At 43.4% G+C, this 72,089-nt stretch overlaps 1 protein-coding gene and 2 pseudogenes across 1 annotated transcript; all 3 read left to right on the forward strand.

The window, feature by feature from the left end:
- Nucleotides 1-9,998: 9,998 nt before the first annotated feature.
- On the forward strand, nucleotides 9,999-24,214 carry LOC118654590 (annotated as a pseudogene).
- Nucleotides 12,190-12,743, forward strand: LOC118654592 (enhancer of rudimentary homolog). Its single transcript, XM_036305979.1, has one exon. It carries the CDS (start codon nucleotides 12,246-12,248, stop codon nucleotides 12,558-12,560), a length of 315 nt encoding a protein of 104 aa, XP_036161872.1. The 5' UTR covers nucleotides 12,190-12,245; the 3' UTR covers nucleotides 12,561-12,743.
- Nucleotides 13,633-14,602, forward strand: LOC118654591 (annotated as a pseudogene).
- Nucleotides 24,215-72,089: the final 47,875 nt, after the last annotated feature.

Here is a 72,089-nt window from a genome sequence, read left to right on the forward strand (position 1 = left end):
CATTGTTAATACAATTCCATCTGTATCCACTAGTGAGGCCGAGAGGCATTTATGTCACAGTAATTTATTGTCTGATATCAAAAAGAAAAGCCTGCCAAACATATAAGTATCCTCTTAAATTTTCACCTTTTTGGCAAATTAATAGACTTGTGAATAAAAGAAAGCTGCATAGCAAAGGAGGTCATATTGTAAAATTACTTGGGAATCAAATAATTTTGACTGTGTATCTTAAGGAAATAATTCTTCTCTTTCACCAAATGCCTATTGGAAACTTCTGAATCGATTGCTGAATAAATCACAAAATCATCTCCCCACTAAAGCCCATTAGCAAAAAAGATCATAGAATCAGACCAGATGATAAGAAAAAGGTATCTTTGGTGGGGGAGGTAAACACCACTATTCTACTGTCACATTCTTGAGCTCATTCTCACCATTCAAGAAAACTAAACCCTGTAAAACTAGGAATCACTGGATAAGGGGTGAAAAACACCCAAGAGCCCAGCCTGCATGGTTCAGTGGTTGAGTGTTGACCTATGAACCAGGAGGTCACGGTTTGATTCTCAGTCAGGGCACATGCCCAAGTTACAGATTCAATCCCCAGTAGGGGGCGTGCAGGAGGCAGCCAATTAATGACTTAATGACTCTCATCATTGATATTTCTCTCTCCCTCCCCCTTTCCCTTTCTCTCTGAAATCAATAAAAATGTTTTCTAAAAATGTGGCCTCACCGAGTGAATCTTAAGGAACTAATCAGCTCATAAAAATGCTGGTTAGGGAGCAAATTCCAGGTGAGTCTGCAGGTTAGGGAGCAAATTCCAGGTGAGCCTGCCTCTCAAAGTCTCCGTTTAATAACTTCTACTAAAGACAACTTTGACAAACTCATGCTTGTGGTGTTCTGAACAGAGCCATCTGTGCCACACTGAAAAAAAAAAAAAAAAAGTCAAAATGTTCCACAACTTACTGAAGTTAAAAGGAGCAAAACAGTTTTTTTTTTTCCTACTGAGTTTTCCTTTTACTTTCTCATTTAGAGGACATAGATTTTTTCCCAAATTTTTGGCACTTGATCATAGCAGGAAGAAGTGTCCATTCTTTCAAAAAAAAAATTGCAGTCGTGAAAATATACAAATAAGCAAAGCTTTACTCTAACATTACGTGTGGGGGTCCAGACCATAGCACCACCTTGCAGGCAAAACTACTTTATACCTACCTGGTCATTAGCATGCCTTGATACTTAGAATCCTTTGGATGAGCTCCAAGACAGAATCCCATACCCAATTCTATTTTAATATGCAGGGCATTAGCAAAGTGATGATTTGTTTCCGAAAACAAAAATAAGAGCCACCCAGGGGCTCTACTTTCTGAACAAAATCATATTTAATAACCCCCCGTATATCATTTGTATAGGCCAAACATTGTTGCTATCCCATTGAGATAGTTAGAGAGGGAATAGAAAGTTGTAGTGCAGTTTGTTATTAGCTGGGTTTATGCTCAAAATACTGATACGGGGCTCTTGTACCCAGGGTGGAGGGAGCTGTTATGGTTCAAGGTCCAAAAAGGGCCTCTCTCTGCCTCAAATCCAAATGAGACAAGAAAAAAAGGATGGCCTGGCCTGAAATGCTCTGTACAAGAGGGCCAGGCTCTGACCCAGGTAAGGAGAAAGCTGCCCCCGCTTTGTGTCTGACTTTTAAATAAAAGGGCTCCAAAAGATGGGATGCATGAAAAATCCTGGTCAATCTGCCTATAAAAACAATGGGTGTGTTGCCCTGTGGTCCCACGTTCCCACTGGAGGGTCTAGACAAGTCAAGCATGTGCTTATCGTAGGGTTTCCATTACTAACAGTGCTATCACTAAAGGGAAATGGGAATGCTGGTGTGGGAAATCTGCCACATCGAGCTGACAGACAGCCAAAGGTGCTGAAGAAACTGAGATCTAGGCATCAGGGTTCAAATCCTGAGTTCCCCACTTCCCAACTTGGTGACTTTGCCAAGTTTACTCTCTTGAGCCTCAATTTTTCATCTGTACAATGAAGCTGATAAAAAGGACCTGCATCTTTTGGGTTAAATGAGTTAAAGCACTTAACGAATAGACCAATGCCTGGTACATAAACAAGAGTCTCAACCTAAACTGTATTATTTACAACTTTTTCCAGGGGTTTGAATTATTGCCTTTAAAGCCAGAAATGGATTACAGATTAAAAACAGGGCATTTTTTAAAAAAATCAGCAATGGTGCTGATGAAATTGATTAGGCTAGAGATGAAACAACACAGAATAGCATATTGGAATCAAATGAACCTTTCTCTAGCAATTGCAGTACTGAAAATAATGTACCCCAAATGCTCTCACGATGTCATTTAAAGACAATAAAATGGTGGCTGACTTTGTTATATGCAGTAAGCTTTTATCATGTCAAAACAGTGCACAAGTCATCAGCAGAGTTGAAACAGTGAAATTTTTAAAAAGTAGTTCTGCGGTCGTTGGCAAGTTATAGCATCATTTTGAAACAACACATGCACACCGTGAGCATAAAAATAAGACTCTTGGTTCTTTCAGCATAAATTAAAATATTTAATGTTATTTTAAAAATTATGCAAACAAAATTTAAATCTGCTTATATAAATACACATAGGATATTTCAAAGCAAGATGCCACAATGCACACAGAGAAAAGCTTACTAAAAGAAGTAGACAATTTGATACAAAAATGGCCAAAGAGTTCGCCAGACACTTCACAAAAGAGGATATCCAAATGGGTGTAATAAACATAGGGGACGGAGCCCCACCTAGTCATCAGGGGAATGTAAATTAAAACTGTAATTCCATATTGCTACACATCCACAGAATAGCTAAAATGAAAAAGACAATACCAAGTGTTGACAAAAGTCTCCTACATTTCTGGAGGGGGGGGGGAGTAAACTGGTTCAAACATTTTGGAAAACTCTTTGTCAATATCTACTGCAGTCGAACATAACAACTGGCTATGAGGCAGCAATTCCATGTCTATTTATATACCCAACTGAAATGCATACAAATGCCCACTGAAAAGCATGTACAATTATGTTTATACAGCACTATTCATAGCTGCCAAAAATAGGAGAGCAGGGATAAGAGTACTGTGGTATGCTCACACAATGGGGCATGATTCAGTCAGGAGAAATGAACTGTAATTACATAAACCACCTGATGGATCTCATGAACATAATGTTGAGTAAAAGGATCCAGCCACAGAAGATCATGTACTGTATGATTCCATTTACATAACGTTTAAAAGTAGACACATCTCATAGATGTTGTTAGAAGTCCCAGAATAGTGGTTACTCCCTGGAAACAGAGAGTGAGGCAGCACAAACAGTATCATGGGTTCTGGTTACACTGGTTTGTTCACTTTATGAAAACCCATTAAGCTTTCTAGTTATGATTTCTGCACTTTTCCGTACATATGGCATATTTCCATTTTTAAAGTTCACATTTTTATAAAAAGTGCTTAGTAAAACCTGATCTACTGATATTACAACATAGATGGAAGTTCCATGATGGGAAGCAACATTTGTCTCTTTTATTCACTGATGTGCTATAAGCACCTAGAATAGCACCTGATACATAGTAGGCACTCAACAGATATTTACTGAATGAATGGTATATAAGTCCACTGCTCCAAACATATAATTTGTACCATTATCTGAAATAACCGGAATATAATCCAAGAAATTACATATCTGATGAACCTGTTCAAAGGCCATTATGTGAAATCTACAATTCACCTGCCTAAGAATATAGATTTGTGTCTTTCTCCTCTTTGCCTATTTTTATATATGTTCTTCCAGGTAACTATTAAGAAGACTTTTAGTATGTAAACCACTTATCACTTATTCAACAGGAATATAAGTCTCTTTAAGTAGGTTGATGTCTTAGTTTATTACCAAAATGTTAGTAATAAAGTAGTGAGCTCTTTACTGAATAAACTGGGCAAATGTGGGCTTTGATCAATGCTGGTGCCATAACGTTTTCAATGACAATAGTTCTTATTCTATTTAGGTAAGTTCTAACCATTAACAAGATGTCAGCATCTTTCAAAATAGAGTTGAATAATGCCATACAAACTGTCAATTTTATTACAGAGCAGACTTTAAATTACAGACTTTACAGAGGTGTTTTATAATTACATGGGCAGCAAGTATAATTTCCTTCTTTATATTGAAGGCCCATAACTGTCTCACGACAAGGAGCAAGTACCAATTTTTTCCAAGTAAAACAAGAAATCAGCATTTTTATGAAGGAATCTGATTCAGAGACAGATTTCCATTTCCCCCTCCTTCCTTTAATAATGGAACACCTGATTTTTGGCTGGATACATTACCTCCTAGCTGAAGACTACATTTCCCGGCCTCCCTTGCAACCAGGTACAATGAAGTTCTGGCAAATGGGGTGTCAGTGAAAATGTTATGTGCCTCTTCTGGGTCATGCCTATAAAAAGAATGGGTGTGTTGCCCTATGGTACTACATTCCCACTGGCTGATGGTTGTGGACTCATAACCACCTCAAACCATGGCTAGAAAGCCAAGTGTTGAGGCTGGCAGAGCAACAAGACAGAACGTGCCTGGAGCTATGAATGACCTTGTGGCACAGAGCTACCCTTTCAGACCTTGACTGGCTTTCCACTGGAACATTACGTGAAAGAGAAATAAACTTCTATATTGTTTAAGTCAGTGTTGTGGGGTCTTTTTGTTAAAAAAGCATACAATAAACATTAGTGGATAAAAACTCCACTAAAATATCCCTGAAAAAGCATATGATACATTCACTTATATAGCTTTCTCATTTCTCCACTCTCTGAATGTGGCAGGCAGAATAATGGCCCCTCAAATCTTTTGGGAATCTCTTCTGCATGGCAGAAGAGACATTGCAGATGTGATTAAGTTAAGGATCTTGAGATGAGATGAACCTGGATTACTCAGGTGGACCCAATGTAATCACAAGGGTCCCTCTAAGAGGGAGGCAGGAAGATCGAGTCAGTGATGATGTGACGACAGAACCAGAGGTTTGAGAAACGTGCTTCAAAGATGGAGGAAGCAGCCACGAGAAAAGGAAAGGGAGCCTCTAGTCTAGAAGCTAGGAAAGGCAAGGAGACTGATTCTCCTTTAGAACCTGCGGAAGGAATTCAGCCCTGCTGACACCTTAATTTTATCCCCCTAAGACTCATGTCAGACTTCTGATGTCCAGAACTGTAATAATCTGTGGTACTTTGTTGCTGCAGCAATAGAAAACAAATACACTGAACATGGTTCAGCCACATGGGTCTTTCAGTTTATCAAACACACCAAGCTCTTCCGTGCCTTAGAACCACTATCCATGCTATTCCCACTGTCTGCAATTGTCTAGAATAATTTCAAATGGCGAATTCCTTCTTGCCATCTGGGTTCATCCTAAAAGTCACCTTCCCTGCCCACTAATCTAAAGCAGTCACCCTTATTCTCTCTTACCGTTCTTTTCCATCATAAAGCCCCATTTTTTGCAATTATTTACCTAATTGTTTACTTATTTATTATTCATCAACTCGACTAAATTGTGAGTTCCACGAGGCTGAGAATCATATCTATTGTCTTCATTATTTGTGAATTGTGGACCTGGCATGAATATCCCATAAGCATTGTGGGGTTTTGGGTTCTTGTTTTATTTTTTACTAAGAGGCCCAATGCACAAAATTCCTGCACATTAAAAGGGAATTAATTAGAGGAAATATTTTAATACTGCTATTTGCCCTTTCTCTATAATAGAAGTGTGAGAGATGAAAGTAAATTAGTAAAATGTATATGAAAATAATTTATAAATTCATTAATAAACAGTAAAAGAATATAACAGATGCATGACATAAAAACAACAAAAATATGATATGAAAACAACAAAAACATGATATAAAAACAACAGTGATGCAAACAATGACTGATAAAGTGATTAAACTTATTTTAATATCTCCCTGTACACCACATTAAGAGTGAAAACACTTTCAGAGTGTTTGACTAACTTCCCTTGTGATAAAGTACTTAGAACTTTAACGTCACATGCTCTTTGAACTTGAGAGAAAGCAACATATAACTGACCATGTGCATAAATGGGTTCAGGTAGGAATATGCCTACTCTGTCTAGAGTTTGTCCTTGTGATTTATTAATAGTCATCACAAATGCTGGCATCAGGGGAAACTGTCATCGAATTAATTTAAATGGGAGCCCAGTGTCAGATGGGGACAAACCAATTCTTAGCATCAGAACAACCTCTCCCTCTACAGATCCTGTTAATACTTCAGCTTTGATAATGTTAGGTCGAAATCTTTTGGTAATAAATCTGATACCATTACAAAGATCCCATTTACTATTAAGATGTCTCAGTAGCATGATGATTGCACCCATTTTCAATTTTAATTTATGACACGGCATTCCCAAAGGAGTAATACTATTAAGAAATTCAATGGCAAAATTTTCCTTTTCAGCATCATCTGTTGAATCAATGGAATCATCACTCAAATATGTGTGAAAATCTCCATCGAGTATATCCAAAATTTCTTCATTTAATTTTTGAATGTGCTCATTTTCTGGACAAAGAATTGCATGTTTAGATATATTTTTAATATTATCTATAGATATAGTATTTCCAAAGGTAGCTTCAATAATAGATCCATTACAAATCATTTCACAGGGGATTTTAATAATATCCATTCCTAAATGAAAACTGCTATCAAGTTTACATCGACAAGTTTTACTAACCATGCACTATAAGCAGAATCCTCTGATCTCATATTTGTTGTAAGAGACAACTTTCTGAAACATCCCCAAACATTACAGTACTTTAAACTCATTTGTACTATGGCCGATCGCATAGCATGTGGTACAATACTGAGACATTGTCGAAAATCCCCTCCAAGAAGGAGAACTTTCCCACCAAATACAACATTCAGACTCATAATTTCTCTTAGTAATCTGTCTATGGTGTTTATAGCATGACTGGATGCCATAGTGCATTCATCAATAATGAGAAGTTGAGCCTTTTTAATAGTTTTAGCAACTTCTTTGTTTATATCGAGTCTAGAAATTGAAGTTTCCTTTAATGGAATTGGTAATTTATATTGGGAATGAAAGGTACTTCCACCAAGAAGTAAATTTGCAGCAATTCCTGTAAACGTTGTGGGTAAAACAGTACCACCAAAACCTCTAATATAATCTATTAAAACTTTATACAGATATGCAGGTGAATAGGATTCCTAGCTGGCAGGTCCCTGATAGCAAGCTGGCCACCTGTCGATTCCATGAGGAATGGGGCTCTCTCCTCCCTCCTGTCAGGGTCTGGTTTGAAGGCTGGCCATGCCCCCTGTTGGGCCAGACCCAGAGTTCTACCACGGCATGGCCTCTGCCTTGGCAACTCAGGACTGATTGCCGCTGGGGGCTCCTGGCACTCCAAGGGTGGGTTCTTCCCTCAGGCCTCGTGGGAAACAGCTCAGGGAGGGCGCAGTCCTTGGCAAGACGACCCAGGACTCAGTGCGTCCATGCTCCAGGGGCGGGTTCCTGCCTCAAACCTCACCCTTGCAGGAAACAGGTGGGGAGGGCACAGCCCTTGGCTAGGCGACCCAGAACTCAGTGCATCCACCCTCCAAGGGCCGGTTCCTGCCTCAAACCTTGCCATTACCGGAAACAGCTTGGGGAGGGCGAAGCAGTTGCTAAGGCGACACCTGCAGGACTGACTTCCTTCAGGTTGGTCGAGCCTCAGACGTGATGGGCGAACACCCGGGGTTTTTATATAAATAGATGTTTTCCCACTACCACCTGGACCATCCAAGAAAAAGCATTTGGGGTGTACAGTTTGATCTTCGATGGCTTAAGTTATTCTTTCTACAACACCAAAGTCCTGTGTCATCCCCAGGACTAATCCCTCCTATGGCTGCCATACCCAGACCACAGGCCTCCTGGGCAGGGCTCTTCCCTCTGTGCAGCCTCACCTCCCTGCTCATCCAAGATTGACTCCACCCCCACTTACCCCCTGCTGGTCCCTTAGCCTATGTCATTCTCACTCACCCTCTCACAATCAGGGACTTGAACCAGACCCCCGGCACAGGCGTGCGGAGAGACATCTGCCACAGCCCTGCCCCCACTGCGGACCCCCCTGCTCTTTGATCGTCCAGCCAGTCGTGACAGCCCTAGGCTATTATTAGTATAGATTTTAATGATTTCAGAGAGAGGAATGGAGAGAGAAACATCAATGATGAGAGAAAAATTGATTGACTGCCTTCTGCATGCCCCCTACTGGGGATCAAGCCTGCAACCCCAGCATGTGTCCTGACTGGGAATCGAACCCTGACATTCTGGTTCAATGCTCAACCTTTGAGCCACACTGGCCAGATTGTTCTTGTTTTTTAATTTTTATTGAATTTATAGGCGTGACATTGGTTAATAAAATGTATATAGCTTTCAAGTGTACTATTCTATATGTGATCTGTATATTGTATTGTGTGTTTACCACCCAAAGTCCAACATTTATTAAATGGATATTTAATAAGTCCAGCAAATTAGGTTAGCAATAGAGTTACACTATTACCAAGTTAAAAAACTGAAAATAAATGTCAACTGAAACAAAATAGACTCTTCAACAAGAACAAAACTACTTCATTGTTTTGAAAGTTTAGGAACATGTTAGAACAAAAGGACATTGAAAGGTCAAAGACTCCTTTGAACAATATCAGAAATTGTGCCATCAGATAGATTTTAACTGGCTAGAAACTCACTAACTATCCAAGTTGTACACTTAGTGGTTAAAAAGAACAGCTTCTTAGGTTTTCCTAATAATTAACTTTGGAACTAAGTGTCTCAAAATTCCTCTTACAGGACTCTAGATGAGCTGACATTCAGATGAGTCATAAGACTCTATGGCAAGATATTACAAACTATTGCCAAGTATTTATCTATGTAAGATTTTTGTAATGCTAAATAACCAAGCAAAATACTAAAGTAAACTGTAAAAATACACAAGTACTGAGACCATTATCTCAGAAATCTGCACCCTCATTTCCACAGCAGCATTCATTATTCACAAAGTCCAAAGGAGGAAGCAACCCAAGTGTCCATTAAGAGAAGAATGAAAAAACAAAATGTGGTCTGTGCATACAATGAAATATTATTCAGCCTTTAAAAGGAAGGAGACTCTGATACATGCTGCAATGAGAATGACCCCTGAGACACTGTTCAGTTAAGTAAGCTAGTTAAAAAAAGACAAATAACCAGCATGGACAGTGTGGCCCAGTGGTTGAGTGTCAACCTATGAACTAGGAGGTCACAGTTTTGATTCTTGGTCAGGGCACATGCCTGGGTTACAGGCTCGATCCCCAATGTGGGGAGTACAGGAAGCAGCCGATTGATGATTCTCATCTTTGATGTTTCTATCTCTTTCTTCCTCTCCCTTTCTCTCTGAAATCCTATATAATAAAAAGCTAATATGCTAATTAGACAGAACAGCAGAATGACTGCCCACACAACCTTCTGATGAAGCCAGGGCTACAAGGGCCAGCTGAGACTGCGAGGAGCTGTGAGGGCAGAATCCAGTGCACAAATTTTGTGCATTGGGCCTCTAGTCAATAATAAAATATACTTTTAAAAGACAAGTAACCATATGATTCCACCTATGTGAGGTAGATCAAAGTATAAAGAGATGGTCTCTGTTATTTTTGTATCTTCCAAATGATTACGTATTATCTTAATCATTGGTAAGAAGAATATACTATTAAATAAGAAAGATTTGCCCAATCATAATGAGCACCCCCCTCCCAAGGACCCAGAATGTGATCTCTAAATACCATTTCCCACTAAAAGGAACAAGGACTTTTTGGAGAAAGAGCAAGATCAGACAATATATAAAGAGAAGCCTGCATCATCTTTTTATGTCAGGAAGCAAAGAAACTATAATAATCCTGGCATTGTGTCAAAACAACTAGGGCACCACCTTGAAGGATCCTGTAGAGCAAAATGGTGGATCATGTACAGAGCCTGGTGCAGCTAGAGAATCTGTGCAAACAGCCGTATGAAACCACAGATACAACCACTCCACTCCAGGCAGAGAAAGGCTTGGCTGAATTCACCAACAGCCCTGATTTCCTAAACAAGTGTGAGCTACTCCTCAAAAGAGGGAGTTGATCATATTCCCAGTTATTGGCAGGTATAAGCCTCACAAAGCTTGTATCACGCAGAAACAATCCTCCACCAGTGGAACAACAAAATAGATTTTGGAACTATGTGCTCAACTACCTTCCCTCTCGGCCAAAGTTGGCTACTTCAGTGACACAAGCAATTATCTTACCTAATAATAGACAAACATGTAAACTGACCATCCCTCCGCTACGCTCACCAGCCAATCAGGAGAGTATGCAAATTAACCCAACAAAGATGGCGGTTAATTTGCATACATAGGCACAAAGCAGTGGAGCGAAGACTGAAGGCCCTGGCTGGAGTGAGCCTGGGTCCTGGGTGCTGGAGGAAAACTGGTGCTGGCAGCCAGGGGAAGAGAAGGCCTATTGCATGAATCTCTTCATGCAACGGGGCCTCTAGTCTATAATAATAAAAGGGTAAAATGCTAATTAGACCGGCCGTCCTCTGGACATCATTCCGGATGTCCTCCCTGATGAAGCCAGGGCCAGAGGGAAGCCAGCACGGGTCCTGGGTGCCTGCTGGCGGCTGGAGGAGGGAAGCAGCCCAGGTACCGGGTGTCTGCCAGCAGACAGGAGGGAAGCCCAGGTCCCAGATGCCAGAGGGAAGCCGGTGCTGGCAGCCAGGGGAAGGAAGGCCTATTCATGCACGAATTTTCATGCACCGGGCCTGTAGTCTATATATATAAAAGACTAAGCAACTATCCGACTGTTCGACCATTTGCCCAGTAGCTATGACGTGCAATGACCACCAGGGAGCAGACACTCTGACCAGTAGAGGAGGGAGCCCGATTCCTCACAGAATCAGCCATGGGTAAGGTTGCTGCTGGGGAACTGTGGGCCCCGAATCTGCTTCACCTGCACCCTAGACCCATCATGGGATGTCAGAGGCCTAATGCACAAATGCATGCACCAGTGGGGTCCCTCAGCATGGCTTGTGCCCTCTCGCAATCTGGGACCCCTCAGGATATCAGAGAGCCGGTTTTAGCCCAACCCCCACAGGCCAGGCTGAGGGACTCCACCTCTAGTCTGTGGGGAGCCAATATAGGATTAAGCCTTGGACTGACCTGTTGGCAAAGTCACAAACAAGTCCCAGCTTAGAGGGCACAGTCCTCTTAGCATAATTAGGCTTGACCTCATAACGCTCCCCAAATCTTATCTGGGAAGCTAATGGACTGAGGGAAGTGCAGAAAGTGGCCAAAACAAGTGAAACTCACAAGAACAGTGTAACTATGGAAACCACTACCTTGTTTACCTCTGACTATAAAATAAAGGCTCAGTTTGCCTCGGGATCTCTCTCTGTGGCCTCAGCCAGGCACAGGAAGATCCACGGAGACCAAAGAGAGCTAGAGAGTTCTGAACACTGTCTCTGCGTAAAACATTCTTCGCCGACTCCGTCCACACCTTTGAGAACCCCTGGACCACTGGGCCTGGACCCTGGCACCCCAATATTTCCAAATTATCTCGTCTTTTCTCTTTCATTTGTGTGCGGCTCCTCTTCCAGATCCTGAACCCTGAACCACGCAGGACGTGGAGGGAAGCATTTACAACATCTGGCGCCCGATGGGAAATCTGGAAGTGAAGGCTTCGCCTAGAGTAAAAAAACGAAGTTTCACCATAAAGGTGGGGAAGAATTCACCGTAAAGGTGGGAGATATTTCACCGCACACAAAGCCCACGATCAGCTCCAGACAACAGAGACTTGGCTGACAGCAGCTACCCTATATCTAAATCCAGCCTAACACCAGGAATGCTCAGGGCCTTCTCAAGGATGCAAAATAATCCTTTCCATTAATATTTACAGTGTAAACTAAGATTGTTGTTAGAGTATTAAATTTGACAGTAACGAGTTTAATTGAAATACATACTATTAACCAAAATTTTCATTTCATGGTAAAATTGCTTAACATGCAATGAACCTAAAGCAGTCGTATTTTTGTGCAAAAAAAATTAAAAATTTAAAGGTATCTAGACTACATTATAAAAATTTTTCCAGGGCTGTTGGCGGCATTGTGGTTAAGCTCGTGTGTGGCAGAGTGTCGGCGGCGGCTGCAGTGAAAGAGTTTGGCGCGATGTCTCACACCATTTTGCTGGTACAGCCTACCAAGAGACCAGAAGGCAGAACTTACGCTGATTATGAATCAGTGAATGAGTGCATGGAAGGCGTTTGTAAAATGTATGAAGAACATCTGAAGAGAATGAATCCCAACAGCCCCTCTATCACATATGATATCAGCCAGCTGTTTGATTTTATTGATGATCTGGTGGACTACAGCTGTCTTGTTTACCGAGCTGATACCCAGACTTACCAGCCTTATAACAAAGATTGGATTAAAGAGAAGATCTACATGCTCCTTCGTCGACAGGCCCAACAGGCCGGGAAATAGTTGTGTTGGAAGCATTTGGGGGTTGGGGGTGGGCTTGGAACACAGGTGTGTACAGCTGTCTGTAGTGAAGTTTTGTATTATAGTAATCCTGTTTCCATTTTGGTACACTCTAGCCAGGATTGAATGTGTTAGATGATATGTGAGGATCTTGTTCAATCTGAACTCCCATCACCCCCTTTTTTCTTTTTTACTTAAACATTGTTATGATGACTTAACTAAGAAGTTTTTCTGGATGGCGGCATAGGTAAACACCGGAGTTAGCTGCCTCGAACAACCACTTCACAAATACAACTAAAAGACGGAACGGACATTGCCCAGAACCAGAGGAAGACTGGCTGAGGGGAAAATCTTCAACTAGAAGGAAAGAGAACAGCATACAAGACTCAGAGGAGGCGCAGTGCGGAAAATACAAAGGTGCAGAGGTACGCGCTGAGCGGGCTGGTAGCTGAGGGCGCGGTTGTTGTTTTCAATTGGGAGGGAGGCTCAGATTCTGAGCTCCAGTTCTGGGCGAGTCTCTAGGGACCCAGACTCAAACAGGAGAAGCGGGACTGTCTGGCATCGGTCGGAACGCGAGGGCAGCTTTCTCTCCAAGGTTTGCAGTGGTTGCTGGGACTCTGAGAGGCAGAGCCTCTGGGGACGGGACTGAGAGCAGCCATAACTGCTCCCTCCACCCGCTCTGTTGATCCAGTGCGACCCGCCCCGCCCAAGCCCTGCCCAGAGCCATTTGCCAGATAGCCTCAGGCAAAGGCTAGATTAGCACCTCCCTAGAAGACAGAAGTTTTCCCACTGCAGACACAGCTGATTCTCACAGCTAGTTGGCCTGGAGGTCAAATCCCCCTAGTATTAACTACAACAATCAAGGCTTAACTACAACAAGACTGCACACAAAGACCACTAGGGGGTGCACCAAGAAAGCATAAAAAATGCGGAGACAAAGAAACAGGACAAAACTGTCAATGGAGGATATTGAGTTCAGAACCACACTTTTAAGGTCTCTCAAGAACTGTCTAGAAGCCGCCGATAAAGTTATTGAGATCCTCAAGAAATCTAATGAGACCCTCGATGTTGTGATAAAGAACCAACTAGAGCTCTAGCGCTTTCACGTTAATAGCGGGCCGCGGCTGCTGAGTGGGACGCCAACAACCGCTGCCTGCACCGGGGAAGTCTCCCTGCCTCTCCCCGCTTTCCGCTCGCCACCAGTCCTCGCCAGCATGTACGTGGTGCCGCCCAATTGCTCGCAAACCGGCTGGCCGCGGGGGATCAACCAGTTCGGCAACAAGTACATCCAGCAGACCAAGCCCCTCACCTTGGAGCGCACCATCAACCTGTACCCTCTTACCAATTATACTTTTGGTACAAAAGAGCCCCTATATGAGAAGGACAGCTCTGTTGCAGCCAGATTTCAACGCATGAGGGAGGAATTTGATAAAATTGGAATGAGGAGGACTGTAGAAGGGGTTCTGATTGTACATGAGCACCGACTACCCCATGTGCTACTGCTACAGCTGGGAACAACTTTCTTCAAACTACCGGGTGGTGAACTTAACCCAGGAGAAGACGAAGCTGAAGGACTAAAACGCTTAATGACAGAGATACGAGGTCGTCAAGATGGAGTCCTGCAAGACTGGGTCATTGATGACTGCATTAGTAACTGGTGGAGACCAAATTTGAACCTCCTCAGTATCCATATATTCCTGCACATATTACAAAACCGAAGGAACATAAGAAGTTGTTTTTGGTTCAACTTCAAGAGAAAGCCTTGTTCGCAGTCCCTAAAAATTACAAGCTGGTAGCCGCACTGTTGTTTGAATTGTATGACAACGCACGCGGATATGGACCCATCATTTCTAGTCTCCCTCAGCTTCTGAGCAGGTTCAATTTTATATACAACTGAATTTCTGCACAGTGGAGAAGTAAAAGAAGCCGTCTCTGTGAGCACAGCTCTGCACAGTCGAGAAAAAACATGGTAGAAGAAGTTTTTTGTTTTATCTCTTTCCCACCCTCTAAATTGCCACCTGCTTCCTATTGTTTGAATAGTAACATTGATATGAAGAACCTAGATAGCGGTGTAAACATATGTGATAATGTTTAATTTGCTTTTGTTTCTACTCATACGTTTTTGTACATTAAAAAAAGTGGACTTCAAAAAAAAAAAAAGAAACAAATAGAAATTAAGCATACATGGACTGAAATAACGAATATTATACAGACTCCCAACAGCAGACCAGAGGACCGCAAGAATTAAGGCAAAGATTTGAAATGCGAAGAAGCAAAAAACACCCAACCAGAAGAGCAAAATGAAAAAAGAATCCGAAAATACGAAGATAGTGTAAGGAGACTCTGGGACAACTTCAAGCGTACCAACATCAGAATTATAGGGGTGCCAGAAGATGAGAGAGAGCAAGATATTGAAAACCTATTTGAAGAAATAATGACAGAAAACTTCCCCTATCTGGTGAAAGAAATAGACTTACAAGTCCAGGAAGCGCAGAGAACCCCAAACAAAAGGAATCCAAAGAGGACCACACCAAGACACATCATAATTAAAATGCCAAGAGCAAAAGACAAAGAGAGAATCTTAAAAGCAGCAAGAGAAAGAAACCCAGTTACCTACAAGGGGATACCCATACGACTGTCAGCTGATTTCTCAACAGAAACTTTGCAGGCCAGAAGGGAGTGGCAAAAAATATTCAAAGTGATGAATACCAAGAACCTACAACCAAGATTACTTTATCCAGCAAAGCTATCATTCAGAATTGAAGGCCAGATAAAGAGCTTCACAGATAAGGAAAAGCTAAAGGAGTTCATCACCACCAAACCAGGATTATATGAAATGCTGAAAGGTATCCTTTAAGAAGAGGAAGAAGAAAAAGGTAAAGATACTAATTATGAACAACAAATATGCATCTATCAACAAGTGAATCTAAGAATCAAGTAAATAAATAATCTGATGAACAGAATGAACTGGTGATTATAATAGAATCAGGGACATAGAAAGGGAATGTACTGACTATTCTTGGTGGGGAAAGGGATGTGGGAGATGCGGGAAGAGACTGGACAAAAATTGTGCACCTAGGGACGAGGACAGTGGGGGGGTAAGGGCAGAGGGTGGGGTAGGAACTGGGTGGAGGGGAGCTATGGGGGGGAAAAAAGAGGAACAAATATAATAATCTGAACAATAAAGATTTACTAAAAAAAAAAAAAGAAGTTTTTCTTTGTCAGTTAATGTTGATTCCAATCCTTCATATCTGCTTTATAACATTCACTGTACTAACCCTTCTTCAAGTTGGGGTGGAGGGTAGTGACAGTTTAATTATGTGCTAAGATAAAGTCTTAGTGGAAAACAAATGAATGTTCTTTAGTTAAAAAATAAAAATTTTTCCAAAAGCCTCCTAATAATTAAATCAAAAAAGGGGGAATAGTAGAAAAATACCATGTAAGGAAAAATATCATGTAACTAATTTACATCTAGAAAAAATTTGTTTTCCATTTGTAATGCTAACAGCAAGACACCCATGAAAAACATACATGGTGTCAAAATAAGCCAAAGGAAAATCATTTGGGCAAATATAAAAAGGATCCCAAGTAAAATTTCCTTTATTAACTTTTGGTCGAGAATATGTTTGTATATTTTCAGAAAACAACTCCAAGACCATGTGGATTCCTGCAACAGAGAGGAATTATCAGGAATGCTCTAACCATGAAGAGGAAAAACAATCCAGAGATGGAAGACGCTGAGGACGCTTTGCCATGCTAGCAGTCAGCAGCTGTGCATCGCTGCAGGTTGCCCAGGATCAAACCAGAGAAGGTCGGATCTGCATTGCCACCATTTGTCCACCATCCAGAACTGAAATATCATTGCTGACATGTACACATAAGGAACTGTCGGACATTGAAACTTGGACTCAGAACTGTTGGACATTGAAATTGGGACTTAAACATTTTTTGTTCTTGATGCTTAAGTTTTACTCTCATTATGGTAGCTTTTTGTTCTTGATGCTTGGGTTTAACTTTCATTATAGTAGCTTAATAATAAAAAGAAGGGTGAGATGTGAGGAGCCAATATAGGCTTAAGCCTCGGACTGACCTGTTGGCAAAGTCACAAACAAGTCCCAGCTTAGAGGGCACAGTCCTCTTAGCATAATTAGGCTTGACCTTATAACGCTCCCCAGATCTTATCTGGGAAGCGAATGGACTGAGGGAAGTGCAGAAAGTGGCCAAAACAAGTGAAACTCACAAGAACTGTGTAACTATGGTAACCACTACCTTGTTTACCTCTGACTATAAAATAAAGGCTCAGTTTGCCTCGGGATCTCTCTCTGTGGCCTCAGCCAGGCACAGGAAGATCCACGGAGACCAAAGAGAGCTAGAGAGTTCTGAACACTGTCTATGTGTAAAACATTCTTCGCTGACTCCGTCCACACCTTTGGGAACCCCTGGACCACTGGGCCTGGACCCCGGCACCCCAATATTTCCAAATTATCTCTTGTCTCTTCTCTTTCATTTGTGAGCGGCTCCTCTTCCAGATCCTGAACCCTGAACCACACGGGACGTGGAGGGAAGCATTTACAACATTAGTCTATATATATAAAAGGCTAAGCAACCAGTCAACCAGCTAGTATGCGCACTGACCATTAGGGGGAAGACGCTCCACACAGGAGCTGCCGAGCGACAGCATCTTTGCAGAGTGCCCTCTCGCACTCTGAGACCCCTCAGGGATGTCAGGCTGCCAGTTTTGGCCCTCCACAGGCCAGGCCAAGGGACCAAATTCACTCTGCAGATGCCCTTCGAGCCACAGCACCACCCCAGGTGCAGCTGGCCAGGGGGAACCACCGGAGGTTGGCTCCAGGGCGTGTCTGGCCCATCTCGCCCAGTCCTGCCCCTCCGTCCACCTTCTAATTAACTTCCTTTTAATCTGCACAAATCCATGCACCAGGGCACTACTTCAGTTATATTTCAGAATCAAAAAACTGGGCTAGTTTGCCTGTCAGAAGGACTATGTCTTCAGAAATGTAATCACAGACGTCACAAGGTTTTTACAGGATAATGTTGAATACTGCATCATTGGCGTCACAATTTGATCTCAGCTAGCTGATGAAATTAATCAAGCAGACACCACCCATTATTTAACCAAGCACAGAAAAATAGCCTCTTCTTTCTGAGATTCATCATTATTTGATATCTTCACACTTTCCTGCAATTTACTAAAAACAGGCTTCAGGAAAGAATCTAAACTTGAATGATGAAAGTCAGCATAGTTTGCTCATGCAACTGCTCAAACTCACTCATAACTGCCTACACTCTGATTTCATTGGCGCATCTACTGATGAGTCCTCAGATGACCTGTGCACAGTACATATTCCCACCATCTGGAGGATCAGAATTCTGAGATTCTTCAACTTTGCAGCTGTTTTTTTTAACTTGTATCATTCCATTCCTCCTTCATTTTCACCTCTGAGGTTATCCTGCTTAGTGCAGATCACCTAAGTTTGAAGATGCCTGTTAAACAATGCAAACAGGACTAAGTTTCTCTCTTGTCTTATTGATGGTGTGAAAGGAATACTGGAAAATCCACAGAGTTTATCAGACCCATACAATTGCCATTTTTGCAGATAACTGGCCCAACTGAAAAGTAACTATCAACTAGGAGAATTAGTAAAGGTGTAAAACTATCCTGAGGTCATCCGAGTGATAGCTAACTTCACAGTGACCAGTCTATAGCACTGGGAATTTGCCCCAAATAGTGTACACTATCTCTTGAACCTACAGCAGCGGCCAGCAGCCTCTGTGCCATACGTGAAAACCACAGAGCCCCACATGCTAGAAACTTATACTCCTGGAGTCACCAAAGGCTCTTTTGAATCTGTGCACATCATACTGAGATGCACTGAAAGAGCCCTGGAAAATACAGGTCTGCTCTAGCGGAAGTTAAACCAACTGTCAACAATTGGGCGTTATGAATACAAGAAGACACATACGCTCCTTGTGCAGCTGTTTGACCAGTAGGCCCAGTCCTATCAGGAGCTGCTGCAGAGTACCACCGCAAGCCCAATGGGTATTGCAGTGCAGGAGGAAAGGCTGACATTGCTGGTTTACATCACTGGTGCAGTGATTGGTGGCTGGGTCTCTTTTGACACCACTGAAGGAGCAAGACGCTATGCATGAGCATCTATTGGTTGCTCCAGCTGATGAACCTAACAGATTCTCATTTGGCTCAGGCGGGAAAGGAGAAGCCAGAACTGGCCATGCTGAGATTTTTGAACAGTTTCGTAAGATTTACGTTGTGAAACCAGATTAAAAAATTCTCTAAGCTGGGAGAACCAAGATGGCGGCATAGGTTAACGGCGGAGTTTGCTGCCTTGAACAACTACTTCAAAAGTGAAACTAAAAGACGGAATGGACATCACCCAGAACCACAGAAACGCTGGCTGAGTGGAAGTCCTACAACTAGGAGGAAAGAGAAACGCATACGGACACTCAGAGGCGGCGCAGTGCTGAAGTCAAATTCTGAGGAGCGGAGAGCGCGGAGCGGGCTGGCGGCGGAGGGCGCGGTTGGCGTTTTCAATCCGGAGGGAGTTGCAGACTCTGAGCTCCAGATACGGGCGAGACTTTAGGGACCCAGACTCAAACGGGAGAAGCGGGACTGTCTGGCTTCGGTCAGAGCGAGTGCAGCTTTCTCTCCAAGGTTTGCAGCGGTCGCTGGGACTCAGAGACGCAGAGCCCCTGAGGACAGGACTGAGAGCCGCCATAACTGCTCTCTCCGGCCCACCCTGTTGATCCTGTGCCCTGCACAGAGGCATTTGCCGGATAGCCTCAGGCAAAGGCTAGATTAGCACCTCCCTAGAGGACAGAAGTTCTCTCACTGCAGACACAGCTGATTCTCACAGCCACTTGGCCTGGAGGTCAAACCCTCCCTGGTATTAGCTACAACAATCAAGGCTTAACTACAAGACTGCGCACAAAGACCACTAGGGGGTGCACCAAGAAAGCATAACAAAATGCGGAGACAAAGAAACAGGACAAAATTGTCAATGGAAGATATAGAGTTCAGAACCACACTTTTAAGGTCTCTCAAGAACTGTTTAGAAGCCGCCGATAAACTTAATGAGATCTACAAGAAAACTAATGAGACCCTCGATGTTATGATAAAGAACCAACTAGAAATTAAGCATACACGGACTGAAATAACGAATATTATACAGACTCCCGACAGCAGACCAGAGGAGCACAAGAATCAAGTCAATGACTTGAAATGCGAGGAAGCAAAAAACACCCAACCCGAGGGGCGGAATGAAAAAAGAATCCAAAAATGCGAGGATAGTGTAAGGAGCCTCTGGGACAGCTTCAAGCGTACCAACATCAGAATTATAGGGGTGCCAGAAGATGAGAGAGAGCAAGATATTGAAAACCTATTTGAAGAAATAATGACAGAAAACTTCCCCCACCTGGTGAAAGAAATGGACTTACAGGTCCAAGAAGCGCGGAGAACCCCAAACAAAAGGAATCCAAAGAGGACCACACCAAGACACATCATAATTAAAATGCCAAGAGCAAAAGATAAAGAGAGAATCTTAAAAACAGCAAGAGAAAGAAACTCAGTTACCTACAAGGGAATACCCATACGACTGTCAGCTGATTTCTCAACAGAAACTTTGCAGGCCAGAAGGGAGTGGCAAGAAATATTCAAAGTGATGAATACCAAGAACATACAACCAAGATTACTTTATCCAGCAAAGCTATCATTCAGAATTGAAGGTCAGATAAAGAGCTTCACAGATAAGGAAAAGCTAAAGGAGTTCATCACCACCAAACCAGGATTATATGAAATGCTGAAAGGTATCCTTTAAGAAGAGGAAGAGGAAGAAAAAGGTAAAGATACAAATTATGAACAACAAATATGCATCTATCAACAAGTGAATCTAAGAATCAAGTGAATAAATAATCTGATGAACAAAATGAACTGGTGATTATAATAGAATCAGGGACATAGAAAGGGAATGGACTGACTATTCTTGGGGGGAAAAGGGGTGTGGGAGATGCGGGAAGAGCCTGGACAAAAATCATGCACCTATGGATGAGGACAGAGGGTGGGGAGTGAGGGGAGAGGGTAGGGCAGGAACTGGGAGGAGGGGAGTTATGGGGGGGAAAAAAGAGGAACAAATGTAATAATCTGAACAATAAAGATTTAATTTAAAAAAAAAGAATCAACACATTTATAAACTTAATCAAAATATATTCTTAGAAAAAATATAAATGACCATAACTGTCTCAGGAAAATATAGAGAATCTAAAGAAACCTGTAAAAAAAAAAAAAAATTCTCTAAGCTGTACTGCCGACTCTTGGAAGTTCTGGTTTGAATGATGAGAACAAGGACCTAAGCAGCATCATAGAAAAAAAGTTCACCAACCTACAGTACTGGGGCCGTTGTGAACCAATCACCTGTAAGATGCTACAGCGTCCCAATGACCTCTCCATTGGATACAGTACAGTAAGGAAACTAGTGAAGCTTAGTAAACAAGCACATGAGCAAGCACTTTCCATTTTTGGGTATTAACAATCAGTCCAACCTGACAGACATGCAGTGCCAGACCACCTTCTGAACAGCCTTAGGGCATCTCCTCATGGTGGATTAAGGAGAGGATGAAGATCAGTATGAATAAATGATGCTGCCACTCACAGCACCATTTGAGGCTGTGGCCCAGATGTTTAGGACAAATAGTTTCAATGAACAAGAGGCAAAGCAAACTCTAGTTGGCCTGGTAAGAGTCCTGAGAGGGATAGCTTTCACCTTCAATGCCAAGACCAGCTTCACGATGCTGTTTTAATGGATATACTCATCCTATTTGCCAATTCTCCAGTCGGCATTTGAGCTATGGCACCGTGATCCAGCCTGTACCACATCTGTGCTCAAGCTGATGGCTGAATTCATCCATAATAAATCCAAGCAACTCCCATTTGATGTCTCTTTCCCCAGTGGCATCTTACACTTCAGAGAAACTAGCAAGATGATAACAATGTATGGCAATCACATGCTGACACTAGGAGAGTTCTAAAAAGATAACGCTATACACTGGAGCTTAAGGGCATCCCCATCTGCGTCTCCATGCTGAAGGCTACTCAGTGGGAACAATGTCAACTTTGGGATCTTCTATCTCTATGGAGACAATGCCCTAGACAACGCTCTCCAGACCTTCATCAAGCTACTCCTCTCTATTGCCTAAAGTGTTCTCCTGAATTACCCTAAGCTCAGTCAGTCTTACTATTCACTACTGGAAGGCCTGACACAGGACCACAACTTTATTGCAAGCCTGGAACCTCATACAATCATGTATATTCTCTCTTCCATATCTGAAGGACTAACTGTACTTGACACCATGGTATGTCCGTGGTCGGCAAACTGCGGCTTGCGAGCCACATGCGGCTTTTTGGGCCCTTGAGTGTGGCTCTTTCACAAAATACCACGTGCAGGCGCACGTACAATGCGATTGTAACTTCGCGGCCGATGCACAGAAGTCGGTTTTCGGCCTGGGCGAGTCTATTTTGAAGAAGTACTATTGATATTTGGCTCTGCTGACTAATGAGTTTGCCGACCACTAGGATATGTCATTGCATCTAAGGTAGGAAACAGGATATTGATTTGTTTCATTTTAGTGGCACTTGGATTATTGGGATCTGGTTTACAATGAATGAGCAAGTCCCTTTCAAAAGGAGGTTCTCCATCTTCATTTCTGAATATGACAGCAATCTCGGTTACACGGGGAGAATTATATCTACCTGGGTCACTGTTACGATCCTATTTAATTGCCATCGTTACTTCTGTGGGAGCAATACCTTTTGCTGCTGCTTCAGATTGGGCTTCCTTTTCTAGCTCATGTAGAATCTTGTACGATTTTGTTAATTCATTGATTTCATGCACGAGGTTGTTGATGTTGATCATGAGTCTTTCTTTCTGGGCATCCCTGGTTTTCTGGCATTGCTAATCTTTTCCTTGTAAGCTTCAGCTGTATCCAAAATATAGAGTTGAGCAAACTTCTGAGAAACACCATCCAAAGGATGTAAAGTTGCAGTACGGTGATAAACTTGTCCGTGTATTCTAAAACAGTATGGCCCATATCCTGATGGCGATGCAATATTTGCACCCATGGAAGCAAAACAACTATTTATGGAACGAATATTTTCCATGAAATTTTTACTGTCAGAATCTTCATTTGTCATTAATCTTTTTACATATGCTGGGTAATCTGGAAAATGTGTATCATTTGGACAGACTTTCCCTTTGCTACAACATCGAGTAAATTTCCCGTCGGGTGGTTTTTCATCAGAGAAATTTAGTGATAGGCAAAATTCACATCAAACAGTCATTCCACCACGACTATGTTCAAGAATTGCATCCTCATGTACTCCATTTTTGCTGAGAAGGCAGTTCCTACCAGTATTGATGACTATTCTCTAGACATACTCTGTCGTCACCACCACCACCTTTCAACTTCAAAGAAACATTGGTCTTTAGACATTTTCTGTTGATAACGCCGGTATTTTTTGGCCCCAGAGTGACGTTTCTCCAGTAGCTAGTGTTCAGATACATTCTGTTGCGGGCCCCGCCTCCTTTCAAGATCATACGAACGCTGCTCGGCAGACGTATTCTGTCAACAACGCCGGCTTCTTTCAGCTGCAGAGCTACGTTGTTTCAGCGGTTGTTCTTCAGACATAGTCCCACCTCTCTACTGTCACGGTCTGAGATGCAGGTGAATGAGGGTCTTGGCTGTCAGGCAGCTGAGAACTGTCTGACCAAAGGCTGATTCTGACTGATTCTGAGGGAATGGAACTTCCTCCTCCCTGCTGTCAGTTTCCACAGCTGTGATCAGGAAGCTGGGGTGACCGAGGGAACAGTGCCCTCCAATCCCACCCTCTCTCTCCCTCTGCTCTATGTCCAGCAGTCTCCTACTCTGCCAAGTCCTCCAAACCTCCCTCTCTCCGCTCGCTCCTTTCCCATTCTACTCTCCGCCGCAAGGTCCCGGGAGCCCGCGGGCACGCCTAGGCACAGGTGGCCACCCCAATGGTATGCACAGGCTGCTGGACCACATCATGACATAACCTCTGCAAGCAGCTGTTGCATAGCAACACAAAGACGACAATGCCCCTGCACCGGGAGAGTGACCGTTTTCTGCATATTCTGCAGCAACATGCAGAGATGATCCAGCAGATGCTATCAACGGTGCTGAGCATCATCATCTTTGAAGACTGCAGGAACCAGTGGTCTATGTACCACTCCCTCCTTGGCTTAATACTTCCTAATGAAAAGTATGTTTCTGACCTAAGGAACAGCATTGGAACAGCCTGACTCCAGAGAAGCAGCAGGCTATGCGGCTGTGTTTCGAAAACCTGATGGAAGCCAAAGAGCAAAATCTTCTAACGAAAAACAGAATCATCCAGATCTGTCAGCTTCCCATCAAGAAGTCATCACTTTGATGAAGAATTGCACTGATGGTGTGAATAGCAATAATATGAAGAGAAGACACCTCCTTGGACTCTGCCTGTACAGAGCAGCATCCCTTTGGTCTGGCTCATGGGGGCAAACAATTACAAGGGAGAGGCCTGGCTGATCCTGGTTCCCTCCTCCAGAGGTGTGAAGAAAATGGCAAAGGTCAACTAGCTGTTTCCCCAGGGAATGGGGGTATGAGTGCACTCACTAGTGCACAGAGCACTGCTGGTTCTTGGGGGATGGGGTGGGAAGGGTGGTGTGAGGAGCTAGAGACACAAATATGTGAGACTCCTCAAGCTCCGTCTCCTGAGGCCACCCAAAGGGGAAGAAGCCCGTGTCCTGCCATAACCTGCCTTGTAAAAACATGTACGTTTTTTCATAACATTTTGAGCAAGGTTTACATTAACTCAAGTTTCAGAGCAATGGTATGAAACTGGAACTCAATTACAAGGAAAAAACCTGGAAACACACACAAACATATTGAGGCTAAATACCGTGTTATGAAATAATGAATGGGTCAAGAATAAGATCAAGTCAGAAATCAAAAGTTACCTTGTGTAAGGGCTATGCCCTTCATCTTAACTTGGCCATGTGCTCAGCAAGCTTCTTCCCGGAAGATAGTCAAGGGAAGTGCACGCCATCACTATGACCACATCCTGTGTACTCGCGCCTGGCCAATCAGCAGGGCCCACAGTCCTTTCTCCTCCCCTTACCCCAAACCCCTATAAAACCTCTCTCCACACAGAGTTCTCTCTCTCTCGGCCACTGGAGCTTACCGTTGCATCGGTGAGTGTGGCAGGGGAGCCAAACCTAGGTTTGAAATGAATGACTCTTTGCTTTTGCATCGGAAAAAAAAAAAAAAAAAAAAAAAAAAGTTACCTTGAGACAAATGAAAATGAACAAACAACTCCAAATCTATGGGACACAGTGAAAGCAGTTCTAAGAGGGAAGTGCATAGCATTACAGGCCTACCTCAAGAAGCAAGAAAACCACTGTTCTCAAAACTGCCTGGTACTCGCACAAGAAAACACATATACTAGGCGTACCAGTTAATAATGTAGGTTTTTTTCAAGAGATGGAGTTACACATATGTTGATATATATGCAATTTGATATGTATGCTGTTTTGTTGTATTAACAGCAAGCTTCAAGACTTCATGTCAGCCCTAACCGGTTTGGCTCAGTGGACAGAGCATCGGCCTGCGGACTGAATGGTCCTGGGTTCGAATCCGGCCAAGGGCATGTGCCTTGGTCGCTGGCACATTCCCAGTGGAAGGTGTGCAGGAGGCAGCTGATCGATGTTTCTCTCTCATCAATGTTTCTGGCTCTCTACCCCTCTTCTTTCCTCTCTGTGGAAGGTCAGTAAAATATATCTAAAAAAAACAAAAAAAAAACAAAAAAAAAAACTTCATGTCAAATTTGCTGAAGGGGTTAATATCATAGATATTTTTACGCTTAAAAATGTCGAATTTCGTGCCAAAAAAAAGAGCATTTGCAGGAAGTTTTTAATACATTACTTTATTTTGAAGAAAAGTGCTGCTAAAAGTTATCATATACTTTGGGAAGCTTAAGGTAAACATGCTCCATCTCAAGATACTTGTGAACGCTGGTTTAAACACTTTAAAAGTGATGATTTCAATGTGAAAGACAAAGAACATCCAGGTCACCCGAAAAAGTTTGAAGACCAACAATTACAAGCATTATTGACTGAAGATGCATGTCAAACTCGAAAAAAACTTGCAGAAAGAATAAACGTTGCTCAGCAAACAATTTCTGATCGTTTACAAGCAACGGGAAAGAATTTAAAGGATGGAAAATAGGTTCCACACCAAAGACAAATGGAAAACCGAAAAGCCATCAGTAAAATGTTGCTTCCATGGCACAAAAGAAAGCCTTTTTTGCATCAAATTGTGACTGGAGATGAAAAGTGGATTTATTTTGAGAATCCCAAACACACAAAATCATGGGTTGATACAGGTCAACCATCAACATCGACTGCAAGGCCAAATCACTTAGGAAAGAAGACAAGGTTCTGCATTTGGTGGTATCGGGAAGGTGTGGTGTATTATGCGCTTCTTAGACCAGGTGAAGCCATTAATATTGATCTCTACTGACAACAAATAATCAATTTGAACTACATTTTAATCGTGAAATTGAAGCATAGCAATCCCTCCTTTGGAAAACTGCTGTTGGAACTACTCGGTCACTCTTAGACAGTCTCTTATTCTGTAGGTCACCTCTGCTATTTTTAGACTAGTGGCCCAGTACACGAAATTCGTGCACACTGAGAAGGAACTAGAGAATGTGAGTGTGAGGCAGTCCGCGTTTCTGAAATTCAATGACATGAATTTTAGCTATTACTTTGCCAAATAAATGGAATTTACAGATATCATTTAAAAGAGCATTCAGCTTAATATTAACAACTCTGGCTACCAAGTCAGGTCTTTCTTCAACTTTCTGCCAGCATTGTAAATTGATTGCAATATCTGCCCATTTGGGGTTGCATGTCATGGTTATGAATACATCGGGTTTCCCATACTTTGTTTCAATTGCCATAGCATCCTAATACTGCTGCTGCATATTTCTGGGACTACCCTCAAAAGATGATGGAAGTAGTATCATTTTACCAATCAGCACACTGTCATTTTCAGATCTAGATTTGAGATAATCCATCAAACTACTATATTTTTCAACTCTCAACTTAGATTGGTTTGCTTTGATTAAATTTATCCGATTGGCCTACATTTCTGAATATGAATCCACAATAAACTGTTAATTTTCCTGCATTTAAAATAGGATTGAACATGTCCCACACAGAGAGATGAGATCCATAATACTGCATATGTGTCACTCGTGTCCTTACATTTTGTCTAGTATTATTGCCAATTACACTGCTGTCTCAGAGTCTTAATGCAATATCTGTTTCCCAGCCTTTTTTTACCATGTGTAAAAAGAATAGGATATGTCCGTGGTCGGCAAACTGCGGCTTGCGAGCCACATGCGGCTTTTTGGGCCCTTGAGTGTGGCTCTTTCACAAAATACCACGTGCAGGCGCACGTACAATGCGATTGTAACTTCGCGGCCGATGCACAGAAGTCGGTTTTCGGCCTGGGCGAGTCTATTTTGAAGAAGTACTATTGATATTTGGCTCTGCTGACTAATGAGTTTGCCGACCACTAGGATATGTCATTGCATCTAAGGTAGGAAACAGGATATTGATTTGTTTCATTTTAGTGGCACTTGGATTATTGGGATCTGGTTTACAATGAATGAGCAAGTCCCTTTCAAAAGGAGGTTCTCCATCTTCATTTCTGAATATGACAGCAATCTCGGTTACACGGGGAGAATTATATCTACCTGGGTCACTGTTACGATCCTATTTAATTGCCATCGTTACTTCTGTGGGAGCAATACCTTTTGCTGCTGCTTCAGATTGGGCTTCCTTTTCTAGCTCATGTAGAATCTTGTACGATTTTGTTAATTCATTGATTTCATGCACGAGGTTGTTGATGTTGATCATGAGTCTTTCTTTCTGAGCAGCCCTGGTTTTCTGGCATTGCTAATCTTTTCCTTGTAAGCTTCAGCTGTATCCAAAATATAGAGTTGAGCAAACTCCTGAGAAACACCATCCAAAGGATGTAAAGTTGCAGTACAGTGATAAACTTGTCCGTATATACTAAAACAGTATGGCCCATATCCTGATGGCAATGCAATATTTGCACCCATGGAAGCAAAACAACTATTTATGGAACGAATATTTTCCATGAAATTTTTACTGTCAGAATCTTCATTTGTCATTAATCTTTTTACATATGCTGGGTAATCTGGAAAATGTATATCATTTGGACAGACTTTCCCTTTGCTACAACGTCGAGTAAATTTCCCGTCGGGTGGTTTTTCATCAGAGAAATTTAGTGATAGGCAAAATTCACATCAAACAGTCATTCCACCACGACTATGTTCAAGAATTGCATCCTCATGTACTCCATTTTTGCTGAGAAGGCAGTTCCTACCGGTATTGGTGGTACTTATTGATGACTGTTTCTCTAGACATACTCTGTCGTCACCACCACCACCTTTCAACTTCAAAGAAACATTGGTCTTTAGACATTTTCTGTTGATAACGCCGGTATTTTTTGGCCCCAGAGTGACAGTTCTCCAGTAGCTGGTGTTCAGATACATTCTGTTGCAGGCCCCGCCTCCTTTCAAGATCATACGAACGCTGCTCGGCAGACGTATTCTGTCAACAACGCCGGCTTCTTTCAGCTGCAGAGCTACGTTGTTTCAGCGGTTGTTCTTCAGACATAGTCCCACCTCTCTACTGTCACGGTCTGAGATGCAGGTGAATGAGGGTCTTGGCTGTCAGGCAGCTGAGAACTGTCTGACCAAAGGCTGATTCTGACTGATTCTGAGGGAATGGAACTTCCTCCTCCCTGCTGTCAGTTTCCACAGCTGTGATCAGGAAGCTGGGGTGACCGAGGGAACAGTGCCCTCCAATCCCACCCTCTCTCTCCCTCTGCTCTATGTCCAGCGGTCTCCTACTCTGCCAAGTCCTCCAAACCTCCCTCTCTCCGCTCGCTCCTTTCCCATTCTACTCTCCGCCGCAAGGTCCCGGGAGCCCGCGGGCATGGCTAGGCGCAGGTGGCCATCCCACCCAGGACCAGCAAAGGTCCCGGGAGCCCGTTGGCGTGGCTACATCCTCGCCTCCCAGGCCTGCAATGGTCCCGGGAGACCATGGCCACAGTCGCCTCCTGGGGTGCTTGACACCTGCATAGGCAAATTAACCCGACATCTTTGTCAGGTTAATTTGCATACTCGCTCTGACTGGCTGGTGAGTGTAGCGGAGGGATGGTTAATTTACATGTTTCTCTTTTATTATATAGGATAGTCCCTTATTCTATGAAATAACTTTTAGTTTGAATAGAAAAAGATAAAAACTTAACTGTTTGCCGAAACCGGTTTGGCTCAGTGGATAGAGCGTCGGCCTGCGGACTGAGAGGTCCCAGGTTCGATTCCGGTCAAGGGCATGTACCTGGGTTGCGGGCATATCCCCAGTAGATGTGCAGGAGGCAGCTGATCGATGATTCTCTCTCATCGATGTTTCTAACTCTCTCTCTCCCTTCCTCTCTGTAAAAAATCAATAAAATATATTTAAAAAAAAAAAAACTTAACTGTCTAACCTTGAAAGCTAGCCATCAGACATAACAGGCTAATGCTGATATTGATAATATTCCCATATTCTCATGCCAAGTGTTTGTTCATTATGTATCCAAGGTTACAAAATGTCTGTAAAAATAACTTACACAAAGCTCTTTGTAAAGCCTGCAGAAGGTCCGGAAAAGCCATATTTGGGAAACAAATAACTGGAGCATATAAATAGAGAAAGCTTCCTCCATGTTTTTGGTTCAGAATTTGACAGAGATATTCTGCTCTGAACCCGCATGCAATAAACGGCTCCTAATTTAATTGGCTTGTTAAAGCGTCTTGTATCTAGCTCGCTGATTTACGATACAACAAAGTCACCAGAATGTTCCAGAAGACACAACGTTTAATTTTGCTTCATGATGACGCACCATCACATACTTCAAAACCAGTTAAAGACACATTACAAGATCTTGCCTGAGAAGTATTAACCCACCCGCTGTATTCACCAGACCTTGCTTCTTCAGATTACCACTTGTTCTGAACACACACACTTTCTGAGCAGCACTTCAAAATGTACGAAGAAGTGGAAAATTGGATCTCTGAATCATTTGCCTCAAAACAAGAAAAGTTCTATTGGGACAGTATCCACAAATTACCTGAAAGATGTGGGAAATATGTAGCTAGCGATGGACATTACTTTGATTTAAGCACTTTTGATGTTTCTCCTGAAATTATCATGTTTTCTTTGATTACAAAATCCGCCATATTAACCGGTACACCTAGTAGACCAATGGAAGAGAGAACCCAGAAATTGGCCCAAGTCATTACACTCAATTAATATTTGACAAAGGAGATAAGAGCATACAATGGAGGCTAGACAGTCTCTCCAATAAATGGTTTTGGGAAAATTGGACAGATACATGCAAAAAAAATGAAACTTGACCACCAACTTACACCATACACAAGAATTAACTCAAAATGGATAAAGGACTTTAACTTAAGATGGGAAACCAATAAGGGTTTAATCTCAAACATTTACAGGGAACTCATGCAACTTAACAAAAAAAAAGATAAACAATCTAATCAAAAAATGGGCAAAGGACCTAAATAGGCACTTTTTCAAAGAGGACAGACAGAAGGCCAAGAGACACACTAAAACATGCTCAAAGTCACTAATCATCCGAGAGATGCAAATCAAAACAATGAGGTACCTACCACCTCACACCTGTCAGAATGTCTATCTAATAATAGGATAATATGCAAATCGGTTGGGACACCATCAGCAGGCTGCATCTCTGTCCCCTGCCCGGGCAGCTGCAAGGCCCGGGGTATGTAGAATAGGATATGATTGGAGGGGATAAGAAAGGAGAGGGAGAGGAAGGCAGGCCTGCATACAGACAGGCCCAGAGGAGAAACAAATACAGAAAGAGAACAAGAAAAAGATACAGGAATGGAAAAGGGAAGGAAACGCAGGGCTGCACACGGGAGAGGGTGGTGACTGAGGGGGGGTGGTGCAGAGCGCAGGTGGTGTGGAGTGGGGAGCCACGCCCAGATGCAGGAGGAGGAGGGTGGCCCCTGGTGCAAGCCAATGGCGGAGAGGTGCCCTCGGGTCCAAGGACGGAAGGGTAGGCGTTCCGAGGCCTTCCGGTCAGAGGTGCTCCTGCTTCGCGGCAGCAGCTCCCAAGCCCAGAGAGGAGATAGCAGGCCTGCCTCCCGCGGAATGGGTGCGGGTCCCTCCCGGCTCCCTCAGAAGCACTGCAGCTCCTCCCAGCTCCAGTGGGTACCGGTGGCTCACTTCCACCTCCCACAGAAGCTGCATGGCTCCCGTGGAAGCCATGCAGCTCCCGGCGGCTCCCACAGAAGCAGCGGGTGGCCTACTGCATGCGATATTGCATGATGGGCTACTAGTCGTTAAATAAAAAGAAGAAACAGAATGTGTGAGGAGAGTTTAAAAGGAGTTAGTAAGAAAATTAAGTACAGGGTGATTTTTTTCAAATGTAGTTGAACATCCCCTGAGGGCTCCCAGACTGTGAAAGGACACAGGCTTGGCTGAGGGCCCCACTTTGTGCATGAATTTCATGCACTGGGCCTCTAGTCATCAATAAATCAACAAACGACAAGTGCTGGCGAGGATGTGAAGAAAAAGGAACTCTTGTGCACTGCTGGTGGGAATGCAGACTGGTGCAGCCACTGTGGAAAACAGTGCGGAGTTTCCTAAAAAAAATTAAAAATGGAACTCCCATTTGACCCAGTCATCCCATTTTTAGGAATATATCCCAAGAAATCAGAAACACCTATCAGAAAAGAAGTACGCATCCCTATGTTCATAGCAGCACAATTTACAATAGCTAAGATTTGGAAACAGCCTAAGTGCCCATCAGCAGACAAGTGGATTAAAAAACTGTGGTAGGCCCTGGCCGGTTTGGCTCAGTGAATAGAGCATCAGCCTGCGGACTGAAAGGTCCCAAGTTCGAATCTGACCAAGGGCACATGCCCAGGTTGTGGGCTCAATCCGCAGTAGGGGACGAGCAGGAGGCAGCCAATAAATGATTCTCATCATTGATGTTTCTATCTCTCTCCTTCTCCCTTCCTCTCTGAAATCAATAAAAATATTTTTTAAAAAAACTGTGGTAAATCTACACAATGGAATACTACAGTCGTTTTACGCAGCTGTAAAAAAGAAGTAACTCTTACCATTTGCAACAGCATGGATGGATCTGGAGAGTATTATGCTAAGCAAAATAAGCCAATTGGAGAGAGATAAATATCACATAATCTCATTCATTTGTGGAATATAGTGAACAACAGAAACTGATGAACAAAAACATATACAGAGACAGAGAAGCATCAATCAGACCATGAAACCTCAGAGGGAAGGTAGGGGAAGGTGGGGGTAAGGGGGAGAGATCAACCAAAGGACTTGTATTCATGCATATAAGCATAACCAATGGACACAGACACCAGGGCAATGAAAGCATTTGCTGGGGGGTGAGAGTGGCCGGAGAGAGGTCAATGGAGGAAAAAAATAATATTGTAATAGCTATGTACAGGCCAGGGGGGTACTTGAAATATTATGGGGACCACTCTATAAAGTATATGATTATCTAACCCAGGGGTGGGCAAACTTTTTGACTCAAGAGCCACAATGGGTTCTTAAACTGGACCAGAGGGCCGGAACAAAAGCATGGATGGAGTGTTTGTATGAACTAATATAAATTCAAAGCAAACATCATTACATAAAAGGGTACGGTCTTTTTTTTTTTTTTTTTTTTTAGTTTTATTCATTTCAAACGGGCCGGATCCGGCCCGTGGGCCATAGTTTGCCCATGGCTGGTCTAACCACTATGTTGTGCACCTGAAACTAATACAGAATAATATTGAATGTGAACTATAATGGGAAAAAAGATGGAAATTTTTATGTTTTTCAGCATTATAATAAAAAAGCAAGAAAAATCTCAAATAAACAATCTAAACTTACACTTGAAGGAACTACATAAAGAACAATACTAGTAAACAAATTCCAAAGTAGGTAGAAGGAAATAATAAAGATTAGAGCAGAAATAAATGACAGAGACATGGGGAATAAGGACACATATGTAATACCTTAATCAATAAAGAGAGAAAAAATGACAGAGATAAAAAAATATATCAATGAAACCAAAAGCTGATTCTTTAAAAGGATAAACAAGATTGATGTACCTTTATCAAGACTCATCAAGAAAAAAGACAGAAGTCCCAAATAAATAAAATCAGAAATGAAATAGTAACAACCAACTCCATAGAAATACAAAAGATTATAAGTAAATATTATGAACAGCTATATGTCAACAAATTGGACAGTTTGGATGATATGGATAAATTCCTAGAAACATACAAGGTTCCAAAACTGAATCAGGAATAACCATAAAAGCTGAATAGACAGATTACAACAAAAAATTGAAGCAATAATTAAAAAAAAAAAAAAAACTCCCAACAAACAAAAGTCCTGGACCAGATGGCTTCACAAGTGAATTTTACCAAACATTCAAAGAAGAACATCTATCCTTCTCAAACTATTCCAAAAAAATTTAAGAGCTCTTTTACGTGGCTGACATTATTCTAATTCCAAAACCAGATAAAGACACTACAAAGAAAGAAAATTTATAGGCAGATATCCCTGATGAACACTGATGCTAAAATCCTCAACAAAATATTAGCAAACCAGATCCAGCAATACATTTAAAAGATCATATACTATGATCAAGTGGGATTTATTCTGATGCAAAATTGGCACGATATGTGCACATTAATAAACGTGACGCACCACATAAACAAAATGAAGGATAAAATCACATGATCCTATCAATAGATACAGAAAAACACTTGATAAAATCTAGCACCCATCTATGATTAAAAACTCTCAACAAAGTGGGAATAGAGGGAACATACCTCAACATAGTAAAGGCCATATTTGACAAACCCACAGCCAATATCATACTCAATGGACAAAGTATAAATAATTTCCCTTAAGATCAGGCATGTCTGCTTTCACCACTTATTCAACATAGTACTAGAAGTCCTAGCCACAGCAATAAAACAAGAAGAAATAAAAGGTATCCAAATTGGAAAGGAAGAAGTAAAACCGTCATTATTTGCAGATGACATGATACTGTATATAGAGAACCCTAAAGATTCCACCAAAAAGCTACCAGAACTGATAAATTCAGTAAAGTAGCAGGATACAAAATAAATATCCAAAAATCAGTTGCATTTTTATACACCAATAAAGAACTATCAGAAAGAGAAACTAGGAAAACAATCCGATTTACAATTGCATCAAAAAATAAATAACAGTATGGAGTTTCCTCAAAAAATTAAAAATGGAACTGCCTTAGGACCCAGCAACTCCACTTATTGGAATATATCTGAAAAAACCTGAAACATTGATCTGAAAGAATATACACTGAGTGGCCAGATTATTATGACCACCCCATCAGTACTTCGTTGGGCCACCTATTGCCTTCAATACTGCAGCAATTCTTCTTGGCATTGACTCCACGAGATGTTGAAAGGTGATGCGAGGAATCTGACACCATGCCTGATGAATAGCACTGTCCAGTTGTGTGAGATTTGATAGTTGTGGAACCAGCTGCCTGATGGCTCTTTTAACTTCGTCCCACAAATACTCAATTGGATTGAGATCTGGTGATTGTAGGGGGCACCTAAGCAAGGTAAAGTCTCCCTCAAGTTCTTGAAACCACTCCTGCACAATATGAGCACCGTGGCATGGTGCATTGTCTTGTTGGAAGAAGCCATCTCCATTGGGATACACCATCAACATGATAGGATGAAATTGATCAGCAACGATACTTAGGTATGTTGTGGGAAGAGCTCAGGAGATTTATCTCAGTGCAGTGGCGGATGCAATGGCGTGAGCGCACTCCGCCTATACAAGCTTCCTCGGCACACCAGGAAGTGGCAGCGCCCGCCTGAGTAAGCCCCCTAGAGCCCCCTACATAGTACCCTAACTTTCCTACTATTGGTTGCCCTAAGGATAGTGTAAACTTCTGATTGGTCTGGAATGTTATATATATCCCTGTACTTAAACAATAAAGTTCAGATCTGCGTCTTGAACCTGATCTCCGGAGTCGGGCATGCTTCATTAGGACTCCGTCGGCCTCAACCCCCGCGGGACCCCCTGCCTCAGTATGTTGTGCTATTCAGACATTTATAATGATCTGGCCCTCTAGCAACTTCAGCGGGGAAATTATAGCTAATTTGCCTACAAACGTGAGGTGGTCATAATAATCTGGCCACTCAGTGTATACCCCCCTATGTTCATTGTAGCATTATCTATAACTAGTAGCCCTGCGCACGAATCCATGCACCAGTAGCTCGCTGCCGCCCTCCTGTAGCTCTGCGCCAGCCGCTTGTAGCTCACTGTCCCACCCTCCTGCTGACCCGCGATCCAGTCATTACTCGGTTGGTCGTTAAGTAACGACCATTTGCATATTACATCTATAGTATATAGGTTAATAAATGCATAATATGCTAATTAGGCTGGACAGCCAGACGACCTTCCAAACGAAGCCGGGGCTGTGAGGGCTGAGGCAACCACCGCTGCTGCAAGGGCCGAGGCAGCCACTGCGGCTGTGAGGGCCGAGCCCCTTGCACAATTTTGTGCATCGGGCCTCTAGTCCTATATAATGAAAGGCTAATATGAAAATTATCCCCTTGGGTGGTCGTTCAACTGGGAATTTGACCAGGAAACTGAGAGTTTGACCACTCGCTATAATGTGTTATGACCACCAGGGGGCAGCGTGGAACATAGAAAGCATCAGCGGTGCTGGTGGCAGGTGGCAATGGAGGTGCTGCTGGCCCCAATGAGAGGGGGACCATGGCGGGATGGTGGAGCAAGTGAGCGGGTGGCACAAGACCAAGGCAGGTGCCAGGCGGGGCTGCGGGGCTGTGAGGCTGGGGGCACAAGCTGGGACCCGATCTCCACAGGCCACCCGGAGGGATCCCACCCATACACGAATTCATGCACCAGACTCTAGTTTATAATAGCCAAGATTTGGAAGCACCCCACGTGCCCATGAGTAGATGGGTGAAAAAAGCTATGGTACATTTATACAATGGTCTACTACTAGGCCATTAAATGAAGGAAAACTTACCCTTTGTGACATCATGGATGAACCAGGAGAATATTATGCTAAGTGAAATAAGCCAAAGAAGACAAGTACCACATTTCACTTAAATGTGAAATAAACATATAAACTAACAAAATAAAGAAACAGACTCACTGATACAGAGAACAGACTGACAGCTGTCAGGGGAGAGGGGTTGGGGGTAGGGCTGGGTGAAAATGGTAAAGGGATTAAGCAAAGAAAAAAAAAACAACCTCATAGACACAGAAGAGTATGGTGATTACCAAAGGGAAAGGGAAGTACAGTAGGAGGAGGTAGAAGAGAGTAAAGGGGGATAAATAATGATGGAAGGAGACTTGAATTTGGGTGGTGAACACACAATCACACAATCCTATATATAAAAGGCTAATATACAAATAGATCATACGGCAGAATGACCGGTTGCTATGATGCACACTGACCACCAGGGGGCAGATGCTCAATGCGGGAGCTACCCACTGGTGGTCAGTGCACTCCCACTGGAGGAGCGTCACTCAGCCAGAAGCTGGGATCATGGCTGGAGAGTGCAGCAGTGGTGGCAGAAGCCTCTCCCACCTAAGGATGTCGGACATTCCCTGAGGGCTCCCAGACTGCGAGAGCGCGCAGGTTGGGCTGAGGGACACCACCCCCCCCCCCCAAGTGCATGAATTTCATGCACCGGGCCTCTAGTACAATATACAGATGATGTATTATAGAATTGCACATTTGAAACCAATATAATTCTATTAATGTCACACCAATAATTAAAATATACTTTCAAAATGTTTAAAAACAAAAAATGTAAGTGAAAAATGTGTACAGTCTAGTGCAGCAATGCTTATGTGAGGGGTTGTGAGGAAAAATGTGTATTCTGGTTGCCTGAAGCTTTACTGAATGAGAATATGTGTGAACATACAGAGATATAATTAGTGACACTATAGAGAGGCAAAAAAAAAAGTAAAAATTCCAAGTGTGTACTTTTTCATATCGCTCTTTCCTTGCCCCCCAAATTATCACTTCCTGTTCCTGTATTACCCGTTATTAGGAACTCTAAGCCATGTGTGGCACCATACCTCCACTTTCAACCATCCTTCAACCACAGATCCTGCCGTAGGTCCCTCAGCCTCTTGAAGTGACAATTTCCCCTAAAGTGTTGGGTGTTCCTAGCTTCATCCTTTTTCCCATTTTGCTTACCCTCATCCTCAGACAGACGCCTCTTGCTTTTATTTTTATCACTCCTCACCTGCGGATTTTCCATTGATTTTTAGAAAGAGTGGGAGAAAGAGTGGTGAGGGGAGAGAACAGAGGGGTAAGAAAGAGAGAGTGAGAGACATCAATTGGTTGCCTCCCTCACAAGGGAACTAGAACCTGCAACCCTTTGGTGTGTGGCCAACTCTTTATCCAAGGAGCTACACTGTCCGGAGTGATGCCTCTTACTTTTAAAAGTCAGATGTAAGTCTATGATTTAGGGCTCTTGGTCTCTGTAAAGGCAGAGACCAGAGAGAAGGGATTGAGCCAGTAGCTCTCCTATGGAGCGATTTGGATGAGTCCACCAGAGACCCAACTGCATGTGATGAATAATAACTTTTAGTCTTCCCCAGCCCTTGAGGCAGTGTGGACGTGTGCATGTGGATATTTACATATGTACCCCGCACTCATGAATGTATGAACTGGAGGAAGTTACTACAGTGGAGGGGTTCTTCATAACTAGGTCTGTCTGGCATGAAGTATTTAACATTCGCCCATGACCTTAAAAATATACATTTTTATAAAATGAAAACCATAATAAATGTTTTGAATATTAAAAAATCAACCTACAGAGGAAAATTAATGGAGAAAGCTATTTGCCCTGTAATTTTTCAACAAAGTTGCAGTTAGTTGTATGCATCTCTAGTTCAACTCTTGCCACTGGACATTCATCAAGTAGGTTTTTCTTGCATTTCTCTCCTCTACCTCTAGAAACGAACCTATTGATTTTTTTCTTCCTTCTCTGGTGAGTGGTGAATCCTTTCTTGTGTGATCAGGTTGCGGATAGACTTGTAAGGGTGTTTGCTGCATACAGTGTAAAAAGCATTGTGATCACCAATACACCCAATGGTTTCAACTGAAAAAAAAAAAAAAGAAGAAGTGTCACATTGACCAAAGAGGGGATTATTTCAAAATCAGTAAGAATAACAATGGAATGGGTTTCAATACATCAAATACTGGAAAATGTATGAGTTCATAAATTTACTCAAATGAAAAACACACGCAAATTTTAACTCTCACTGACCACCTTTGTAGAATGCAAGGGAACCAATTCATTTGTATGAAAATAAAGCAAAAGGAACAAGCATTTATTTTGACTTCCTTTACAAAGTCTACCTCAGGGTAAAAGAAACTAGTGCATGAGGAAAGAATCTCTCTTCATAGAAGTATTCCAGCAAATAAAGAAGGAATGACAGAATTAGAATATCCACTAATGAATTAATGGACCTACAACTATGACCATTAACTGCTAACATTACAGAAAGAGAAACTACCAGATATGACATGCCTCTTACATACAATCCTACTTATGAAAAATTCTTGCCAAAGAATCAAATTTGAATCTGAGCAAGCCTTTATATCTAACTACCAATTTACCAACTTAATAGAAATACAGGGGACATAGTAAAATGTTAAGTGACACTGTGGGGGATGCATTTGGCAAAATCTAGACTCTGAAAGCTTCTACAGGTCAAACAATCCAGTTCCACAAAACAGAAATTTAGAAAAAGAGATTCACGAATTAAGAGAAATAAAAGATGTATCAACAAACTGGATCAAAATGGACCGCATTGGAATCCTGTTTCAAGCAATTAGACTGCTTAAAAAGATGTTTATGGCACAACTGGAGAAATTTAGGCACAGACTGCATATTTGATGATTCTAAGAAATTACTGTTTTGTGGATGTGATTATGATATTGTGGTTATGCTTTAAAAAAATCTTTGTGGCATATACATACAATGGAATATTATTCAGCCTTAAAAATGACTCAAGTTCTCACACACGTTACAATATGGATGAACCTTAAAGACATTATGCTAAGTGGAATAAGCCAAACACAAATGGACAAATATTGTATGTCACCATCTATATGAGGGATCTAGAATAATGAAATTCATAAAGACAGTATGTAGAAGGGTGGTTGCTAGGGGCTGGGGGAGAAGGGGAATGGGGACTTATTATTTATTTCAACTCTTTTTTTTTATATTTTATTGATTTTTTACAGAGAGGAAGGGAGAGAGATAGAGAGTTAGAAATATCGATGAGAGAGAAACATCGATTAGCTGCCTCCTGCACATCTCCTACTGGGGATGTGCCCGCAACCCAGGTACATGCCCTTGACGGGAATCGAACCCGGGACCTTTCAGTCCACAGGCCGACGCTCTATCCACTGAGCCAAACCGGTTTCGGCGGGACTTATTGTTTAATGGGTATAAAGTTTCAGTTGGGGATGATGAAAACGGTGTGGAAATGAATGGTAGGGATGGTTGCACAACGCTGATGTACAGCCCTGGCTACTGTGGCTCAGGTGGTTGCCAGCTTGATTCCTGGCCCAGGTTATGCACATGCAGGAGGCAGCTGCTCAATGTTTCTGTTTCTCTTTCTCTCCCCGCCCCCCAAAAAGTAATTTTAAAATATTTTTAAAAACAATGTGAGTATACATGACACTGAACTGTACAGTTAAAAATGGTTAAAATGGTACATTTTATGTTATATATATTTTACCACAATAAAAAAAAGTTATCTTTTAAAGATGCTGAGATAGTGACTCTGTGATACACGTAAAAATATTCAGGGTGGCCTGGCTGGTGTGGCTCAGCAGTTGAGCATCGAGCTATAAACCAGGTCTAGGTTTGATTCCTGATCAGGGCACGTGCCCAGGTTGCGGGCTCGATCCCCCAGTGGGGGACGTGCAGGAGGCAGCCGAGCAATGATTCTCTCTCATCGTTGATGTTTCTATCTCTCTCTTCCCCTCCCTTCCTCTCTGAAATCAATAAACATGTGTTTTTTTTAAGGAAAAAAAAAGAAATCTCAAAATAGCCCTATGATTTTAGTGCTATTGTAACCTCCACTTTGCAGATAAGAAAACTGAGGCACTGACTGGTTTAAGTCACATATCCAAGCAAGCTCTGCCAAGGAATGGTGCAGCCGGGATTTAGATCCAGGCACTGCAGGTTCAGAGTCCTTGACTTCCCCCCATATTGACTATCTTTATCTCTTACAAATAGAACATTTATATCATTTTCTAAGAAATCCAGCTTAACCCGCCCTTGCTAAATTCCTAAGACTCTTGAGTGCTTTATTCAAGGTCAATGGCCCTTAGAAAAACTGCAGCTGTGAAACTCTTCAGCTGATGAAAGAAATCCTGGCTCCCTGAGAGGGTCCTGCATCCACGCTGCAGTGTCCCCAGCCCTTGACCTGTGAGCAATAGGGTGTGCAAGGGGGGGAAGGTGATTCTGATTCACACACCAAATGGTACAGGAAGCATCTGGCATCCCTGCAGAGTTCATTGTAATGGTATTTGACCCATGTTAAAAGTCTCCCACCTGAAGTGAGAAAATGAGGATCTGTATGTCGAGCTTGACACAGAGAGGTTACATTATAGTGTGACAAATAAGATTAATAGTATCTAGACAAGTTTTCAAGCACACCTGGGAATACATTACTGACACATTACAGGAATATGCCAATATACTTTTATTCCCATACATGCAGAAAAACACTTTACCCTTACAATTCGAGACAAACCTGTACTACAATCACACCCAAATCTTTTAATTTTCTCTTCTAAACTAAAACTCCTAATTTTTTTGTGAGTTTTAGGCATCATTGGTAAGGGGAGAGTATTTTTGGCAAGAGCTTTGCCAAGCCCTGGCTGGTGTGGCATAGTTGGTTGGAGTGTCATCCCATGAACCAAAGGGTTGCATGTTTGATTCCCCATCAGGGAACATACCCAGGTTGTGAGTTCAATCCCTGGTGGGGTGCTTGCATGAGGCAACCAATCAGTTTCTCTCTCAAAAAAAAAAAAATAATTTGCCAAGATCAAGTTTCTTTTGCTTTCATTTCAATGTCATGTGGCTTATCATTACTATGCCAATTCTTCATAAATGTGTTTTAAGTGCACTAGAGGCCTGGTGCACAAAATTTGTGCAAGAGTAGGCCTTCCTTCCCCCAGCTGCCGACACCGGCTTCCCTCTGGCACCCTGATTCCGGGCTTCCCTCCCAGCCCCAGCTTCATCTGGAAGATCGTCCGGAAGGATATCCAGTCTAATTAGCACATTATGCTTTTATTATTATACCTATAATATACATTTATATTTATTTATATACATAAATGTTTATACATATAAACATATAAATTCTCATCATTAAAATGTTAATTCCTCCCAAATTGATCATATGTATATATGCACACCCATATATACAAATATTTTATATACATTTGTGTATATATTTAATACAACCCAACCAGAATCCTAAGAGACTGGGTTGGGAATAGGGAAAGTTATTCTAGAGTTCATATGGAAGAATAAATGGCTGCAAACTGATGGCCAGGCCATTTTTTAAGGGGAAAATAGTAAATGCTTATCTTACCCAATATTAAAAATTACTGTAAAATGCCCTAGCTGGTTTGGCTCAGTGGATAGAGCGTCGGCATGTGGACTGAAGGGTCCCGGGTTCGATTACAGTCAAGGGCACATGCCTGGGTTGTGGGCTCAATCCCCGGTGGGGGGCGTGCAGGAGGCAGCCAATCAATGATACTCTCTCATCATTGATGTTTCTATCTCTCCCTCCCTTTCCCTTCCTCTCTGAAATCAATAAAAATATGTTTTAAAAAATATTACTGCCAAGACCGGTTTGGCTCAGTGGATAGAGCGTCGGCCTGCGGACTGAAGGGTCCCGGGTTCGATTCCGGTCAAGGGCATGTACCTGGGTTGCGGGCGCATCCCCGGTGGGAGGTGTGCAGGAGGCAGCTGATCGATGTTTCTCTCTCATCGGTGTTTCTAACTCTCTATCTCTCTCCCTTCCTCTCTGTAAAAAATCAATAAAATATATTGAGGAAAGAAAAATAAATAAATAAATAAATAAAAATAAAAAATATTACTGTAAAATATTAAAATAAAGTCTGGTATTAGTATAGGAATAGATAAATAAGTCAGTGGAACAGAATGGCGAGATCAGAAAGAGATCCAAACATATATAAGAACTCAACACATGAGCAGAAATTCCACAAAGGGGGAATTTTACATCTTTGCCAAAATGATAGATTATTTAATACAAGGTGATGACATAATTGCTAACTATCCAAAAGAAAGCAAAACTAGACCTTTACCTCATGCTGTATAATAAACACAAATAAGAATAACACTAAAGGAAAATTTAGGATAGTTTCATATTACCTTAATGCAATGGAGATCTTATGAAGAAGACAATTAACCTAGGAACCATAAAGGAAAAGATAGACATAATTAACTACATTTTTTTAATCTTAATTTTTTTGTATAGCCAATTATATCTAGTGATGTTGAGGGTTTGGGGAAACAGGCACTCTCATATATTGTTGGTGGAAATATGTTAAAAATTGTTTGATAATTTTATAATATGAAATGTCAACCAATAAATAAAATGTCAAAATTAAAAATATACATGCTTCTTGCCCTAGATGGTTTGGCTCAGCGGATAGAGCGTCGGCCTGTGGACTGAAGGGTCCCAGGTTCGATTCCAGTCAAGGGCACATGCCCGGGTTGCGAGCTTGATCCCCAGTTGGGGGCATGCAGGAGGCAGCTGATCAATGATTCTCTCTCATCATGGATGTTTCTATCTCTCTCCCCCTCTCCCTTCTTCTCTGAAATCAATAAAAATTTATTTTTAAAAAAAGAACAGCTCTTTTAAAAAAAAGTTCAGTAAGAGGACATCATCCTTTACATTAATACTGTTAACTGAAACGTTATGGGTATGTGTTTGCTGGTGTTTCATGTATGTTGCTTGATTTGACTTTGTAGTTTCACAAGAACTAAAAGCAGAAGGATTTATAGCTGATGTTACGCTAGCACATAAAAAAATAACTTAAGTCAACCCTAGAACCCAAGAGAATTTTTTAAAGGGTCTGAATATGTAGGTCTCAAAACTTTCATAATAACAAGTATATAATTAATTACATAATGAAAGAAACTAGAATTTACTCACATTTGAGAATGAGTCCCTTTTAGTGTTGAAATCATAGCAAAGAAAACTGAAGCAAAGCAAACTCTCCAGGTCTAATTAGGCCAGCTGAAGTATTGACTCAAAGTTGTTGTATGTGAGCTGCCTCCAGCCTGTTAAGTCAAAGTTGTTGCATTTGTTGTCTATAATATACTATAGTGTATAATGGAATTTCTTTCTTTGATTTCTGTCTTTTTATAACAGGAGAGTTAAAACCGTTTGTGAAGGTTTACCAGTGGTCGGCAAACTCATTAGTCAACAAAGCCAAATATCAACAGTACAACAATTGAAATTTCTTCTGAGAGCCAATTTTTTAAACTTAAACTATATAGGTAGGTACACTGTTATTAACTTAATTAGGGTACTCCTAAGCTGGCCTTTGCTAAAAACGTCCTCAATCTGATTGAGGTACGTTCGCTGAGGTCGACCCCTTCCAACTCTCCCATCAACACTCGTCTTGTATACTTGTTTCGTCTATTTTTTGTCACCCGCGCGCGATTTGCGGATGTGACTAGCACTAACCACTGCACAATGAGACTGCTGACTGACTGGCTCACTTAACACATGCATGAATCACGCGCGCCTCCCCCGCGCTGCGTATCCCCTGGCCCGCCTGCGCCGTGTCTCCCGTCACCCGACCGACCGACACCCACTTCTAAAGCCACTTCTTCAAAACAGACTCACTCAGGCCGAAAACCAACTTCTGTGCATGGGCCACGAAGTTTCAATCGCACTGTACGTGCGCACCCGCACGTGGTATTTTGTGGAAGAGCTACACTCAAGGGGCCAAAGAGCCGCATGTGGCTCACGAGCCGCGGTTTGCCGACCACTGGTTTAGCCCATCTCCTGTCTGGTTCAGAAAGCGGCCTATTCTAACTCATCTCCAGACTCCCACTCATATTTTGTTTTCTTTCTTTTTTTTCCTTAATCCTCACTCGAGGATATGTTTTTATTGATTTTAGAGAAAGAGGGAGGGGGGGAGAAACATTGATGAGATAGAAACATCGGTCACCTCCTGCATGCATCCTGACTGGGATTGATTGAACCCACAACCTGAGCATGTGCCCTGACTGGGAATCAAACCCGAGACCTTTTGGTGGAAGGGCCCACACTCAACCAACTAAACCACACCGGCCAGGGCACCACCCATAGTTTGAATTTATGACCAAGAAATAAATTATTTTCACCTTCACACATAACCCAAACACTTCACGCACTCGGTAGTGTCCTAAACTTAATAAATAATACACACAAATGCTTTGAACTTCTAATGGAAGAATTTAAGGCTGACTTTTTCTCAAAACATGGGAATTTTTAAAAGCAATCGCATTTGGGCATATTTCAAACACTTCTGAAATGATTGCTGGCAAAAATTAACTTCCAAAGCGACCTTGTAATAAACACACCGCGCACAATGCAGTCAGCTTCCGTGGCTCTGCCTCTCAGCGTGCTCCTCAACCTGAGAAGCCAGAACGCTGAGACAAGATGCATGTCTGCAAGGAATGTGATGCAATAATCATGTGTCTACAATTCCATTATGGTATAATTAATCTTAATTACACATTAAATTCTGCCTGAATTAAAAGACTCACATCGCTTGAATCTTGTTTGTGGTGCCTGTAATTTCAGCGTGTTATTTTGAGAAATGTGAAATAATAAACCTTCTAAAGCAAAATGGTGACTTCAGGGACCCTGTTCTTTGGGGCTCTGAGAGCCCCACGGTAGTCAGCCCAGCCCACTTTTCCCATTTGCGAGGACCAGATGATAGCGCTTTACATCCCTATCTCCCATTCCCAGGCTGAGAGGCACTCAGCACGCGGGAAAAGGAGTGTGGATTACATAGCCAGTCACCTGACAGCAGGGGGCGTCACCCACACCTCTCCCTGTGTTTATGCTTCTCTACATTGTTCTGAAGGCAGACTAGAGACTTGGCACTCACCTCCTTTTCCGAGCACCATTGTGAGAATTTCCTGGGTTCTCTTTCAATCTTCCCTCTCCTGCTTCCACAGGCACTTATTAACCTTTTTGGAGCTTCTCCAGGCACACCCAGCAACTCCTACAAGAGCAAAGAATCTTCTTAGAAGGCGGAAAGCTGCACCCACAGCAGCATCTTTATTATGGTACAATTCAGACACAGCCTGTAGTTCTGTGAGGCCAGGATCATGAGATCATTTTGTGCATTTGTACCTAACGAAGCCATGGTGCCAATGAGGACTTTTTGAAAAACTTCCACAGAGATAGGACTTCAAATGTTCTACATCTTGCTGAGGGGGAAGAAAAATGTCTGGAACTATTATGGTCTCTAGAAACATAAAAACCAAATCGTGGTTTATGCATTTCAGCAGGGCACATTTTGAGCCTGAGAAAGACAAAATTTGTTTCTCTTTGGAACAGAGAAGAAAATGTTCACTAGGAGGCCTGCACCTAAAGTGGAAGGCTACCAGCCCTAGCTGGTTTGGCTCAGTGGATAGAGCATCGGCCTGCGGACTGAAGGGTCAAGGGCACATCCCCAGGTTGTGGGCTCGATCGCTGGGGGGGGGGGGTGCAGGAGGCAGCCTATCAGTGATTCTCTCTCATCACTGATGTTTCTATCGCTTTCTCCCTCTCCCTTCCTCTCTGAAATCAATAAAATATATTTCAAAAAATTAAGAAATAAATATAGTGGAAGGCTACCAAAGGCACCATACTCTATGTTATACTAAAAACTTTCAGCAAAGGAACTGCAGCAAAATTGGAAAGAAATGATGGTCGATGCCCTGAGGAGGGAGGAAGACACGGACGCCTGCAATGGTCGATGCCCTGAGGAGGGAGGAAGACACAGACGCCTGCAATGAGGATGATGATGAAAAGCGTCAGTGGCTAGAAAACTGGAGGCTCCACATGAAAGGTTCATCTACTCCCTGAAGCCCAGCAGCACCTCTGCATCCTTTCTAGACAATATGGTGAAGTGGAACATCTACTCCATACAGGGACCCTCAAAATCACAGCGAAATGAATGAACTTGGTCTCCCTCTTCTTGATTTTCCTGCATTTTCCAGGGGCACTATTGGATTATAAAGCTTCCCTTTATGGCCCAGCCAGCATGGTTCAGTGGTTGAGCATTGACCTATGAAGCAGGAGGTCATGGTTCCAATTCCCTGTCAGGGCACATGCCCAGGTTTCGGGCTGGATCCCCAGTGTGGAATGTGCAGGAGGCAGCCGATCAGTGAGTCTCTCTCATCATTGTTTCTATCTCTCTCTCTCCCTTGCCCTTCCTCTCTGAAATCAATACAAATATTTTTTTAAAAAGTAAAGTAAATAAAGCTTCCCTTTATGAAAGATATACCATGTCCATAGACTGAAGGACTCGATATTGTAGAGATGTCAGTTCTCAAGAGGCCAAAAACAGACCCACACATATACTGTCACCTATTTCATGAAAAAGGTCGAAGCTACTGGAGTACTCTTAATGTGCTGTTCCGTGATCTAGATTTTGGTTAAATCAGTGTTGAGTTTGTGAAAATTTAACAAGCTGTACATTTATGATATGTGCACTTTTCTGTTTACATATTATACGTCAACTAAAAGTTTGCTTTGAATCCCTTTATAAGAGTCAAAAGACATTTTTCAAAGATTAAACTGTCCTTGTTCAAAGCAGAAAAACAAAATATGTTCAAAATTTGGATGAATTCAATGGTGATTTGGTTCCTAGTTTCTCTTTTATAGAATTTTAAGTAGTTTGCCTCTTTTAAATATCTAGATACTGCTTGTTCTTCTCCACTCACCATAGTCTGATTTCTTTTCTTGGGTGGCTTATCGTCCCCATTCTTTTTCCTACCCATATACTTTAAGGCAAATAAAAAGCTTACCAGGTCTTTTCAATGATGTAATTAAACCAGGATCCTTTGCTTCTGCCACTGCATCAAGTTTCTTTGTTCACAGAAAACAAGTAGAACTGAAGGAAAAATATAAGTGCTAAGTAGTCTCACTTCAAATGTTTCCTGTTTGCCTGCTGAGAAATGGTTCCCCTTTTCACAAAAAGCACACAGGTCTTCCTAAAGGCCCTGGGACTGGACCTGTTATATTTTCTGTGGTGAAGTTAGGTATCTTTAGATTAATGCTTTCAGAGATAACAATTAGGTTTTGCAGGACACCTTATTAAATGAGTGATGGATCGCTTATTACTTAGCTCGGGCCATATACTAAACCTGACAAGTTCAGGGGAGGCCTGCATGGCGGGTTTACAAACTCAGAGACCGAAAGTAACCACATAGGATGGTCTGAAATTAAAACTTCCTAACTAAAATCAGTTCATGGCAGGTAGTCCTGTCCTAGGCCTGTATCTTTCATGACAAAGGTCAATCTTTACCTTAACTGACCTGTCTACTGTCTTTTTGCATCTATAACATACCTTTGGAATGTCAGGGTGTTAGGGGCAAAAATAGAATATTGGGGACTAGCTATAGTTATAAAAGAAATATTAATCATGCTCTATTACCTGTGATTGCCCTGTTCTGATTAAAGAAAGGGCATTCTAACCTGGCTGGGTGTTGTACGCCCCCAGGACCTGGCAGTCAACCTTGGACCTGGGGATTAACCTTGGAATGTGGTCCATTCTCATTCAAGAACTGCCTAATATCATGGAAAGATGAATAACCTTGCCCTAACCGGTTTGGCTCGGTGGACAGAGCATCGGCCTGCAGACTCAGGAGTCCCAGGTTCGATTCTGGTCAAGGGCATGTACTTTGGTTGCGGGCACATACCCAGTAGGGAGTGTGCAGGAGGCAGCTGATCAATGTTTCTCTCTCATCGATGTTTCTGACTCTCTATCCCTCTCCCTTCCTCTCTGTAAAAAATCAATAAAATATATTTTAAAAAAAGAAAGATGAATAACCTTGTTGCCCAAGCAATGGAGTCCTGCCCCAGTCTGCATAGTCTACTTCCCCATGCTTGTAATCCCTACTTCCCCACATAATCCTCATCCTACCCAGTATAAGCAGCTGGATTATGGTGGGGGGCAGAGCAGATTTTAGTGGATGACCTGCTGCTCTCCCATACTTCCGGCAGTATTGGAATAAACGCTCATATATGATTCAATCGTCTCTGCTGAATTGGCTCAAGTAATGACAGGCAGCCTGGACCCATTGGTAGTTCGGTTTCATGGCTAATCACAATCACCTCAGGGTACAATCTCCCACCAGATCACAGACCACAGAACCCCTCACTGTTACCTTGTCCCCCCCACCCTACATACTATCTCTATGTGCTGTAAATGTTAATTGTTAATCATCCATACCCACCAATGTAAAAGAAGTGTCTCTCTGGTTTACTTTTTATCCAATCTCTGATATTTCCATGCTTTGCTTTCTCCCGCCTTCCTAATCTATCACCAATGGATTTCATGTACCCCCCCCATGCCTCATCTGTTGATTATAATATATAAAATAAGGTGCAAGACTGCCATTCTCTGGAGCATTTTCTCAATCTGTTGAGATTGTGCTTCCCAGCCATTGTCGTCAGTTTGGCTCAAATAAACTCACAAAAATTCTTACAGGTTTGGATGTATCCTACGTGGACAGCTCCATTTGGAAATCTGCAACCCAAGACTCACTTAAGTCGATAAGTGGTGGAAAGAAAGGGCATTCTGGCATGAAGACTGTTTATAAGTTATACTGGGTTTGTGCTCATATTCCATGAAACTTATTGAAGAGACTTGGAAATTTGATTGTTTTCTAGTTCAAATTCTATTCATCTAGATACCACCCCCAAACAGAGAGATGCATGGCTCTACATATGATGTGTGCCTCTGCAAAATGAGGGGCACAATGGCAGCACAGAGATACATTAAAAAATACATAATGTAACTTGTCTTAATATACTTTTCTGAGTCTAAAAATATGCCAGACCAAAAGAAACATATTTACATAAAAAGCAGACAAGGTCAAATAACAAAGAAAGCCCTTAATTAGTTGTAATCAACTTTAATTTGCATACCGTATATAATTCCTAAATGATTGTTAATAATAACTTTATATAATGGACTTCCAATTTTCATGAAAATGGCACATTTTGATAAGCAGACACAAAACCCTAGTACTAATAAGGTTTAATTTGCATACATTAGACTGATTATCCAAACAAAAGGATTACAGTATTACTTCTCCATACGTTTGTGTCCTTATTATGCACATTTATTAACTTCACAAAAGCTAGCTGTTAGTGACAAACAATAGCCATGGTTGAAAGAGAAATCTAAGGAATGAATAAGGTACATTTGAATGCTAAAGAGCAAAGTTTATATATCAGAAATGTTGAACTTAACTGTTTGTTGTCTAAAGGGGATGGAATCCCACACAGGATGCTTATCTTCTGAATAAATCAGGCTGTACTTGTGACCTGAAAAAAAAACCAACAATGCCCTAACACACCTCATCACTGGAATTTCCTAATGAACTGATCTCATGCTAGAAAGCTCCGACACTGGAATATACTGAGAATTCATGAGTAGACACAGAATTAAGCTTTAAATGTGTAGTTCTAGGATACAGTGTTAATATATTTCAACGAGCTCAGTTTTCAGGCGAGTAAATAATAATATAGGTGGCATTAGTATTGATATTGGTTCCTAATGGTATCATTTATACCCTGCAATTAAAGTTTAAGCGCTAAATAAAGCATTAGTAGGAGATCCGGGTTAGCTTTTCTTATACGCGAACACAAATGAGGCTCACGGGTGTTTGGATAGGAGCCAAAAAACTTGCAACTTCACAAGCTACTTCTGGGGTTTTCCTCTGTGCTCTTGCAACTTGGCAAGAGACAGAATTAGAATACCAGGGAACGGTTTCCAGAGAAGGCAAGAGGAACTGGAAGCCCCAGGAACTGAACTGAACTGAACTGAACTGAACACCACCGGGGTTAACTCTGAACCTTCCACTCATCAAATCAAAGATAAGAGCCATCTGGGAGGAATTTGTACATCTCAACATCCAGCAAGATTTTTGCCAGCGCTGTGCTGAACATTCTATGCTTAAAATAAAGGACAACTTTGCTACAGGACGAAAGGCTTTAAATTATTCTGTGTTTCCCATGAACTGTGGCTCCCTGCTCAGAGCTCCCAAGTACTGCAAGGGCTGGGTTATAGGAAGTAGATCCATTTTAACTGGCAATCCTCTGTTGAACGGGATTCTCCAAAGGTTCCCTCTTATATTTGCAGAGCCTAGAAAATATCTAATTCAATGGCTGAGTTCAATGTCCACTGGTCAAAGGACTGAACACTCTTAGGAAAACAGTGTCTCCAAGATGCCCTCCCCTACCCCCGCCCCCACCCCAGGTGTGGCTGCGCTAATGGATGTTTGTTGATCTGTATTTGATCAAGTGTTCCAGGACCTGCCCTAAACTGCTACAAGTATCTGAGGTGAAAAACATCTTTAAACCAAAATAAGACTGGAAGGTTAACAGGAAGTTCTGCTTGTCAAAATGAACAAAAGAGTTCAGCCGAATATTGTTCCTCCTGGTATGAACTTAGAGCCTTTAAATCTATTTCAAATCGGGCAAGTAGTAGTAAAGGGTTCTCCACCATTCCATGTGACAACCACTGTGCAGGACCCATAATAACAGAGTCATTGTTGTGACAACCAAACTGAGGTAGACAACATTTCAAAATGTCACAATAAAACCAGAATTAATTGTTTTTACCATTCAGTTACTAAGTTGACATAAAAATGCCGATAGTGCCTCTAATCACTACTATTTTACCAACCCCAAAAATCAGTTATCTGAATGTGCCCATGGTGGTTCCATTGACTTCAATGGGGTCACCGACACACGAGAGAACACAGAACTTTGGTCCTGAAAATAAATACCAAACTAGCACAGTTTATCCAAAGGCAATATTTAGGTGGCAACTTTCTTCTGACAAAACCCAAAGGCGTGTTAACCATATTGTTATGTCCTCAGTTACCTCTACATGTGGATTTTCAAAACGGGGAGCCTCTGGCCCAGCCAGGCTGGGGCATTTTCCTTTGAGGCAGGTGCAGAGCTAGAACTGCCTGGGCCTCTCCCAGGAAGCTTCGCTTTGGCTCAACCCTGGCCACTGAGTGGGAGGCTAGCTTCGCCCAGACCCCCAGGAAGAAAACATAATCCAACACCATGAGGCAGGAAGCACAGTCTCCAAGCTGAGAACATTAACTTACAAAAGTGAGAGGGGAAACATAGTCTCGAGGAAGGAACATAACTTCCATTAGCATTTCCTTGGCTCAAACTCCCAAAGAAATTCACACTCCAATTCTTTACCTTTCCGCAGGGCATTGTGGAAGAGAAAGAAAGATCTCTTTGTCAATGCCAAGTGCTGCTGCTTTTCAGGCGCTTTGCTGCGGAGCAGAAAGCACTTCAGATTACGCAAGAGAACAAAGGCCAACTTGCCTACTTACCTGATTACTGAGAAATGTCATCTTCGCAGGATCTTCTAATGGTGCAGCAGTTGCCACCATGATTCAATCACATCCCAGGAAACCTTCCAACAAAAGTATAAAACCCACATCAAACTTCAGAAGATAAAAACTCACAAAACAACCGAAACCGGTTTGGCTCAGTGGATAGAGCGTTGGCCTGTGGACTGAAAGGTCCCAGGTTCGATTCCGGTCAAGGGCATGTACCTGGGTTGCAGGCATGTACCTGGGTTGCGGGCACATCCCCAAGTGGGGGATGTGCAGGAGGCAGCTGATCGATGTTTCTCTCTCATCGATGTTTCTAACTCTCTATCTCTCTCCCTTCCTCTCTGTAAAAAATCAATAAAATATATTTTTAAAATAAAACTCACAAAACAAAAGCCTATGTAAACGATTATCCCTCTAATCTCACCTACGATCCCCAAATCACTTCGGCCTGTAGCTAGGCTCTAAATGAATCATTTGAAACATTCAAATTCTGTGCATACTATTGTATCTCATCTACTTGCATGAGAATATAAATGCGTTGTGCCTTAGTTTGTCTGGGATATGACACTGCTGAACCTACCATCTTTTGTGTGCTAATTCCATTATTTAATATTTTCCTTTCCTCTCGGTAAAGACTCACCCAATCTTCTTTTCACCCACCACAGTCTTCTCTAAGTGTTAACCAAATTACCTCGTGAAGATTAACACTAAACCAAAGCAAATCCTTCTGATGAATTTCTAAATGCCCTTTAGAAACAAGCATGGGTGCTGGAGATGGTAAATTTAGTGTTTATTATTTTTTTTTATTTCATTTAGTCCAGGATTCCTGTTTGTGAAAGAGATGTCCTTATAGCATATCCAAGTATATGAATTTTTAGGGAGGGGGATCGATTTGCATACACAAATCTGATGTCACCACACCATCTGACAAATCAATTTTATATCCAGTGACATTTGATCTATGCCTGAGCTAATCATGGATCCCATTGCACCCAGGGTAGTCCTAGGCTTTGCCTGTCGTCCTACAGAACTAAAAGTGCCCCCTTTCACACTCCAAAGTGTCCTGGTTTAGTTGATAAATTACATAGACTATTAAACTGTTTTCATCATTAGCATATGTAAACAAGTATTAGTCAACACTGTTTATGAGGTCTGTGTTGAGGTCATTCTCAACTCCTAAAGCAGTTCAACTTCATATTGATATACTACAGTATACTGTTAATTCATATTGATAGTTCAGATTGACACTTTAGCATTTTTAAATCACTTTCAGGTACTTTCAAATTTTTTTGGATCCACACAACAAGTCCATATAATGTGAGTAGAGATATTAGTAACCTAAGACAAAGATCACTGATTTGCCTAAGGACACACAGTAAGGCTTCCTTATTCCTATTCTGCAAGCACTCCTCCTATTAAACCATAATAAAACCTATAGAATAGTATTGAAATCTGACCTGTTTTGATACATCATTCAGCTTACTACTCTTAAGTTTTAACCCAAACTTATTTTCCTAGCAAAAGCAGAACTTGGAAACAAATCTCAGTTTTTCATGGCCTGACAACAACCCTTTTGCAAATGTTGAATTTCCTTTTCTCTCTGCATCAAATCAAATTGCGACCCAAGATTAAAGTAAACCTTTTTAAATTATAAAATCCGTAAGGTTTGGACAGAGGAAGGAAAGGGACTCATGACAGTGTTTATAAAGCTTTACATGTGAATTCAGACAAGTCTTCAGTCTCGAAGCTCTGCCTTCTAGATTAAAGATAAATGGCTCACAGCACAAACATTTTCCAAGGGCACTTCCTAAAACATTCTCTACCTAGTGTTTTCTTTACATCCATCCTAGAGGCATTAAAATCTGGGATACCGCAGAGCACTGAAGACTGCACATCCTCTTGTGTTCGCTTTCAAGCACCATGCTCTCCTGGTTTGACTTCTGGCCACTCCACATCCCTATCAGACCTTTGAATTTGTTCATTCAACTGGATTCCTCACAGCTTGGTCCTAGAGCAGTGGTTCTCAACCTTATTTTGGCCACGCCCCACCTAAGCATCTCTAAAATCCTGATGCCCCCACCCCCGTGCCATATAATTCTTTTTTTTAAAATATATTTTATTGATTTTTCACAGAGAGAAAGGGAGAGGGATAGAGAGTCAGAAACATCGATGAGAGAGAAACATCGATGAGAGAGAAACATCGATCAGCCGCCTCCTACACACTCCCCACTGGGGATGTGACCGCAACCAAGGCACATGCCCTTGACTGGAATCGAACCTGGGACCCTTGAGTCCGCAAGCTGATGCTCTATCCACTGAGCCAAACCAGTTAGGGCTATAATTCTTATTCAAAAAGTGAACTCCTATTCATGTAGAGGAAGCCTAAAAAGCCATTAGTTTGGTCTAAACAAGCTTCCAAAGAACATGGCATCCATGAAAAAGAAAAATTAAAGAATGAAAGAGCAGTTGAAGTACTGAGGAAGAAATCACTAAGCTATTGTTTAAAAATAATAATATGAAGTAATATGAAGAAATAGCAAATAAAGTTTCAAAACATATAATAGAGGACTGAAATGCATAAATGTCACAATATATATTTATGTACCGTATATTAGGCCCCTAGAATCATAATGCAAAAAATTCAGTTAATAACTCATTCTTGAATTGGCCCCCCCTTAAAATCAAATTGCTCCCCTGTGGGGTGTGTTCCCCATGTTGGGAACCACTGTCCTAGACATTCTTCCCTTTTCAACTGGAAGCAGGCAAGTCACTTCTAATACATCTGCATTTTATTTGGCCCAAATCCATTTTTTACATCGAACCAACATTTAAAACTAAAACATTTGGTGGTGAAATCCAGATTCCTGGCTTTCGTTGAAAATCCATGCAATTACCACATGGTAATATATAGCTGGAATACAGTAGACAGTCCCAGTCACTGACTCAAACAAAATACGCATTTGGCCAGGATTCTCATGTTACCTGCCTGGCCCCTAAAGGCATTGGAGTTTGCAATCTCTGTTCCACACGTGTACCATAGCTTCAGGGTCAATCTCTCTGCACACTAACAATGTCCATTTTCTGATGTCCAGCCCCACAAACCGGGCCCAGACCACGTATCTGTGTATCCTCTAAGGTCCAAGCACACACACCACATATCCTCTGAGGTCCAGACCACACACCACTAATTATGTCTTTAATTATATATGTCCTCTGTGGTCCAGGGCCATATGTCAAGCTGCCTGCTCAGCATCTCTAATTGAATGATAAAAACTGGGGCACCTGTATTCAGCACCCCCAAAACTGCTTTCTCGCTAATCTGACCACCAGTGTGGTTTATCTCAGAAAAAAATATTTCAAACTGAGAATATCAGACCCCTCCTTATCCTTTAATCTCTACATTCAGTAATCAAGTTCCACTGCTTTATCTCCAAAATACCTTTCCAATGTTCCCACCTTCACTTTATCCACCATGGACCACACCACCATCATTTCCATTCCAAACTATAGTCATCTCTCTTTTAAAAAAAATATTTTTATTGATTTTTAGAGAGGGGGGAGAGGGAAAGCGAGAAACATCGATGCAGAGTGAAGCACTGATCAGCAGCCCCCTGTGCGCATCCTGTTCCAGAGATTGAGCCCGTAACCTGGTCATGTGCCCTGAGCAGGGATCAAACCAGTAACCCCTGGGTGTATGGGAAGATGGCCAAGTAACTGAGCCTCACCAGCCAGGGCTACATTTTTAATTGGTCTTCCCACAAGCATACTTGCACCCTTCCTGTCCATTGCCTTAAAATTGTTCAATGGCTTGCCACTGTTTGGAATCTTTAATGAGGTCCTCCAAATCCTTTATGAGCCGACCTCAGCACACCTGTTGGAAGTTGTGGCCCACATGACCGGTTATGAAAGTGTGGTCCCTAAGTGGTAGTAGCATCAGTATCACCTGAGAATAGGTTCCAACAGCAGCAAATCAGCAGCTCACTGCAGACCCACTAAATTAGAATGTAGTGCGTGCAGTGTGCCCATGTTTTACAAGTACTCTGGATGTCTGTGAAACGCACTCAAGTTTAAGAACCACTGGTCTAGCCCTAGCTGGTTTGGCTCAGCGGATAGCGTCGGCCTGCGGACTCAAAGGTCCCAGGTTCGACTCCGGTCAAGGGCATGTACCTGGGTTGCGGGCACATCCCCAGTAGGGGGCGTGCAAGAGGCAGCTGAATCGATGTTTCTCTCATGGATGTTTCTAACTCACTATCCCTCTCCCTCTCCCTTCCTCTCTGTAAAAAAATCAATAAAATATATTTTAAAAAAATAAAGAATCACTGGTCTACATAACATTGTAGATAACTCCTGCTCCTCTCAAGTCTCTCACTTCATCAAGTCTTCCCTGACCCCACAATAGGTCAGGTCCCCCTGTTTTGTTTTTTTAAATATATATTTTATTAATTTTTTACAGAGAAGAATGGAGAAGGCTAGAGAGTTAGACACATCGATGAGAGAGAAACATCGATCAGCTGCCTCCTGCACACTCCCTACTGGGGATGTGCCTGCAACCCAGGTACATGCCCTTGACTGGAATCGAACCTGATACCCTTCAGTCCGCAGGCCGTCGCTCTAGCCACTGAGCCAAACCGGTTAGGGCCCCTGTTTTTTTGTTTTTTTTTCATAGCAAAGTACTTCTTCACAATACATACCCCAAGTACTACCAATTAATTGTGTAGCCATCTCCTTCATAGCGCATTGCAATCTCTGGGAAGCTAAAGGCCAGTTTTGCCTTGTTTACTTTGATCCGCAGCGCGTGGAAAAATGGCGGGAGGGGGAAGGGGGGAGGGGGGACAGGGAGACTTCCACGTGAATAAGGAAACATTCCCTCCTTTTCAAAAGCCCTCAAGGCTTTTAAAACAACTCACTGGGCGTGCTCTCTGTCTAGGCTGTTGGCAGCCTAAGTCCAAGGTCTTATTTTAGGTTGCGTGCACCGAAAGTGCCGCTAAAAGGAAAGACTCACCGGAGCTGAAGTCACCAGCCAAGGCTAGCGGCTGAGGTTCGGGAGTAGGAACTTGACCGATGCATGCGAACTTGACTGCTGCGTGCCAGGGAACAGGGGACCCCCGCCCCCCACCCCCCGCGCTGTGGAAACGCAAGGCCCTCGTGGCCTTTCTACGGCCCTGGCAGGGTCGGAGCCCAGGTGCTGCAGGCCCCAGGCACCAGCTGTCCTGGGCCACGAGAACCTTTGGGGCCAGCCTCCCTCTCCTCCACTGCTTGCAGGTTCTCTTCCCGTCCCCAAGTCCCCAAAAAGCCGGCCCTCTAGAGCTCCGCCGGTCATCCGTCCCCCAACCTGCCTGCGCTGCGGGGCGCACATGGCCCCATCCGCCATCTTGCAGGCCCAGCACGTGCGCCAGAGCTCCGCCTGCGAACAGCTCGGCTGGCGCCCGGAAATGAGAGCTCTCCGCTCGCTGGTGCATCCGGTTCCCTGCAGGGCGGGACTTGAGGCCCCTCTGACCAACCCCAGCCTGAAATCTACGTGGGTCCTTCCGGACCACCCCATCCCCCAATGCCTAGCCTGAAAACTACGTGTTTGTGGATCCTTCGGGACCCCCTGCCGGCAGCGGACAGAATTTATGATTTCTCTTTTCTTTCTTTTTAAATTGATTTCAGAAAGGAAAGGAGAGATAGAAACATCAATGATGAGAGAGAATCATTGATCGGCTGCCTCCTGCACACCCCACACTGGGGATAGACCCTGAAACCTGGGCATGTGCCCTTGACCAGAATAAAACCGGGACACTTCAGTCCACAGGTCTATGCTCTAACCACTGAGAAAAACCAGCTAGGGCTTATTATTTTTTAAACATGTTTTATTGTTGATAGCATTACAGGTAGCTCCCATTTCCTCCCTCTCCCACCCTCCTCCCAGCCCCTACCCAACCCCCAGGTCTTCAGCACCCTATTGCCTGTGCCCCCCCCCCCCGCCCCTCTCCCCCGCCCCACTCTGAGGTATGTCAGTCTGAGAATTGAAACACCGTCCACCCTCAGCCCTCCGGGTGCTGGGGACGATACCTGGTTTGGGGGGCCGGCCGTCTTCCCTGAGCCCTGGTGTCCAGAGCCCTTCCGGTCACTAAGCTGACTCCCGCGTGGCTGCGCGGGTCCTCCCGGCTGCGAGCTGAGGAGCCCACGCCACTCCAGCAACTCTCCCGCCCACAGCTGCGCAATTGAAATAGACCTCTGGGCCACCATACAGGCCCCCACTGCTGCAGAGCCCGCCCCTTTGTGCCTTCCCACCCACCGCATTTTAAAGAAGCAGGAGCCCTTTGGGGCTGGCGCCCACGGAACATTCCGGTCAGAAACCTGGCCACATGCTGTGGTTTTGCAGGTGATTTCATACCCCAGTTTGCACGCATGCTGGGGCGCATCGGGCCATGTTGCCATTAGCCTGCCTGTGTTTTTATTGAATGGAGAGCATTTCCGGCTTGTACAGTTGTCTGCACCAGGGGTCCGAGGGCCCTTTAAGGCTTGAACCTGCTTGTGAGTTTTTGAATCAAGTGCTCTTTCAGCTCCCATCCCTCCCATGCACCGTTGACCAGGGGGCCCTTCCAGTCACCTTCTGGCCTTGCACTGGTGCCACGGGGCCCAGTCTGCCCACACACCATGGCTCTGCCAATCCTTCAGGCACCCACCTGCCCATGTGTTGGGGAACTGAAGGCCTGGCTATCAGCCTGCCTGTGTGCTGTGAAATGCAGAGCCTCTTTGGTTCTGGGGGACCCTCCCACCTCAAACCTGCTGGGGAGCTCCTGCTCAGGTGTCTCCTACAGCCTGCACAGGTACTAGGGTCACAGGGGGTGGGAGCCCTCAAGGCACAGCCAGCCCACATACTGTGCAATCTACATCCCTATCCGAAACATCCTTCCTCACAGTACCTCCAGGGCCTTACTGCCATCATCAGTCCCACAGTCCATCCTTTGTGCTGGTGACTTGGGGGAACATGCCAGCCACCATCAAGCCTACACACTAGGATAACTGGGCTCCTTTTGGCCGTCAGACTGTCTACTTGCTGTGGAACCAAGGACCGTCACAGGGCAAAAGCAGTCATAAGCTATATGTAAATGAAGGGGCATGGCTGAATTTAGCTCAGAGGTATATTTTTCCCTCCAATAATCTATAGTACTAGAACTCTCTAGTTTAGCCAGGCACATGGCTGTGCAGAATAAATATTACAGTCCAGCATCCCTTGCAGCTAGGTGTGACAATAAGTTTAAGTTCTAGTCATCTATAATAATAAAAAGGTAATATGCTAATTAAATCGGACATCTTCCGAACATCCTTCCTGATGAAGCCAGGGCCAGAGGGAAGCCAGGCTTACATGTCAGCCTGGGTCCCGGGTGCCTGTGGGCGGCCCGAGGGAAGCCAGTCCGGGCCCTGGATACCTGCCAGCAGCCGAAGGAGGGAAGCCCAGGTCCCGGGTGCTGGAGGGAAGCCGGTGCCAGCAGCCGGAGGGAAGGAAAGCCTACTCTTCCACGAATTTCCTGCATCGGGCCTCTAGTCTATATATATAAAAGGTTAATATGCTAAGTGTCTGACCATCTGACTGGTCACTATGACATGCACTGACGACCAGGGGCAGATGCTCAGTGCAGGAGCTGCTGAGCTGCTTTGACTTGGCAGCAGTGGTTCTGGGGTGATGCACCCAAAAACTAGAGAGGAAGGAGCCCGATTCCTCGCAGGGCCGCGCAATTCCACCTTCAGCCATGGGTTATGTTGTTGCTGGGGCATTATCAGCCCCAAATCTGGTTTACTGCACACTTGCATTTGTGTTCCACACCCAGTACAACAGCAACTTTACAGAGTGCCCTCTCGCACTCCGGGACCCCTCAGGGGATGTTGAAAAGCCAGTTTTGGCTCGATCCCTGCAGGCCAGGCCAGGGGACCCCACTCACTTTGCAGACGCCCTTTGAGCCATAGTGCCACCCCAGGTGCGGCTGGCCTGGGAGGGACCACGGGAGGTTGGCTCCAGGGCGTGTCCCACCGGCCACCTTCTAATTAATTTCCTTTCAATGTGCACAGATCCATGCATAGGGTCACTAGTTGATATATAAGAAAGAGCAATGTGTGCAACCCCTAAACCACACAAAAAGGGAAGAGATGTGACTTCCCCTGCCCTCTTCCCCCTTCCAATTGGCTGAAAAGTTGACAAGAGCCATCTTGGCTAATACAGATGAAAGCAACATCTGAGAAACAAAACAGCAACAAGAATAAAAAAAGCAGCAAGGAGACTGTGTCCTTGATGACTTCCTTGCAAAGAGCCACCATATTAGCTACAACTTTTAGATAAAAGAGAAATAAGCTCCCAACTTGTTTAAAACCACTATTATCACTGAGTGGCATGCACTTCAAACCATATCCTAACACATGTGCCTGATTTCACCAAAAATTAAGGAATTCAAGTCAACCTCTCAATGTCAAATAAAAATCCAAGTCAGAGACCCAAGCACAAGAGTGAGAATAAGAAAAATCTCTTTAATATTGCGGCTTCTTTCCATCTCCTCTGCTACCATCTCTCTTAGACCACTGCCACTCACTGGCTTAAAACCTTGAATGGCTTGGCCGGTGTGTCTCAGTGGTTGAGCGTCGACCTATGAACCAGGAGGTCATGGTTCCATTCCTGGTCAGGGCACATGCCAATTGCAGGCTCAATCCCCACTGGGGGCATGCAGGAGGCAGCCGATCAATGATTCTCTCTCATCATTGATGTTTCTATCTCTCTCTCCCCCTCCCTTCCTCTATGAAATCAATAAATACATATATATATTTATATATGAATATATATAAATATATAAATATATATATAAAATATATATATAAAGATATATATAAGCATATATAAATATATATATATATACACACTGGAGACCCAGTGCATGAAATTTGTCAATGGGGGTGGTCCCTCAGCCTGACCTGGACCCTCTCCAATACGGGAGCCCTCAAGGGATGTCCTACTTATGGCTTAGGCCCACTCCCCGATCCTATCACCCCGCTGCTGCTGCCACTGCCGGCCGTCACAGCCACCAAGATGTTTTCATCAACATGGACTCCAGTCCCTTCACCATGAAAAAAAAGACAACTTTCTTTAGGCATTTTCAAGATGTCTCTTTCATAGGATATGACCTTTCTTTCTTTTTTCTTTATCCTCACCTGAGGATATTTTTCCATTGATTTTTAGAGAGCATGGAAGAGAGAGGGAAAGACAGAGAGAAACATCAATGTGAGAGGGACACTTCGATTGGTTGCCTCCTGCATGCTCTGACCTGGGCCCCAGCCAGGGAGGAGCCTGCAACCTAGGTACATGCCCTTGACCAGAATTGAACCCGGACCCTGCGGTTAGCAGGCCGAGGCTCTATCCACTGAGCCAAACCGGCTAGGGCAGGATATGACATTTCTTAGCCCCTCTAGCAGCGGACCTTCGTTTTTTCCTCCAGGAGTGAGGTGGAAAAACCCTAGATCACCTTCTTGGATTCTTATTACCCAAGTTACCAAGAACACTGTGAGTAGCGTATGGGGAGCTTAGCCAATGAGTGGTCAGAGAAGGTGTTTCCTCTGCAGCTCATGCGCAGAGGCGGGACTGCTGGCGCTCCCTGACTGGCAGGCCCTGTTCTCTGTGGGCAGGCCCTGCTCCTTGCTCTCTGCGGGCCTGCACCATCTGTGGCTTGCCTCACCGCACAGGAGTCCCCTCCCTCCCACCTGCACGTGTAGCCTCCTCCTGAGCAGTTGCGGCTGTTATGGTGTCCCAGCTAATTTGTATATATATATATTAAAAAACAAACAAGCCTTGAATGGTTTTCCAGTGCTTTTAAAACATAAACGAGACTCATAAACACTAACTCCTAGTTTTCTCATCTGCCACCCTCTCCTTCTTCATGCGCACTATACTCACTTCATTGTCCCCACTCCAGCCTCATCATCTTTCTATCCATTGTACTTGCCATGCCCTTCTACATGCTTTTGCCTCTGACTGGAATGCTCTTCTTTCCTGCTGTCATCACTCAGTTCACTTGAGCCTACCTTTCAGACCTCCATTCAAGCATCACTCCAGACCTCCCGACCGCTTTGATTCAGCAAAGGCCACATTATGGACTCTCCTAGCACCATGAGCCTATCTGCCAAGGATCTGGGTCACAGTTAATTTTCCATTTGCTTTGTGATGATTTAATTAACTAAAAGCTCTGTGTGTGGGTGGGCGGGGGAACTATGGTTTCATTCACCATTGTATCTTGATGCAGGGTTTCCAAAATAGGTAAATAAATCATTGTGACATAGGCCCCTATTGCAAAGGCAAAATAACACATTTCATAATGGAATTTGGTTTTGCCCTATGTCACTTAGGATTAGGTTCAGCTGCATAGAATAGGAAAAAGACCGTGGCATAAGTTAGAGTTAAAAGTGTGTGAAAGTAGGAGGTTCAGGACTGGAGTATGTTCTCTCTAGAAAGTTGTCAGGGACTCAGGGACCTTCTGGCCTACCACTCTGCCATCCCAAGGATGTGATTCTTGTATTTATGGTTCAATCTTGCTGCTAGAGCTCCAGCCATCACATCTATTCCAGGCAGCACATTTGAGGAATTGAGAAAAGAGTCTGCTCCCTCTCTTTTTAAAAAATATATTTTTTTATTGATTTCAGAGAGAAAGGGAGATGGAGAGAAAGAGAAACATCAATGATGAGAGACAATCATTGATCAGCTGCCTCCTGCACACCCCACACTGGGGATCAAGCCCACAAGCCGAGCATGTGATGTGACTGGGAATCAAAGCATGACCTTCTCATCATAGGTCAACACTCAACCACTGAGCCACACTGGTCAGGCTGCTCCCTCTCCTTTAAGGTGACTTCCTGGAAATACCACACAGCACATCCTTATCGAGAATGTTATCAAATTGGCCACTCTTCCCTGAAAAAGCGGCTAAGAATCATGGGTTTTCAGCTGCACTACAGTGTGTCCAGATAAAACCAGTGCCTGGTTACTAAAGGACATAAGGGGTGCTTTGGTTATCTATTGCTGCCTTAAAACTTAGTGGCTTAAAATGACAACAAACAAAAAATAAATAACAATAACCATTTTGTTATCTCTCATGGGTCTGTGGGTTGAGTGGGCTCAGCTGGGCAGTTCTGCTGGTCTCACTTGGGGTCTCACAGAATTGAAGTCAACTAGATACTGGGATGCTTGGGCCACTCTCCCTTTCACTGCGGCTCCCCAGCCTCTCCTCTCCGTGTGAACTCTCTCCAGTGGGGCAGCCAAAAACACAAAGCAGAAGCTTCCAGGCCTTCTCAAAGCTTAGGCATAGTGTCACTTCACTACCTTCTACTGGTCAAAGCAGTCACAGGGCCAGTCCTTCTTCAAGAGGAGGAGAAATAAATTTCACTTCTCTGTGAAAGCAGTGACCGAATTTGCAACCCTCATCAATCTATCACCAGGAGAATGGATATTTGGAAGCAATCAGCAGTCTTTATCTCATGTCCCTTCAAGACAAACCACCTAACAGACTAACAGAGGACCATTGCTATATACAACTCATGAAAAGAAACACCGGTCATTATACTGAAGGAATCTGAAGGAAATCAGAGTAAGACTAATGATGAACTCACAGTAATCCTCATGCCAGCTCTTCATAAAACCTTAGTAAACTTTTATTTTTAAATATATTTTTATTGATTTCTGAGAGGAAGGGAGGGGGAGAGAGAGATAGAAACATCAATGATGAGAGAGAATCACTGATTGACCACCTCCTGCACACCCCACACTGGGGATCGAGCCCACAGCCGGGCATGTGCTCTGACCGGGAATTGAACCACGACCTCCTAGTTCATAGGTTGACACTCAACCACTGAGCCATGCCAGCTGGGCAAGCCCTAGTGAACTTTTAAAACACTAACTGTGAATAAAATAATCTGTGCACAACATTAAGAAGCAATTGAAAACAAACAGTTCAGAGAATACAATTGGCCTATTGCCACATAAAGAAATAAATACTTGACCTTACTAGTAATGAAAGGCACATAAAAACAATAATAAGCTATTAGCTTTTGTTCATCAAACTAACAGTATTTTACAAGATTGAAAATATCCAGTGTTATCAATGTGATTTGTAGAAGTATAAAGTGGAATGCTCTTTTTAAAGGGCATTTTTGTCAATATCAATGAAGTTTAAATTGTACATACCTTTTAATGGAACAATTCCAGTCTCCAGTCAATAGTCCATAAGAATAAGTACATGAATATTCAAAAACATGTAAAACAATGTGCATTTCAGGACTCATATCTCACAAAACAAGCTAGCTTTAATTTATCATCTACAATATATTACTAATGTAATAAAATGCAGTTCCTGCTTTTCAGGTGAGGAAACTGAGTCTTTTTTTAATGTTGTTTTTAATTGATCTTAGAGAGAGGAAGGGAGGGGGAGGGAGGGAGGGAGGGAGGGAGAGAGGGGGAGAGAGAGAGAGAGAGAGAGAGAGAGAGAGAGAGAGAGAGAGAGAGAGAGAGAGAGAACACCCTCCCATATGCATCCCAACCGGGGATCAAACTCGCCACCTCTTGGTGTATGCATGATGCTCCAACCAACTGAGCAACATCAGCCAGGGCAGAAACTAGGTCTTAAGAGAGTAGTTAGATTGCCCAAGGCCACAGCCAGGAAATAGAACTGGGGATCCAAGCTAGGTATCAGGTATCGCAGAGTCCAGAAGCTAAGATCTTACGTACTGCGCACTCTGCCACAGATGTCTTCAGAAACCTTCCCAAGTGTGCACTGCCTTGGGATCACCTTTTTGCTCATTTATCCTTGCCATCTTCCTGGTAGCTAGTTCAGGCGGCTCAGAAAGCCAAGAGCGAGAACTGTTGGGATGAGGGGGAAGTTACTGAGCATGGAGTATTCAAGTATATAGCTATTTTACTATAACCAAAAATTAAGCGGGGAGTGGGGGTGGGGGGAGCTATAATACATAATGCTGACAAGGTTGTGGTAAAATAGATAATGCATATATTGCTAGTGGTGATATAAATTGTTTCAACCAGTTAAAGAAATTTTGGGCAATATTTTAAGAGACATTAAAATATTCACACTTTTACCAGTAAGCCCAGTCTTAGAAAATTAAAGGAAATACTAATGCAAAAAAAAATCATTGAGTTAGTAATAGGTACAGAGAAAATTTATCAAGCAAACAACAGACATTCTAATCTCCAGGAAAAACAAAAAGCTGTACAGGAAAGGAAATTAATCACAGTTCCCTACATGACTCAGCTCATAATAGCAAAGAAATCAGAATAATTAAACTTTGAGCATTAATCTAAGTAAAAGTACAACATGACTCAACATGACTATATGACTATGACTGTATTAGAATGAAGTAGCTTCTTAAAGAAGCTGTAGGCCTGAGTCTACAGGAGCTGAGCACGTCTGTTGAGGATGGGACATTTTGGACCTTACTCATCATGGGGTCACCATAATCGGACCTGAGTCAATGGCATGTAACACATATATTAGTTTGAGGGCACGGGGGAAAGTAGCATGGAAGGGAAGGCAGGTGGAAGGAAAAAGAAATCATCGCCTTCAAGAGTAGGAAGTCAATAGGCAAATACCTAAAACTCAAAAAGCAGAAGTAGGTATAATATTTAGAACTATAAAGGGCAGTACCAAAATTAACTAAGAGGATTGGCAGTACCTGTCATGTAGGAAGGATATGTTGAAGATTTATTTGCCTTAACAAACCTTATAGTATCAGGAAGCTCTCTAAATCACGTGCACGTAGCCCAGTGGTCCTCAACCTCCTGGCCCTTTAAATACAGTTCCTCATGTTGTGACCCAACCATAAAATTATTTTCGTTGCTACTTCATAACTGTAATGTTGCTACTGTGATGAACCGTAATGTAAATATTTGATATGCAGGATGGTCTTAGGCGACCCATGTGAAAGGGTTGTTCGATCGCCAAAGAGGTCGCGACCCACAGGTTGAGAACCGCTGACGTAGCCCTTAGTTGGTTTGGCTCAGTGGATAGAGCATCCCAGGTTCGATTCCAATCAAGGGAACATACCTTGGTTGCAGGTTCCCCAGCCCTGGTCAAGGTGCGTGCAGGAGGCAACCAATTGATGTGTCTCTCTCACATCGATATTTCTCTCTCTCTCTTTCTTCCACTCTCTCTAAAACTCAATGAAAAAATATCCTCGGGTGAAGATTAACAAAAAATATATATTACAAAAAATAAATCATATGCATGTATAACTTCAGTAAAAACTTAAAATTAAAAAAAGAAGAATGTTAGACCCTGGCCAGGTAGCTCAGTTGGTTAGAGTATTATCCTTAATACACCAAGGTTGCAGGTTCAATCCCCAGGCAGGGTACATATAAGAAGTAATGAATCCTATATAATAAAAGCATAGTATGCAAATTGTTCCCTCAACTGGGAGTTGTCTGGGAGTTTGACCAGGGGGTGGGGCCATCCGGGGGAAGGGAGGGAGTCCCTGGCTGGCAGCTGCTAGGGACCCTACTAGTGCACAAATTTCACACACTGGGCCTCTAGTGTATAAATAAGTGGAACAAATTGATGTTTCTCTCTCTCTCTCTCTCTCTCTCTCTCTCTCTCTCTCTCTCTCTTTCTCTCTCTCTCTCTCTCTCTCTCTCTCTCCAAAAATCAATCAATAAAAAATTTTAAAAACAGTATGGCTCAGTGGTTGAGCATTGACCTGAGAACTGAGAGGTCACGGTTGGATTCCCAGTCAGGGCACATGCCCAGCTTGCGGGCTTGTTCCCTGGGGGGGAGTGTGCAGGAGGCATCAGTTGATTATTCTCTTTCATCACTGATGTTTCCATCTCTCCCTCTCCCTTCCTCTCTCTGAAACCAATATAAACTTTTTTTTTTTCCTCAAAAAGAACACGTTAGGGGCACAGAGGTTTTCATTATAATGTTATTTGTATAACGAAACAATAAAAATAACACAAATGTCCAAGACAGGGGAATGAGTAAACAATGACTCAGCCTCTGTGTCTGATAAGAAACACAGCTGTTCACCTTTTTCCTCAAACGCCTTTGGCCCTTCTAGCCCTGCTCCTCACACAGCCCCAGGTGCTTCTGTTCAATAAAACAACCACCATCACTGAGGCACATGTTAGCTCTGCGGAACCAGAATGGAGTCAGCCCAGTGTTTTCTTCACAGAAGAAACTGAGAACACATTCCACCTGCCTTCTTTTAGCTCTGCATAAGTCTGCACTCTTTAGCACATTTTCTGTTTACAGTTTTCTTTTGTCCCCCCCTCACAGTTTTCTCATCATTTCCAAAATGTTTTCTTCCCTGAAGTTGTGCCCAAGCTGCTGGCATTCAGGATGCCTGCCAGAATTCGGAGGGGCGCTGGGCCCTCGCTGTCTCCCGCATCAGCCTGACACAGCCAAATCACAACTTTGCTAACTGCAGAGCCTCACTGAGAGATGCCCTGATGCCCTATAATTATAAGAAATGCATCAAATAGTGATTATTTTTATTGATGTCAAGCTGCATTTTTAGAATGGTCTGTGTTGAGAGAGAGAGAGAGAGAGGGAGAGAGAGAGAGGTCTTTCCTGGCCAATGCCCAGCTCCACAAGCTGCTTACCAGCTATATGCACAGAATGGAATTGGTTCTGGAAGTTTTGTCCCAAGGCCCTCGGCGAAGCTGTTTGGAAACACGAACACCGCAGGGGGCTGCCAGTTTTGAGGACGGTATGAGCCAGAACAATGATCATCATGATTGAACAATTATGGTATCAGAACAATACAGCAAATGCTTTAGGGAGTTAAAATGTTCCCTTCCTAATGGCTGCATGTTCCATATAATTATTTTCTTTGTGTGCTTATTGCAATTTTAAAATTGTCTTTCATTATAAATTGTGTTTACAATATAGGTGACCTCCTTTTCCTTCATGTTCTAATATGTTGTTGCGAGGTAGTGCTAATGTATGTACATGTCCAGCTATGATATTCATCTTCTTCTTGCATATTATCTTGTTTCTCCTTAATTCTATCTTTAAGATATTTTAAAGCCACCTTCTTTTTTGATGTATTTTATTGATTTCATAAAGGAAAGGAGAGGAAGAGATAGAAACATCAATGATGAGAGAGAATCATCAATCATCTGCCTCCTGCACGCCCCCTACTGGGGATGGAGCCCGCAACCCGGTCATGTGCCCTGACCGGGAATCAAACCATGACCTCCTGGTTCATAGGAGGTCCGCCAAAGCCACCTTTTCTACAAAAACTCTTTTTTTATAGAAGTTAGCCAAGAGTAAGAAGGGGGTGTGATTCAAAAGTTCCAAATTATAGTCTCCCTCCTGCCATGAGCAAGCTGTGTGGCTGTGCATAAGTCAATTGATCTCCCCGTGATCCTCAAGTTTATTCATCTGTAAAATGGACAGGATGTGCAGAGTTGGGAATGGCTGACTTGAATCAGACTTCCTGGGTTCAAATCCTGGCCCCAGCTCTGTGAGCTGAGACAAATGGCTGCTTCCTGTGCGTAGGGGGACCAACCATCCCCGTTTGCCCGGATTGAAGCATTTGCTGGGACACAGGACTTTCAGTGTGAAAACCTAGGCAAATCCCGGCTAAACCAGGGCCAGCTGGTTACTCTTTCTTTGCCTCAGTTTCCTCGTCTGTAAAAGAGGGATTATAATAAAACCATCTTCATAGGGTTGTTGGGAGAATCAATCAATCTGTGTGGAAAGCACTTAGGCCAGCGGTTCTCAACCTGTGGGTCGTGACCCCTTGGGCGGTCGAACAACCCTTTCACAGGGGTCGCCTAAGACCATCCTGCATATCAGATATTTACATTACGATTCATAACAGTAGCAACATTACTGTTATGAAATAGCAACGAAAATAATTTTATGGTTGGGTCACAACATGAGGAACTGTATTTAAAGGGCCAGAAGGTTGAGAACCACTGACTTAGGCCCATGGCACATAGTAGGTGCGCAATCCACGCCAGCTATGTTTCTCAGGATTGTCTTCACTAAGGTGGCTTCTGTCTTCTCTATTCTCTCCCCCTCGGTTACTATTTCCCGTCTCCCTTTCTCCTTTCTCCTGCTTAATGGTTGAAAGTCTTAAATGTGAGCATGTTTAGTATTAAACCCGACATGCTGTGAGAGCCTTTGTTTTACTTCCCACCACAGACAATACCAATGATGCCTTCAAAATGTGTTTAAGCAACATAATATAGCTCTCATTGGAATGTCACAATTTTCAAAGTGATGCTTCACTCTCCCTTTCGTATAATGCAATAAAAGGTCGTTTGCTTTGTATAAATAATATAAAAATACTTTAACCGAAAAGCTGGAGAAGAAAATAGGAGGGTGAGGAGAAACATGTGAGAGTTGGTTCATGAGGAGATGGATGGGTAGCGTTTTCTGGACCAGTTCCCCTTCCTGTCTTTGATCAAACGCTTCTGGGTGAGATCTTTCTGAGCTCTATGCCATGGGAGTCAATCCTGCCCAATGCGATGCTTGGGAGATGGGGAGGGGGGGGTGGAAGAAGTGACTGCTATGAAGATGCAATCTCCATAAACAAGGCCCATCTGAGAGGAAAACACGACTCAACTTATACCCCGTGCAAGTGGGACCTTGTAGAGAAATGAAAGTCTGAACAAGTCTCTCCTCTCCCTTTTTGCTCCCCATCCTGTGAGGCCCGGTGTAAGTTGGCCATAGTTTGGGAGGAGATAAAAGGAAATGGGGAAAGAAAGGACAGCATTTTCTTTGATGATCAGTCTCCTTTTGCAGTTGGCAGAGAGTCAAAAGCCCTGTGTGGAGATTTTCGCCCGGGACCCCAGCATTCAAATCAGCCTATCTTGGTTTGCAAGTCTTTGTGTGGGGTACACAGCACCCTACCCCCACACCAGGCCTGCATTAGGAAGGAAGAAAGCTTGGAATCGATCCTCCAGTGTGGAAAACTGTGGCAACAGAGGTTTCTATTTGTACTATTTAAAAGATAGCGTCGGTGGTCACTTCGTTTCTCAGAAATTGGAAATTTTACGCCTGTTAGATTATAGTCCTGGAACTGTTTATTAGGGAGAAACGTGCAGTGACAGATAGAGCCAACTCTCTATTATCCATGAAAAGAAATAAGTAAAAATCACTCGTAGGTCTAAATTTCACTTGAACTGTGGGTTTCAATCTCCTTTCCTTCTAGCCTTTTTGGGATTCTCCGAGCAAAATACGTTGGTTTTAATTTCTCCTCAGTCCCTGGCAAACCCTAAACCGGGCCAGTAATAAACAATGAAATGGCCTCAACGGCAGTGAAGGGGAGAATTGAGGGACAAGAACGAGGTCTGGATAAGTAAGGGGTGAAGGGGGTGGACTAATCAGCGCCCACCCCCATGAGTATGAAGACTCAACTGCCATTCGCCCAAATAAAATACCTTCTTCACTCCCACAGCCGTAATGCAATCCTCCGCTTCAAAAAAAGATGTCCTAAACTGCTGGGGGCGGGACTGGCTAAGACCCCTAACGTCCAAAGTGGGGGCAAAAGTGCGAGGAAATAATATGTTTAGAGGCACTGGACACAAAATTTCAGGCGATGGAGAGAAATCTACAATTTCTCACTCAGAATAATCTGCTCAGGATCTTCTCCTGTAAGGCCCACAGGAAAACTACCAAGGCTCCCCGAGGCCGGTGTATTTGCCTCTGAGCAGGTTCATCTGCTCTCCTGTCCCACCTTTTTTTGCTGCTACTCTCCGCCTGCATCTGCTCCCGCGAGCATTTTCCTGGGCTGGTTGGTGCCCCGCCGGCCACCTCCCTGCCTGCGCCCCCTCGTGGGCGCCCTCGTCCCGCTCCCAGCGCTGACCTGCGGTCACTCCTCCCCCCTCATTGGCGGGATCCGGGTCACAGGGACAAGGTTTTAGCTCAGGCTCCTCCGGCGGCCCCGACACCCAGGAGGCGACACGTCGTGGGGTGTCCAAGCGGCCGCTGCAGGCTCCCCGAGCTCCTCCGATGGGAAAACCCAGCCGACCAGTGCCCTGTGGACTGCTCTGCCCATGAACAAGGAGGCCAAGTTCATGCCGGCCCGCCCTGCCTCTGAGGCCCCTAGTCCTTGAGGGTCCCGGTACTCCGCCACATTGTCCTCCCCTCCCAGCTTGGGAGCGCCCCCCACCCCACCCCGTCCCAAGATGCGGGGTGTCCTCGAATCGGATCCCGACTGGGCTGGAAAGTCAAGGGGAAGAGGGTGCGTTCTGGGGAGGACAGAGCTGCCCAGCTTTGGAGGAGACGCCTGGCAGAGCGGGGAATGCCAGCCCTTTGGCGCAGTTCTTTTCATTCCGGGGCCTTTCTTCTTTGCCCTTGTCCATCTCCTCTATCTCCCGCACCACCCCCACCCCCCACCCCCCGCCCCGCTCGCCCTCTTCGGTTCAGCTATTTGTGTTTTCTGATCGGTAAGGAAATTAGCTCTCTGTGTTCCAGGGACACCGTGGTCCAAATGGTACTCCTATTCCAGAGCCCGCTCTTAGACGCGGGCCTTTTTTTTTTTTTTTTACTTCAGGTTATTTTGTGATGAAGGGAACAGAAACGCTGTCCCAGCCTCGGCATCTTCCCCCCTCCCTTAAGCACAATGCAACTCTTAATTAAACTCGGGGACACCCACGCTTGCCTTCCCACGGGACCCCTTCCATCTGCTCCCCCCCCACACACACACACACACTGAAATACCAGCCTTTTATGGGCAGGGAAAGCCTTGTGTTGAACTTCCCAATTAGCGAGACACATCGCCAAATAAGAGGCTTTAAAGAGCTCTCGCTCCTATTTTTGGCCTCTCCTTCTAGGCCTTACCTAGTCAATGTTTTTGTGGCCTTCGTATGACTTTAAAATCCTGCAGGGCCGAGGACGTCAGCTGGCAGACTCCAGGCCAGGAGGAGCGCGGCTGGCGTTTTTCTGATTGATGCCTTAGGATGAAGGCACTCGGAGCAAAAAAGAAAGAACAAGTTATGGACTTGAAATGGGAATTCTTCATCTTTGTAAAGGCATCATCCGTAACTTCTCGCCAGTCCTAAGAGCTTCGAGAAAAAAACAACTCATCCTTTCTAGGTTGAACATGTCAAAGGGCAACCTCGCGTTTCTCCCCATTTCGGGCCAGACCGGGAGGGAGTCGGTGGTTTGGGAGTAGTGGAGAGTGGTGGAATCTTGGGGGATGTAAATAGGGGGGCGTCAAGTCAGAGGTGGAGGGATCACAGAGACGGTAGGTAGGGATCATCAACTTTACAAAAAAAAGGAGACTCCTAAAATCAGAAGGCGGGAGGGGATCAGAGAGGTTGAATGTGTGGGTGCCACAGAGACCGTTTTAAATAAAATAAATACCACTGTGGCGACCTTGAGATGACCCGTCACTAGGGACTGAGGGCAGGGGCAGCCAGGCCCCCACCAACGCGCCGGACACGGGGGATTCAGACTTGGGCAGCCTCGGCACGCTTGCCTTCGCCCCAGCCCCAATTATTCCACTTCTCGGGCCAGTGTTTCCTGAGGTTCGCCGGCAAGAATCCACCCAGCAATTATCTCCCCTCGCGCGCGCATCAGGGGACATTACCCACGAACGCGCTGGAGAAGAAAGGTACAGATGGGTCTTTTATT

The sequence above is a fragment of the Myotis myotis genome, unplaced genomic scaffold, assembly GCF_014108235.1.
Source record: "Myotis myotis isolate mMyoMyo1 unplaced genomic scaffold, mMyoMyo1.p scaffold_m19_p_4, whole genome shotgun sequence".
Lineage (NCBI taxonomy): Eukaryota > Metazoa > Chordata > Mammalia > Chiroptera > Vespertilionidae > Myotis > Myotis myotis.

Coding starts and splice junctions, on each gene's coding strand:
- LOC118654592 (XM_036305979.1), top strand. CDS start 12,246: ATGTCTCACACCATTTTGCTGGTACAGCCTACCAAGAGACCAGAAGGC.